Source organism: Quercus lobata, chromosome 8 (genome assembly GCF_001633185.2).
Source record: "Quercus lobata isolate SW786 chromosome 8, ValleyOak3.0 Primary Assembly, whole genome shotgun sequence".
Classification (NCBI taxonomy): Eukaryota; Viridiplantae; Streptophyta; class Magnoliopsida; order Fagales; family Fagaceae; genus Quercus; species Quercus lobata.
In genome coordinates, this window is record NC_044911.1 from 45,347,345 (window position 1) to 45,419,433 (window position 72,089).

General features: G+C 33.1%; 5 protein-coding genes and 1 long non-coding RNA gene across 6 annotated transcripts; 5 read left to right on the plus strand and 1 right to left on the minus strand.

Annotated features, from left to right (window-relative positions):
• Positions 1-7,141: 7,141 nt before the first annotated feature.
• On the plus strand, positions 7,142-9,127 carry LOC115956943. Its single transcript, XM_031075204.1, has 2 exons — positions 7,142-8,509; positions 8,600-9,127. The coding sequence occupies exons 1-2, from the start codon at positions 7,142-7,144 to the stop codon at positions 9,050-9,052; spliced, it is 1,821 nt and encodes a 606-aa protein (XP_030931064.1). The 3' UTR covers positions 9,053-9,127.
• An 11,456-nt stretch (positions 9,128-20,583) lies between these two features.
• Positions 20,584-33,131, plus strand: LOC115956944 (phytoene synthase 2, chloroplastic-like). Its single transcript, XM_031075205.1, has 6 exons — positions 20,584-20,673; positions 28,101-28,449; positions 30,643-30,693; positions 31,822-31,994; positions 32,113-32,348; positions 32,741-33,131. Exons 1-6 carry the CDS (start codon positions 20,584-20,586, stop codon positions 33,108-33,110), a joined length of 1,269 nt encoding a protein of 422 aa, XP_030931065.1. The 3' UTR covers positions 33,111-33,131.
• A 2,004-nt stretch (positions 33,132-35,135) lies between these two features.
• LOC115956945 (protein PELPK1-like) lies at positions 35,136-35,708 on the plus strand. Its single transcript, XM_031075206.1, has one exon. The coding sequence runs from the start codon at positions 35,136-35,138 to the stop codon at positions 35,706-35,708; it is 573 nt and encodes a 190-aa protein (XP_030931066.1).
• A 7,417-nt stretch (positions 35,709-43,125) lies between these two features.
• Positions 43,126-48,449, plus strand: LOC115956946 (receptor-like protein 6). The gene is made up of 3 exons (XM_031075207.1): positions 43,126-43,825; positions 44,384-44,500; positions 48,307-48,449. The coding sequence occupies exons 1-3, from the start codon at positions 43,126-43,128 to the stop codon at positions 48,447-48,449; spliced, it is 960 nt and encodes a 319-aa protein (XP_030931067.1).
• Positions 48,450-57,017: 8,568 nt separating this feature from the next.
• Positions 57,018-64,680, plus strand: LOC115958518 (protein PHOSPHATE STARVATION RESPONSE 3-like). Its single transcript, XM_031076930.1, has 5 exons — positions 57,018-57,235; positions 57,514-57,590; positions 60,316-60,437; positions 62,512-62,632; positions 64,320-64,680. Exons 1-5 carry the CDS (start codon positions 57,076-57,078, stop codon positions 64,551-64,553), a joined length of 714 nt encoding a protein of 237 aa, XP_030932790.1. The 5' UTR covers positions 57,018-57,075; the 3' UTR covers positions 64,554-64,680.
• A 1,403-nt stretch (positions 64,681-66,083) lies between these two features.
• LOC115954543 lies at positions 66,084-70,334 on the minus strand. Its single transcript, XR_004083921.1, has 3 exons — positions 70,093-70,334; positions 67,370-67,455; positions 66,084-66,458 (listed from the first exon to the last, which is right to left on the minus strand). It is a non-coding gene; the product is annotated as an uncharacterized LOC115954543 (long non-coding RNA).
• Between the last annotated feature and the right edge of the window lie 1,755 nt (positions 70,335-72,089).

Sequence of the window (72,089 nt, forward strand, 5' to 3'; positions counted from 1 at the left end):
TAGTCGAGGGGCTAACCTTCAAAAGAAAAAATACAAGTTTTGGACAGAACCAAGGCCTTGCATGGTCCTCGGACTCAAGCTTATGGGAAACCAACTACTTAAAAGAAAATATACAAGTTTTGGACAGAACCAAGGCCTTGCATGGTCCTCGGACTCAAGCCTATGGGGAAACCAACTACTTAAAAGAAAATATACAAGTTTTGGACAGAACCAAGGCCTTGCATGGTCCTCGGACTCAAGGCTATGGGGAAACCAACTACATAAAAGAAAAAATAAAAGTTTTGGACTGAACCAAGGCCTTGCATGGTCCTCGGACTCAAGCCTATGGGGAAACCAACTACTTAAAAGAAAAAATACAAGTTTTGGACAGAACCAAGGCCTTGCATGGTCCTCGGACTCAAGCCTATAGGGAAACCAACTACTTAAAAGAAAAAATACAAGTTTTGGACAGAATCAAGGCCTTGCATGGTCCTCGGACTCAAACCTATGGGGAAACCAACTACTTAAAAGAAAATATACAAGTTTTGGACAGAACCAAGGCCTTGCATGGTCCTCGGACTCAAGCCTATGAGGAAACCAACTACTTAAAAGAAAAAATACAAGTTTTGGACTGAACCAAGGCCTTGCATGGTCCTCGGACTCAAGCCTATGGGGAAACCAACTACTTAAAAGAAAATGTACAAGTTTTGAACAGAACCGAGGCCTTGCATGGTCCTCGGACTCAAGCCTACGGGGAAACCAACTACTTAAAAGAAAATATACAAGTTTTGGACAAAACCATGGCCTTGCATGGTCCTCGGACTCAAGCCTATGGGGAAACCAACTACTTAAAAGAAAAAGTACAAATTTTGGACTGAACCAAGGCCTTGTATGGTCTTCGGACTCAAGCCTCTAGGGAAACCAACTACCTAGAAGAGACAATAGGGGGGTTTGGACACAACCTGGACGTTACATGGCTCTTAGAATCTACCCCAGAGAAGAGTTCCCCATTGATAGTTAGGCTAATCCCTAAACTGCATGGATTCCCCAGTCTACCCTCGGATCCTCAATACCAAGGGGATTGATGCAGTATAGGGCAATATGTTGTCAAAAACACAGTCAAAGTCCCTCACTACTCGGTTACCCTCTCGGATGAATTATTTAGAGTTTATCGTTCTCGGATGGTCGCATTGCATGCATTACGAAGCGCTCAGCCGTTATCTCGGTTAGTTTCAGGAGTTTAATCTACTGAGAATTACCATTATTATACTTGATAATGTCAGTAAGTTCAAACTAGTAGGAATTTGTTTCAAGGTTTTTTCCTGCTCTAAGCATCATTAAAGGAAAATGCACATTAAATATTCATGCACAAAGTAGTTGTTGCAGAAAAGAAAAGTATTTGATAGTAAGCAAATCCATTTCTTATTAAGACAAAGGAACAGTACAACGTACAATGAAAGAGCTTAAATAAGCTCATACTGAAACTAACTACAATAGCGAAAAGAAAAGATACAAGGGAATGAAGGAAAAGCTGAAGAAGAGATACAGAGAAGAGATGTGCTGTCGCTCCAAAATTTTGTCTAAGAAAGCCATTCCTCAATACTTTTACATGCCTATAACTTAGGCAGCAAAAGAGCCCAACTTGGGGCTTGCACCGTTGAAGAAAAGGTGCAGAGAGCCTGACTCCGGGCTAGCGCTGCTGAAGAAAAGGTGCAGGGAACCCAACTTGCGGCCAGCACAGTTGAAGAAAAGGTGCCGGGAGTCGGAAGTTGATGAGCCTCCACGTAATCATGCCTACGATAAAGCAGACGGCGCTGATGGCGGAAAACCTTGCGTCTAACGCACCAAGAATCTGGTGCGACCAGTACCTGCTTCGGATTTTGACTGAAAGAGGGAGAAATACCATTTCCCCCTTGTTAAGATGGAGGATTGTTTTGAATCTGTGCCTCCCTTGTCCGGACCACATCACCTTGAGTATCGGAAGGATTCGATACCTCTGAAGCGAGTGAAGACCCTTCATCCCCACCCAAGCCTCAAACATATTGCTCTGAGGCAGAATGGCACTGGAAATAGAGATCATGGGTATGGAGGAAGGGTTATGATTCTGAAGGAAACAGAAGGGTTTATATGCAAGGGGAGTGACCCCCTATCCTATTTATACAAAGAGCAAACCAGTGGCATTTAATCCATGCAAGTTTCCAAGGAATGCTACGGACAAGGCAGACTTGGCTCAATTTCCAATCTCATCCGCAGCCGTAGGATCTGAAGATCCTCGTGAAGGCGCGCCTCGAATACTGGAGCATCAAAGGACTCCGCGTGCGTGAATAAAGGAATGCCTCTTAATTTGGCACGTCTCACATGTAAGTGGGAAAACACAAATATTAGTAGAAGTGCAGAATTTGAGTGAGCCATGATGTGGGCCCTATCTCACCAAAACCCTCCTCCCCAACAACAAGGTCGGGCAATAGGATTTTGAGGGGCTATTGTGGGGCCCGAAATCTGTGATCCCAGCCCACCTTGTATTAAGGGCCCAAAGCCCAAGCCGAGGAGCCCTACTACCAAGGACGTATGATGAAAGTCCCTTAAAGGCCCAAGGATGTGGCCGAGGACGATCTCACGCTCAACACCTCACAAAACGCCTGAAGTAAAGGACAAACTCAGCACAAGTGCATTACAAGGGAGAAAGCTGCCCACACCGTAATGTGGAGCCCAGCATTTGACAAGCCCATACTCCAAACCCTACTATTCAACTTTCCCTAACCACCCCCAACCACTCTAACATATGGATTGATAGGACGAGTACTTACCCCAAAAAAAAGGAAAAATTGACACGTAGGTGAAGAACGGGAAGGAAGTACTAGTATAAAAGGGAAAGAGATCTGAGACAAAAAGGGGGGGGGGGATCCTACAAAAAAAGAGGGAGAATAGTGAGAATGCAATGCTCCTCGGACTAAGTCCAAGGAGTCAAACCTTTCAAACTACATCGATGTAAGGCTTAGCTATACAGGCCAAATCTACCTTCGTATGAACTTGCATGAAAACTATGACTAAACCGCCGTCTAACGACCAAGGTCCAGCCTTTCTATCCTACTCTCTATGAATTATATTGTTCGGGCCTTTTATATATGAGCCCACCGTCATTCTTGGGTCGTTAAAAATTGTGTCCCTACATATAGTTTTATCATAAGTTTTATGGAAGGATCTAGAAAGGCAAGGTAGGTTAGCAAATCAAAGATATAAACCTTTTGTTAAAAAATTAAAGGTGAAAATACAATTTGGGTTTCTATGTTTTGAAAGCAATTAATATGTTCCCTGTTATTTCAACTTGCACTAAATTTGATCTATACTGTTAACTTACTAATGAAAAATGCATATGTGGCTAATTGATTGCATAGTTAGCACACTTGAAGCTTACATAGCTAATAAAATAAAATAAAAATTTTAAATGCCATTTAAAAATGCCACGTCAACATTTAAGTTTATAAAAAAATTAAAAACAAATATGTATCAACGACAACCATAAAAACCACAAGAAGAAATAACAAATTGTATTGTAAATTAGGTTTCTAGAATCATCTAAGAATAACAAGAAGAATTTTGTGTTTGTTTAGACCCCTTAACAACAAATTAGTCTAACTTAATAAATTAGCCAAGTGTTTACTTAGGCTAATTATGAGATCTAGGTTAAATACATGCAAACATATTACTTTAATGCAGAAACATAAAGAAGATAGTAATATGATCACCCAAGAAAACCAATGAAATCAACTATTTCAAGGTAAAAATTTAGGGAGGATTTGATCTAGCTATCCTCAAGGTAAATATATCCAATATGATAGAATGAAAGTTTATAATAGATTTAAACCCTAAATCTAAAGCTACCTCATGTAGAATTTACTAACACGACCACATGCAGCCCACTTCATGGACTCTTCTATATTAGATTTGCTGAACATAAGCTCCCACACTTAGGACTTTGAGATCTCATTCAAAAGTTTCAGATTACTGTCAGTAGTTGATCTTTTACAGTAACTTGGTTCCACTAGTTCTTGATTGTAGATCTCTTGATTCGGTAGAAGCTTGTTGAATTAGAAGGTACTGAACCTCTTAGATCTCATAGGAGTAACTCACAATACTTTCAGAACATCTAAAACATAATTAGGGTTTTCCTTTTATACCCAACAGTGCTTCACTTGAAACCCTAAACATTTTTGTAGTGTTTGGACTGAAATAGAATTCTGCAAAAAAATCCTGTTTACGATTTTTGATCGGTCAAACCTCATTGAAATTATTATTAATTTTTTTTTTCTGCAGCTTGAATGTTCTTGAATCTTAACTTGTACTATCATAAGCAATGTCTAATACATAATCTAGACATGTATGATCCCGGTTTGCCAACGTACATAAAAATAGAAATCTAAATATTTAAACCTAAACATTTAGAACCTAACAAGAATTAACATAACCTGACTCACCTATTTCATATCATATCATACACTATAACTTTTAGATAAAAACAACAGTTTTTTAGTTCTTATCAACTTTTCTTCTATCTTTTATCAATTTTTTAGATAAACATAAAAGTTTAATTGTTAATATAAAAAAATTTCTCCCCATCACATGTATGTATACACAATTTTTGTTGGGGGTAGCTTTCTTAGAAAATAGACAATAAGTCAATAACAAACAACTTCTAAATATTTTGAAATATTTGTTATTATCAACTTACTTATTTATTTATTGTTCTCATCAATTTCTTTGAAATAAAATAACAAACAAAATATGTAACCTACATTTTGCTCATATCAATTTCTTCTTTGTTTCTTTAGATGAAGGAACAAAACATGAATAGCCTACGTTCTTTGTGTGTGTGTTTTTTTATCGTATGCTTTTTTTTTTCTTTTTTTCTTTTTTTGGGAAAAACATCCATCCTAATTTTTAGGTTTTTTTTTTTTTTAATAATGTTAATTGTGACAATATTTTTCTAATAAAAATTTTATTCCTAATAATTACCATTCTCTTATAATTCCAACATTGATTAGAAATCTAACTTAAGCCTCACAATTAGAAATTCTTTCTATATATATAGTTTTTTAGTGTATCGTTTTATATATATATATATATATATATATATATATTTCTATTTATAACTTCTTCTTTATTTTTTTTTACGGCTTCTTCTTTCTTTCTTTCTTTCTTTTTTCCTTTTTTTTTTAATTTTTTAAAAAACACTGTTTATTGTTCTAAACAATTTTTTCTCTTCCCCATTATCATTACTTCTTCTTCTCTTATATTTCTATGTTGATTATAAATCTAACTGTGCAATCCATTAGTCTCATAGACATTTTTTTATTAGTGAGTTGATGGTAAAGACCAAATTGAGGGTAAGTAGAAAATAATAGGGATGAAATTGACCGTGATTCCAAAATGGTATTTTGCAAAAAAAAAAAAAAAAAAAATTAGTAGTAATCACTAGTTTTGAAATCGCGCATTGTCTGGGAGAAATTTTTATAACAAAAAAAGATTAAGAGCCATGTAACTTTCCTATCCAAAAGAAGAGAGAGAGAGAGAGAGAGAGGGTTGTAACACAATACAATTGCTCAATTTTGATTACATGGAAAATTTGTATTCCAACCCCTTCCACTTGTTGTAAATAGAAAATAAAAATAAAGAGAAAGAAATAGAATGTCTCAAAAGTCAATAAGAATTACTTAAGCACGTTAACATTTAAGTCGAAGCAACAATACAAACTACCCTAGTAAAAATAATCCAAAAAAGTTTCAAAATTAAAAAAACATAATAAATTCTACTATTCAATATGAAATCTTATGTTTTTCAAAAAAAAATAATAAAAAATTCTTATATTACATTTTACATGACAGATGTTATAGACAAAAATACCAAAAAAGGGCCTCCAAAAAAGATAAGGATTTGCAGCAAACTTTGCAGCACTTCCTGCATATTGGTTCACGTGTTAAGATATTAAAAGGACAACTGTCCATGACCAATTTAAAGAAAACTTCTTAACGTTCCTCTCTCTCACACGCACGGAAAAAACTAAAAATGCATATCCTTCTCTCTTTCTTTCTTAAGTTCTTAATGTAGCATAGAATCATATGACAGATCAAGGGATGTTAACTTCGAAAGCTCTGAAAATTTTGACGAAATCAGGCCAGAAAAAAATTAGTTAGAGAGGTTGAAATATGTCAACCTAGAAAGATGGCTGTTCTTCTCATTCTCACTGCAACTCAAAATCCCAAATCACCACATCTCAAACCCATTTTTGCCAAGACATTGAGACACCACAAAAACCACCGCCACTGCCACAAAATCTCTGCCAAACCACCACCAAAACTTCCGCCAAACTCCACAAATTGCACAAATTGTTCAAACCCTCATCAATTTCTCCAACCCGCTCAAATTCTTCACACGAATTCAACCCTCATCAAAATCAAATTCCAAAAACCCATTAAACCCCATTCAATGAGAAACCCATAAATTCATTACCAAAAAAAAAAAAAAAAATGAGGAACCCATAAACCAGAATCAAACCCCAAAAATCCATCAAAGTGATCAAACCCTCATCAAAATCAAATCTCCAAAACCCAGCAAGCCCCATTCAATGAGAAACCCATAAACCAAAATCAAACCCCAAACACTCATCAAAATCAAATCTCAAAAACCCATTAAACCCATTCGATGAGAAACCCATAAATAAAATCAAACCCCAAAAACCCATAAAATCCCCATTCAATGAAAAAGCCCAGAAACCAACCACAACTGCGAGCTTTAGCCATGGTGGAGCGGCGGTTTTTGGCGGCGGAGTGAGACCGGTGGAGAGGGATGAGTTGGATGTGGCTGGGTATCTGAGAAGAGAGAAGAACAGAGGAAGGAAAGAGAGAGAGAGAGTTGGTGCGGTTTTGAAGAAAGAGTTAAGTTCTTAACGTTTCTTTTTTTCTCTCTCTCTCTTTCTTTCTATATCACACGCACGATTCGGCCCAAATGTCACTTAGTCCACACATATAGATATATATATACACACACGATTCGGCCCAATTGTCAATTAGTCCAGTCACTCTCACTGACTCTTCAAATAAAACAAAATACAAACGAAACCCTAGTTCATCACAATCAGAAGTCGCTACCGATACTGCCACCGATGATGGCTTCCTCGTCGGAGAAGAGGGAAGTCGTGTCAAAAGCAGCAGCGGCAACAAAACTGTACGTATATTTAGAGCATGCAATTGGAAGCGGGCCATTAATATATTCTTTGTTTGAGATTGCTCTACCAAAGTCTCTCCCCCGTCCTCCTACTGCTGCACCCCCAGTTAAAGTGAAGCCACTTCCAAACCCAAATCCAATCCTCCAACTTAAATTGGGAGAATACCCTCGCTACATGTGTTGCGTTCAATTGGGCTCAGAATTTTACTTATTTGGCCGCAAATACGATGATTTGGATTTGTGTGATGATGGTGATATTGATGAAGAAATTAAGAAAAAGTACTCCAATGTAACACGGGATGATTATCCACGAGATGTCTATATTTTTGACCCCACCACAACAGCTGCCGCCGATGCCGATGATGATAAGTTGATGAAAGCAATGATGATGAACACTGGAAAGTCTAAACCTGTGGCCTTTGTGGTTGATGAGAAGATTTACGTGCTTGGAAGCACTTTCACATTCCAAGGCGACAACAAGATAAAAAACTTAGCGGAAAAGGAAGCCATAAAAGAGCAAGCTTTGTTTGAGATGTATGATCCTTCAGATGATAAGTGGACTGTGTTGCCAAATCCCCCTCCCATTATTTGTGACATTGAGAATAAAAAGACTGAATGGGTTGGGCATGCTGTTGATTTTGAGGAGGCAAGGAAAAGGGTTCTCCTTTTAGCCAGGCAGGGCCTTTATAGCTGTCTTTACAGTTTTGATCTTGATGGTGGCCAATGGATAAAATGCCTAACACTCCCTGGCTGCCCTGCTAATACTTTCATTGGCAGGTGTGAGCTTGTCGGGGGTTTCCTTTATGGACATTCTTACGAAACTGTAGCTGCATTTAAAGTCCCATTAGCTGCTGCTGCTGCTGCTGCTGTTGGCAACGAGAATTTAGATGATGATGAAGAAATAAAAGAAAAAATAAAAAATAGTCCAGAAAAGAGGACATTGTGGGAGATGACATTGGCTGAAAAGTGCCCTTTTTATCATGCCTCTAAGGAGATGGGTATGGATGCTATCTATATATTTCCTCAACAGTTGTACTCCTCCTCAAGCTTACTTCACTTGGGGAATGGATTCTTTTGTTTTGTCTTGTCTGGCATGCCTCCCCATCCCTATATTAGCATCGATCAAGGTGCTGTCGAAGATTATAAAAAACGTGTCATTAGCATCGTAATTTTTCAGAACCCACACGTAGGGGATGATCAAACTGAAGAAAAATATTTCAAGGCAAAATTCGTGCATTCCGCCCACTATGTCATCAATTCCCCCTACCCAATTGATGGTAGAATCCGCGGCTGCTTCTCTCTTGGCCAGGTACATATCTCTATCATGCCTTCCCCCTCTTCTGTTCTTTTCTTCATTTATCTTCGTTATGAATTTTTTATTTTTTTAACTTCTGTATAGGTGTTTGACTTTGGAGATGGGAGTTGCCCCACCTGTGCTGAGCATGCAAACAGTGATGATGAGACGCAGGCTGTCTCTGAAATCATCAAGCAACGTGACATGCTCAATCAAGATTGCATATTTGCACAGACTGAGATAGCCTCTCTTAGAAAGGCTTGGGATCTCTTGCAAGAGGAGAGACAGAGCGCAGAGCGTCTCCTGCAGGAGGAGAGACAAAGCGCAGAGCGCCGCCTGCAAGATCTTCAAAGAGAGCATGAGATGGCTTTACACTCATTGAGGATGGATATTAGCAGGCTGACCATTGAACGAGATCATTACAAGTCAAGCTTTCAAGCTATTGCTGATCCTGTTGAGCCTGAATCGATTAAATCGTCTTCTCAACCTACTAAGCCACTAGCCAGCAATCTTTCTGGAGATACCAGTGATATGATGGAGACCCTGCATTTGTCTTAGATGCCATCTGACCCAATGACGGGGATTTCTTTTTGTTTTGTTAAATTGATAGTATTTGATGTCCAGAAATTTCAATGGTTATATCTCAAACTCTTATGTATATGTATATAAATAACAGACCATTTTTGTGTGGATTTGTGTTGTGTGGTACATATTGATTCATTTTCCCTTGTTTTGTATTCTAATGCTTGACCTATTGTGATCTGTAAACCTTGTTATTTGCTTGAATGTTTCTTTCGACTTTTGCTTGTGTGAGAAGATGCTGGTTCTTTTTTTTTTTTTTTTTTTTACTCTACAATTTTAGTATAAATTTTTATATTTTATTTATCAAGAAGTGTTTTTTTTCCTTCTCTCCAAGATTTAGTGTGATAACTTCCCTCATACAAAGATTGCTGAGCACAAGGACCAAACCTAGCAGTGGTGACTCCAGAAATTTTGTCCAGGGTGTTCCTATTCTACTTTGAAAAAATTTTGGGTGTTTTGAGACGTTTCGATAAATACCGGCCGAAATTCAAGATTTGGCCGGCATGAAGTCTGTGCTTAAAAAAAAAAAAATTCTTAAAACCAAAACAAATTTGCATACTGTACACCGAAAAACCTCAAAAAGAAAAAAAGTGAAAAGAAAATAAATGAATAAAGATACCTATACAATAAACTATAAATTCATTTGAAATATTAATAAAATTATTAATTATTGTTGTTTAGTTGTTTCATTAATTTATTTGCCTTTTTATAAACTATAATTTGTTATATTGTTGTTTCATTAATTATAAAATTATTAATTGTTATTTAGCCTAACATAATTTAATTTATTTGTCTTTTATAATTTATTGGTTAATTATACTGCTTCAATTATTGTTGTTTAATACAACAATAAGCTATATTGCTTTAATTTATTTGTCATTAATTATATTACTTTAATTTGTTATATTGTTTAACAATATGTGCACGTTACACTAAAAGCACTAAAGAACCACTAATGTGCACATTATTTACACATCCCCTGACCATGTGTAGCACAATAATTAAATCACTAAAACTGTGTAACGTGCACTTGTGCAACCCGGCTCCATCCCATGTGCCCATCCACCAGCCCTGCCAATCAGAAAATTTCACAAATAACGCATAACACATTACACTAAAAGATAATTAATATTTTACCAATACCAACACACTTCACACACCAACACCAACAGATGACAAAGCCAAATTCAATTTTCAAAAAGTCAAAAACAGACAAAATTTAATAAAGCTAAAGACTAAAGTTCGGCCAATCAAAAGAGAGAGATAGTTACTGAGTTGGTCTTATTAAAGAATAAAGAGAGAGAGAGAGTGAGAGTCATCATTTCAGATAGAGAGAGTCAGAGAGAGACTGAGAGACTCAGAGAGAAAAAGAGAGAGACTGAGAGAAGTTAGATTAGGAAAAAAAAAAAATACCTTGAGGGAGGGTCGGAGGGAGCACCGGAGCAGCGGCAGCAGCCGAGCAGCGAGCAGCGAGCAGCGAGGCGGGAGGCCTGAACTGGACTGGGCACGAGCGGATGAGCCGGCGGGCGAGCGATCTGCCGATCTGGCACTGGCGATCTCCGTCCTCCGATCCGATGAGCGACGACGAGCGGCGTTGGCTACTTGGCTTGGATGAGCCTCAACAAGCGGCGTTGCTCTCTGTGACCGCTGTCTGTCTTTAGGTTAGGGTGAGCTTAGTGATTTCATTTATTTTTATAAAGCCTTTAGTGAGAATCTGTGGGTTTGTCATTTGGCGCTGCGCTGCTCTGTTGGTTTTTTTTTGGTGAGAATCTGTGGCCTGTGGGTTTGTTTGTAATCTGTTGGGCACTTGGGCTTGCCGTTTTTTTTGGGCTTTTTTTTTTTTTTTTTTTTTTTTTTTTTTTAATTTGAGGGTATTCCTTATTTTGTGGCTGAGGGTGTTCCTAGTGTAGAACAAATACAATTTTTTTTTTTTTTTATTGTATATAAATTTTTTTTTTTCAGGTCAGGGTGTTCCTGGGAACACCCTGACCTGTACGTGGCGCCGCCACTGAAACCTGGGTATGTAAGTCCAGTGATTGCCTTGTTTTTCATAGAATTGGCACTCAATTCAAGGAAGCAGTTATTAGTTACCTTGAGTTTATAAAAACAGAATACCATTTTACGACTTTACCAGCTTATGAACCCTGCCCGCTAAATGTTTTTGTGTCTATTTCTTCTCCATGTTCAATTTTTCTAAATAGAAACAGACTAGAAAGGTGGTAGTGACAAGATTTTGAAATAATCCCGTGAAAAACAAGGAAATTTGATTCTATTTTGGAGTTTTGATCTTTGATTTTGGTCTCACTCATCAATGAACATATGGAATTTGAGTCTGTTGTGTTTGGCATTAATGGTAATTTTGTTGCAGACTATTGAATGATCTTTGTCATTCCTTTCTTTCTACGGACTTTACCTACTATTGGATGGGGACAAAAATGTTACTACCATGTCATTTGCTCCAAAGGATGAGCAAGAAGCTCAGATACAGTTTGCTCTTGAAGGGGGAATTCTTGCTTACTTTGTCAGTCATTAGAACACGAAGGCTGACCTTTCCAAGACAATGCATATGATTTGATTCATTGTGCATGATGCGGGGTTCACTAGGATGAAAATGGTACTTTGTGCAACTGTTTTTCACTATTGAGTCTGGTGTACTAATTTGTTTTCATTTCCTATGTTGTGTCTTCTTTTTATTTTCCCCTGGTATGGTCTGCGACACCAGTTAATCGTGATGATTTAAGAGATCAGACTGTATGGAAGGATTTTTTATCTGACCTCACTCTGTCTTAATCATATTGCTGTAAATCCTCATAATTTCTTAGGTGGATTTTTAATAATTCTTACCTTCATAATGCTATTTTTTTTACTTTTTCAGATTTACCAATATGAGATCTAAAAAAGCTTGAATAGATGTTTGGTTTATCAAAGTTAGACATCCTCATTTAACGTTTTGGTGACTTTTACCAAATTAATGACCTGGAAAGTTGTGGCTAGGACTGTTGATTTGTCTGGAATTGTGCTTGTAATATACCAAAAGCCTGTCTCACCTTCCTGCTATGAATAATGCAGAGATAATAACCCCCCTTTATGTGAACGGAAAGATAGGAAAGATGGTTCATAATGTCTTTCCAAAGCACTCCATCTCTCCATCACACTAACATTGCTGCTGCTACTGTTACTAAAGCTACTGGACCATTGCCTGTGAATCACTTTTTTTAGAATACTATTCTGAATTTTATCCATACATGTACTATTCTTTTCTATATTTCTGTGGCAGGTCTGGCTCTCAGTCATTGTCTTTCTCTGCTTCCGGTTGAAAGTATGGGTAACTTGTTCAGCTGACCCAAGTGGCTTAGTAGTAAACCTCAATCCTATCAATTGATAAGGTGCTGAAGAACTGTTTTAGGACGTCACAAAACATTGGTCTTCCCTTGTATTGGATGTTTATTTAAATGACCTTGCCATAAACGGGTTGAGTGTGAGGAATGTGATATGAATGCTCATCGGGAAGGGTAAAGTATATAGAGTTAGCCCTTTGTTAATAACTTAATTCCATTTTTTGTTTTGTTTTATTAGTTAACTGATAGTCTCCGGTTTTTTTTATTGCTCTTAGTTTTTTTCTTTCCATAATGCTGAACATACAAATAGGTGGCTCTATAATTTAATAGATGGCCTTAAATATAATCCACTTTTTTTTTCTTCATCACTCATTCCTTGCTGTATGGAGTCAATGACATACTGCAGGATCACCCTTTATCTATTCACTGAACTGATTTTGAGATTCTGCTTCTTTCAGATTTGTTGTAGCACTTATTGATCTACCTGAGTCCATTATATTTGACGGAGGGTTGATTGGAATCTATCACGACTGGTGCAAGTGTTTTAATTCCTATCCTCGAACTTATGATCTACTGCATTCCAGTTTTCTCTATAGGCATCTTACTCAAAGGAACAACAATGAATTGACTTGCTGCCCTTTTTAACTGATGGTTATTGCTGGCTCATAAGTTATAACTGATATGGAATTTTTTATATGAATGGAAATAGAAATATAGCAAATGCATGAGTAATGTTATAGTCACAAACTATTTTACAACATTTTTACAAAATGTTGACATAACTAACTTCTTATTAGTTTTCATCTAGGCCCACTATTAATATCATTTTTTTATTTACCAATAATTACTTACTATATCAGTAATTTGTAAAATTTTTTATAAAATGGTTTGTATCTCTAGCATTATTCCAAATACATATCTTTATTTGGTGCAAATACATCTTACTATAGCTAAAACGTTTTTGCCTTTTGTTTGTGGTGCAAAAAAATATGCATACGGAGGGCCTAAACGACAGTTGAAGGCTGAAAGTCTTGGCTGGAGAGCAGGGATGTCTGGTCTTTTGGCTCTCCATTACAATAATGTTCAACGGCAAGAGAGACTAATGGCTAAAGAACTGAATTAATATTTCAGGACAAATTTATAATTATTATTGTCTTATTGTCTTACGCCTCAAATTATATATTGAACCACACCCTGAAAGACATAAAGGAAAACTGAACTCAAGACCTGTAAAGCATTATATTCACTATTTTGCTCACCTCATTACAAATAGGTTCAGTTGAATTTATTAAATATTTTTAGAATCAAGGTTTAATTTCTCCCCAGTTATCTTCCACGGGAGAAAAATGTATTTCATGATTTCATCCAATATTTTCATCACAGTTTGAAGAAAACAAGTAGAAAAATGAAAGACGACAATGTGCATGTAGGAACTTAACTTGATTTATATTAGTGAGTAACTTTAAAGTGAGATTACTTAGTCTTTTTTCATGGTTAACTCAAACCATCTTCATTAATATATATATATATATATATATATATATATCCTCCATAGAAAAGTTGAATTGGGAGGATCTAATACTAGAAATGGCAAAACAGGTCATAATTTGCTTACCTAATCCAACCCGACCAAAACCTGAATTTTTTGACTAAAGACAAAAACGGGTTGACTCGTGACCTGACTTGTTTTTGGGTCAACCCACCCTGATCCGTGACCCTAACCATTTTTTTTTAAACCTTTTTTTAGGTTAAAAAAAAAAAAAAAAGACAATATTGGTTTAATTGTTTGTTGTGGGTTTAAGGAAACAATTGAGACCTTTACATAACAATATATAAATGAATTGAAAGATGAATTGTTAAAGCATTCTGTAATGAATAAATATTTTTAAATATCAAATAACAAAATACATGCCAAGATAATCTAGTTATAGTAGAATTAAAAACATATATTTAAAATTATAGACATGTATGAGAAATATTCATAAGTGCGAAAAGAGTGAAGCCAAAATATCAATGAAATTAGCATAAATTATAAATGTTTAGGCTTATTTTTTTAACAATTCATGTCCAAAATAAACGGCTTTTCAAAATATTATAATATTTCCTCGAGTGTGCGTTTCTTAACAATAGCATTATATTCATAAAAGAGATTATGCATAAATAAGCTAAACAATCAAATTTTAATGTATATTCTCAAATTGAAATAGAGTGTCAACTACAATTGATAATAGATTATAAAATTAGTTTTTAAGATTGTAAAATTTTTATATATTTTTATTCTTTGTCAAATTAGTTATCAAATAAAGCATTTGTAATTTTGTTTTATGTTTTGAGATGTTGATATTGTGTAAAAATGAAACTTGTGAATTTATTTTACTTATCTTTTGTGTTATTTTGTTTTGGTTAGTAATGTTGGGATTTGTATAATTTTAAAATTATTGAACAAGTATTAATATGTTTATCTAAGCTCATTATTGATATAAGTGATAAATTCAAAGTAATGCATTTTACATCAAGTAATTTGCTGTGTAATTTTCCAAATGACAAATATATGTTTTCTTATAAAGAAAAATTTTAAGTGAAATTACGGGCCAACCCAACCCGCAACCTGATTGACCCGACTCAAACACAACCCAACCGGCCAATTTGCCACGTCTACCTAATACATCGTGGCAAGTATGTACCATTTGGTTTACTTAACAGTCTTGTAAATATTAAATACTATTAGCCTCACAACAAACATAATAATTTTATCAACAATTGTTTATTGGTTCTCATACTGAAATCACTTAATTATTTTTCATATTCTGTGGGGAGTGTTTGTGTCTCTTGTGTTATTATCGAACTACTGGTCAGAGATCACATATTTGTTGTAAACTGGCAGAATTTTCAAAGAACCAACCTCCTTTCTAAAGTTTGGTCCAGAATAAACAGTGCCTAACCTATGGAGAAAATAGGTTTTTGCCCCTATTGAGCCAAAAAAAGAGCAATATGTCCCTATTTCAAAACTATCTAGGGGCGTGTCCTTGTTTTGGTACTCGATCATCCAATAGTTGGGTTATATAAAGAACTCAATTATGCTAAAACCGAGTTTCCATCACGTTTTTGCCACGCTGGATCGCCACCATGGTTTTTCCGCAATATTTTTAATGATATAGGAACTCAATCCTAATATAATTGAGTTACTGAGGAAATTAAAATCACCTGTTTGCATGCACGTGAAGTGTTTTTGTCGTGTACTTAACCCGATTAAAGCAACATCGAGTTTAGTAACCAATACTCGACTGTAGCATCATTGAGTTATACTGTTATACACACCTCCCTTCATAAATGCACAGAATTTCCTCATTTTCTTCACAACTTCTCCTCAAGAACCATAGCTATACATCCTTGGACTCGATGTTATCTCTCTATCATCTCAGGTAAGAGACTCATTTTCTTGTTTTAAGTACATAGAGAATTTTATGGTGTAGGTAAAGAGTAGTTTTAGATATTACAAAAGTTTATCATCCATAATGTATGTTTTTGTTAGAGAAGAATTTTCATTTGATAGGTTGTATTACTTGTGCTTTGGTATTTTCTTGAATGAGTGTTATGTGAGTACAATGGGGTTATATTAGTTGTTTGATGTTGTAAATTTTGATTACTAAAAATGACAATCTTTAAATTTGTTACAAGTAATGTACAATAAATCTAATTTGGGTGATGAGTGTTATGTGTGTACATTGGGTTATATTAGGTCTTTGGTGGTGTAAATTTTATTGACAAAAAATGAAAATCTTTAGATTTTCTAAAACTAATGAACAATTAATCTTTGGATTTGCAAAAGTTGAACGTACATAATTATCATTTGTTAGACATTAACAACAATATTCTATATTGCACACAACATGTAAACATTAACAACAACGTCTAATATTTGTAGGTAAAAAATTTTGGAAATCATCATTGCTTGAATCTCAGAAGTCTAAAATATCTCTTTCATCATCTAACGAAGTAATGCATCATCTTTAATTGACACAGTGCTATGTTGCTGCACTAGATCGTCAGTAGCATCCGCAGCTAAGGGATTGCTAAACCGTGGCTTAAGCCAGCTGACACTTATCCTCAACCTCAGCAAGGATAGACTTGTTTTCATGGGGATGTGGTACCGGGTCTAGAGGTTGATGACCTAGTAACTCAAAACACAACCCACTTCAATCCAACCTCACCTTCCCAATCATGGGCAACCTATCAATAGGAACCCCTAGCATCACCTCAATATCTTGTAATGTGATACCCATTTCTCCATGAGGTAGGTGGAACATGTGCGTCTTTGGACGCCAACACTCGACCAATGTTGTGATCAACGCGTGATCAACTTCCATCTCTGGAACCTTGAATAATCCTTCGAAACCCGCCTCAATTATGTAATGGGCGATCCGTGGGTCTAGCCCACCATGGGGTAACTCACACGATCGGCGTTGACACTTTAGCATACCTGGCACTACCTGCACACGAAAGAGCATTGTGTTAGGATAATGCACATGAAATAACTATAAGAATGCTACATAATAATAATATGCATGAAATAGCAGGCTAACGGTTGCTAGAGAGCAGTAAACATTACGAATATTTTGCAATATGCTAGGTACGATGTTAACTGGTTATTCACTGTAGCTCAATAGTAGATAAGATCAATTTAGGTTGATTTTATGGCTGCACTCTGATACAACCTGTATAAATAGGAATTTACCCTTCTATTGTAATCAATAAGTTTGAAGTTAACCAAATATGTAGCCTTCAGTGCTAGTTAAGAGAACTAGGTATTTTTCGATAATGAACTTGCATCCTAATTAATCAACCAAATAATGAACTTGCATCACTCATTTATTGAAGAATGTTTGATAAACCATGAAAGAACCAAAACATTTTGAATATTAAGAACAATGCTTTTACTAGCATCAAGCCTCATATAAAGGTGCTCATTATATATATATTTTTACTTAGTACAAAAAATCATTGTTTAAGTTTAAGAGGATTAAACTTAAACAATGATTTTTGGGATCAATCAATCAATCCAAATTGGGATATTGTCCCATAAAATGTCTATGTACACTTCATGCTCAATTAAATCTATGCAAAATTTTATTTGGATTAAATAAAATTCTGCCTAAACCAAAAGAGAAATGATACCATTTCCAACATCTATTTACAAATAATCAAAGAACCCTACAAAAAGAAAAAGATACGATTTTGAAATGTTCGAAATTCAGTACAACTATGTACTTGGCCGGCGGCGGGCGTCCCCTACAGCGCCGTGGATTGATGTTACGGTTGCCACATCAACTGTGTATGATCTATGGGTCCAAGATCCACATCTGACACTTGTTGCATATCTGACATGCATGCAATCATGTTAATAAACCATTGATCTCAGGCAGACATTAACACGATAAAGGTAGACAAGCCAACATGAAAGTAAAGTATAACCAAACAATGTATCACTTTAACCAGGGGTGCGCAAGAAATCAAATGTCTCATGAATCTATCATCTCTCCTTTTCATAATTCACACTTGCATACACTAGGGTTATAGCAAAAATTATGATACAAAAGTTTTATCTATAAACTCTCTCTACTCATAAGTGATTGTAAATTTGTAATTAGTGTCTACACATGAATCTATCATCTTTCTTTTTCTCATAATTCACATTTGCATACACTAGGGTTATAGCAAAAATTATGATACAAAAGTTTTATCTATTAACTCTCTCTACTCATAATTTCACCATTTTGCCTCTTGAGTACTTTTATTTTTCAAATGGGGAGGTATTTTGTGTTTTTACTTAGCATTCATAGGTTATGGGGGGTTATAGTGAAAATAAAATCATTTTTCTTTTTGATAGGAGCATTACTAGAGAACTTCTCTAATATTCCATTCTCTTTTACATCTTGAAATGCATTCATGCTTGCATAATAGCACTGAAATCTATGGTATGTATCTCAATATTCATGAGATGACCCTTGAATTAAGGAGGGTATATTAAACATGATAATCTCTTTGATGTCTTGAAGGGATTACATCCTTGAGCAACATAAATATTAATGGGGGACGATCACCAATACAAGTACAAGAAAAGAAGACAGCGTTTAACATTTCTTCTAATAGTTTGTATACTGACTTAAGTATCAGAGAGTCTCTCAGCCAACCTGACTTTGACGGATCACCTCTCTTCCTTCTCCTCTTTGTAGGTTCACGGATCGGGTTAGACTGTTGATCAAATAGTATCATTGCTACAACAGACTTAGCTAAAGATAGAACTCAATAGATGAAAGGCTAAAGGTAATACTGTGCAAGAAGACAAAATGGCTCTAAATTAGGATTTGCCCATTAACTGTAGCCCCTAATAACTAGTGGGCTAAGCAGTGTGAAATTGAATTTTAATGATTAACCCTCATCCAACCTACTCTTACTCACTAAGAATGATAAGTCCAAACTAAAAATTTGATTTTATTCAATTGAATGGAAAATGGATTGACAATATGCAAAAGCATACAATAGATTAGATAACGCATACTGCAACAGCAATTCGTTCCTAGTGGACTATCGGACTAGTAGTTCTAAAGAAAAACTGGTACAGTAGCTCTGCTTATCATTGCTTCATGATTGATGAATTGGGACAAATTTCAATCAGGAAGCTCTATTACACCAAACTAAGAGGACACAATATTTTAGAATGGACAAATGTAAAATGTGAATGTTTGTAAGATTTTGATTACAAATTTTGTTAGATTTTGATTTATCCACATTGTTAAAATTTGTAAGAACTCTAACTTTTAGTTTTAATAGAATCCTACTCTGCTTTGAAAAGAAAAAAAAATGATCCCAATATGACAAACAACTTTTTAAAAAATCTACCAAACAACTGGTACAGTAGCTCTGTGTATCATTGCTTCATGATTGATGAACTGGGACAAATTTCAACCAGGAAGCTCTATTACACCAAACTAAGAGGACAAAATATTTTAGAATGTAAAATGTGAATGTTTGTGAGATTTTGATTACAAATTTTGTTAGATTTTGATTTATCCACATTGTTAAAATGTGTAAGAACTCAACTTTTAGTTTTAATAGAATCCTACTCTGCTTTGAATCCAAAAAAAAAAAAAAAATTTGATCCCAATATGACAAACAACTTTTTAAAAAATCTACCAAACATGGGATTCCAACAGGGGACTAGCTTTTTGTCTAGCAGCCTCGGCCTCTCCTTTTGCTTGATTTGATATCATAGCTATCAAATGGTCATTTTCCTCATATACGAATACATCTATCAAATAGTTTTTTCATATTCGAATCAGCTCCTTTCACTGTAGTTAGTTGTCTTATGTTGTCTTTTTCAGCAACGAAGAGACAGAGAGATAAAATGAAAGCACAGAAAAGCCAAAACAATAATAACTCTTTATTTATTAGAAACAAATGAGCAATCATTGTACTCTTGCCTATATACAGTACCCAAAAAAAAAAAAAAAAAACACAGCAAAACAATCAATATTTGAAACCTCCACGTTCTCTCTATGCACTATAATTAAAACTGACTAAACAATCATTTTCCTTCACTTTTCTCATCAACCAAACAGAAGCTAAAGCCAAAAAAAAATACTCGAAATCAGGCAAACGAAAAAGCTAATCACTATTAAACTTCCTCTCCACAGCACCAATTAATCACAGTCTCTCTTTGGTTGCTGAGAAAACCTAGGAAATTAAAAGAAACAAAAAAAAAAAAGAGTAAAACTTTGATTTGAAACAATAATAACAATTACTTGAACAATAAGAACACTCAAGACATCTTGTGCAAAGCATGGGAGATTCTGAACTCTGAAGTCATAGTGGTCGTGCTTTGTGCTTAAAATTTGTGACAATTTGATGTTGATTTTTGCAATGCGGATGTAAATTGGAAATTGTAATGATAAATTTCTATAGCAAACAAGATATATATAAATTTTTACAATAGCTGATCTCGTCACCATCAATTCCCTCTTTTTTCTTTTTCTTTTTTTATAATCTCGTTATCTTTTTCTCTTCTGGGTGAAGTTTATCACTCTTCCAAATGATGAATTAAAAATCAGTTTTTTATATTTCTTTTCCTGAAATAAAAATTTGTAATATATAGATTTATGTTTGGCGGAAATGGCTATATGCCTAATAGCCTTGTATAGATTAATTCAGCAAATGGAGAACACGATGATTGTACCAAAATTCGCATTACTTATATACTTGGTATGACTCTTGTCGTTTAACCTATTAAAAAAAAAAAAATCTAAATTTTCTCAGATAAGTTTGCTCGATATGAGCTGACAGAATCGATACTGCAAAATGCGAATGGAGAAGAGCTTAAACTTCTATTATCCATTTTATCTTTATATAGTAAGATTCTATCATTTATTCTAAGTGTTTTTTAATTTCACTTGCTTGTCAATAACCACATTTACATTTCGCATTATTCTAAATTTTTAGAGCTTAAATGAAGTTTAATTTTGTGTTGCCTTGATATATTTTTTTTTCATAAGCTTTTCTTTTTTTTCTTTTCTTTTTTTGGGGTCAAATTTTGTAATAATCATGAGATGAGTACCTTATCTTGGGTGGTGAATTATAAAGAGCCAAAATAAATAAATAAAGGCAATTGTATTGAGTAGGAATTAGCAAAATTCTCTAGCACTCTAGCTAGTACTATATAGTCCTGCACCTCCTTTCCTTTCCTTGTTATGATAGTGGACAAATACAACAATAACTTAAAATTTTCCCTTTAATATCCGGAGATACTACTAGTTCTGATTTTTGAAATGCTTCCACAGTCAAGACAAGGAATTGAAATAAAATTTTAACTAGGGGCGCGCAAGAAATCAAATGTCTCATTGTTGTTTTTTGATAGGTAATCAAATGTCTCAATGTTGATCTACTGTGACTCTGTAATCCTAGCATTTGAATGCTCTTTTGTTTTGATTGAGCAAAGATGTAAGATACCTTCACTTGTTCTTACACTAGTTACAATTCCGTCATTACATATCCTTAATCACCACAATATATATTAGAGGAACTCATTTCTTTAACAAAATAAAAATAAATTACATGTATTATATATATATATATATATATAAACCCCCATGACAGGATGAGGATGATGATGTGGATGTTGTTCCAAAGCCAATAAAGAATTTACTTGGAAAAACATACATGTTCCAGGATGTTTTACTTTTTTCATTTTACCTTTACGTTAAAACTCAGGCAAACACACATTGGGATTCATTTTACCTTTTTCATTGGAAATTAGGAATTTTAGGCAAACCCAAATCAATGCAAATTAGGCAAAATCTAATAGAGAAAAATTAAGAACTCTTTAGCCTTTTCTGCCAAACTCAAATTAGATTACATGCACAACCCAAACTTAAGTCAGATTAAATGCACAAGCCAAACTTAACTCAAATTAGATGCAAAGGCAAAAAAAATTGAACTCAGAATTTGGAAATTACCTTAATGCATTTCTAATCCTTTAACTCTGATTTCTAAGCTTGATGGTCAGAGATGTAGGTAAGGGTTATGGTGAGAGTTGCAGGTCACGGTTAGGTTAGGATGTGGGTTTGGGTTGAGCTTCGGCCTATTGGTAAAAAGAAGACAACTTGAAGATGGATTGAACTTGGAAAGGGTGTACTAAACGGACTGAGGGAGATAATGGTGGCTACTGATCAGACTGAGGGAGACAAACTGTTTTGGAGACGTTACATTCAAAATTTCATTTTATTCTTCAAATAATTCGATTTCATTATTGTCGAGTTTTGAACAATCCAGCTGGAATATTTTATTGCGAAAAAGCCACGGTGGTGATCCGACGTGGCAAAAACGTGATGGAAACTCGGTTTTAGCATAATCGGGTTCTTTATATAACTTGACTATTGGATGATCGAGTACCAAAACAGGAACACGCCCCTATATAGTTTGGAAACATGGACATAGTGCTCTTTCTTTTGCTAAATAGGGGCAAAAGGCCATTTTCTCCGATATTGTTGAACTACTAGTCTGTGGTCACATATTTGTTGTAAATTGGCAGACCTTTCAAAGAACCAACCTCCTTTCTAAAGTTTGGTCCATAAGAGCATTCGCATCCAGAATGTTAAATGCCATATGTTGCTTTTATTTAGCATTTGTCTCTCAAAAACCTCCAACATTCGAAATTGTAAAAGTAGGATGGCACTGTAGACTATTGTATTTATTTTTTAATCTGTTTTATTATTTCTCTCTCCTCTATGTCAAACTTCTCAACTCTCTCTCTCTCTTTCCTCAATTTGTCTCCCTCTCTCTCTCTCTGAATTGCTCTCAACTCTCACTCTCTCTCTCTCTTTGTGTTGGTGGTTGGGCCTCCACGCGGGTGTGTGGGTCGTGGGTTAGTGAATCGGTGGATCGACAGGTTTGGAGTTCTAGGTTTTGTGGGGTTTTTTTTGGTTGTTGTGGCTAGTGCTTAAAGGAAGAGGTGGGTATGGATAAATTGGAGTTCTAGCTTTCTTTTTTTTGAGGCTTGATCCCATATCTTGGGGTTTATATCAGTCTTAAACCCTAGCTCATCTCTCTTTGCTACTGATTCACACAAAGATTCTCTCTCTCTCTCTGATATTATTGTTCTTGCTTTCGCATTTGATCGATTTCATTTTCGAAACTTATATTATTATTGATAATGAAATGTTGGATTGATTGAGTTGTAAAGGAGGTTTTTTTTTTGGGGGGGGGGGGGGGGGGATTTGTTTTCTGGGTATTTCTTTTTTTTGGGAGAGTATCAAATTTTGATATGGGTCTATGTAAAGAATGTTTTTTTTTTTTTTTTTTTTTTGGTTGGGGTTTTGTTTTTGGTTATAATTATGATGTATTATGTGGTTTCAGGTCTGAGGAAATGGCTGGTGCTCAAGAAATTAAATCAGTAGAGTTCTTGTAGGTATGTTGTCATGTCCATTCTGTTTGGTTGTTGAGGAATTATAGGAAAATATATGGAAGATTGGGAATTTTGTGATGGTAAAGTAACAACATGCACTTTTTAGGGTGAAAATAACCATATACCACGTTTTGACAAAATTTATGGCAAACTAGCACTGTTTTGAAAATATTTAGTAATGTATCACTTTTTTAGTACTCAAGTTTCACAAAATCAAGTTTTAAATAGTACTCGAGTTCAGTGAACTTGAGTTTCTAGTGAGTCGCTAGCATGGCACCTGAAATTTGTATAATTAAAAAATTAATGTGGTAGAAATTTGTGTAATGAAAAAAATAATGTGGTACTCAATATTACTAAAATTGATTACTTCTTTATAGTACTCGAACTTAATAAAGTCGAGTACGTTATTTATTTATTTTTTTCCTTTTTCTACTTTTTGTTTCGTTCTCCATCTTTGTAAAGAGAAGCCACGCCGGCTGCAAAATGTCCACTGTTGAAGCCACACCATCAGGGGCGGCGCTAAAGCAAATTCAGGGGGTTCAAATGAACCCCTGACTTCAAAATAAAAAGCTATATATATATATATAATATTTTTATTTTGTTAGCTTAATACTTTAATTTATTTTTTAAAATATTTTTTTTCACACTCTAACTTAAATTTTGCACATCTTTATTATAAGTATTTTTTACTTTAAGAATAAAGAGTAAGTTTTTTTTTTTTTTTTTTTTTTTTTTTTTTTTTTTTTTTTTTTTTTTTAAGAAACCGAATAAAGAGTAAGTGTTTATGAATTGTAAGTGTAATTTTTTTTTTTTAATAAATTTACATTATATGTGTGTGAGTGTGTTTAATATTAATTGTGTATATTACTTTTTGTTATAATGTTACGTATTTGTATAAATTATGATGTGTGTGGATGTTTGTTTGTACAATATAAATATAATATAACTTTATATAATTTAATAATTAAGAAATAGAGAAGTTTTTTGTTTTTTACATGTGTGCTGTATTGTTATCATATTAAAATAACTTTTTGTAATAAAGTAGTAAAATTCAAGAAAACAATTGTAAAGTTAATGATTGTTCAAGCATTACCACCGCACACCCTTGGTGCAATGGTCACTCCATAAGTATAAGTGCTTGTGAGGTGTTGGGGGTAAGACCCGGGGTTCAAGTCTCTAGAAGGAAGTTTCGCACACATATACACTTAAATTAGGTTGTATAATTTATATATGAATAAGTATGATTGTGTGCATTAATAATTAATACGGAACCAATGAGTTGAAACTAGTCATTTAGTCTAAAATATTTTTATGAAAACAAAGTCAAATAAATAATAACAACTGTATAACGATAAAAATGTTAAACAAACTTAACAAAATAAAATGATCATAGACTCATAGCTACCCACATTAACAATAGATATTCATAATAAACTATCATGTAACATTCAAAATTTGAAAACTTGTAGAATAAAATTGTAAAACTTTATGTATTATTTTTTTTTCAGTAATTCAATATATTCAAGTTTTCTTTTTATTAAAATATTGTAGTGACCCCTAAACAAAATTTTTGTAGCCGACACGCAATGGTGTTGGACATAGTATCCATTGTTGAAACCGAAGTTGAAGTGGAGTGAATTAGGTTGGCATTGACAAGTCATAGGCAGTGCCAAGGTCAACACTCAACAGTGCATGCAGTAGGGTTGAATTTTTGTAGTCTGTAAACTGTACTACAAACTATACTACATTTTAAAGGATATATGTGATGTAAATCAAGATCAATTGATTGAGAACTTGAACTAGAATTGCATTAAAATTAAGAATTAAAGCTGGAATTATACAGAAACTGGAGAAACAAGTTTCTGTCCAGGTCTGAAACTGAATTATATTCACATCAAAAACTGATTTTACTTTTGCATAGGTAGCCTATTTATAATCTTTAACTATTAGGAAATAAAGTAGCTAATAGTTACATAAGTCAAAACTGTAATTAATGAGCATACATAGCAGATATGAGAAGTCAAAATAAGGGGCTGCTGGGAGTCCTAAGAGGTCAGAAAGTTTGGCTGGTTGGTTGTCAGTCCTAATAGTAGAGGAGGGGTACATGGCAGATATGAGAAGTCAAAATAAGGGGCTACTGGCAGTCCTAAGAGGCCAGAAAGGTTGGCTGGCTGGTTGTCAGTCTTAAGGATAGAGGGTGGCTGCATCAATATGCCCTTAGGACATACATTAACAAATCCGTTTTTGAAAAATTTTTATCGGAAATTAAAAAAGTTATCAAAACTTTTTCAATTCCCAATTAATTTTTTTCTAAAAATAGTATACTATTGTGTGTCCCTTAAGGGCACACCTCAGTAAAATCTCATTTTAAAATATGATACAGTGCCTTACTTATTGGATAGGTGGCTTGGCAGGAAAATTTTTGTACAATAAATGCAAGCCAACTTGTTCTTTTCTTCATTTCCTTCCTTCCACACTCTTCACATCAAGTCACAATAAATGCAAGCCAACAAGCCAACTTGTTCCTTTCCTTCCTTCCACACTCTTCACATCAAGTCACAATAAATGCAAGCCAACTTGTCTTAACTTTTGTACATAAAGATGACTTCAGTTCTTCCCATTGGAAAGCTTCTCCAACAAGTTTAATTTGCGAGAAGTTCAGGTGCCACAAACTAGTACACAACTTTACTCACAACTCGCACATGTGACGAGTTGTGGACAAAGTTCATGTGATGAGTTATGGACAAAGTTATGCACTAGTTTGTGGCATTAGAATTTTTCTCAAATACTATTTAAGAACTCGAGTTCACTAAACTCTAGTACTATTTAGAACTCGATTGTGTGAAATTCGAGTACTAAAAAAAGTGGTATATTGCTAAATGTTTTCGAAACAGTGCTAGTTTAGTATAAATTTTGTCAAAATGTGGTATATGGTTATTTTCACCCTAAAAAGTGCATGTTAAAATTCTTTCTTTTTTTTTAAGTACTTCATGTTTTCTAATCAAGGGTCCATTTGGATTGAACTTATTGTTACTGAAACTAAAAACTGAAAACTGAAAGTACTATAGCAAAATAATTTTTAAATGTGTGAATAGTACCGTAGGACCCATTTTTAATATTTTTTAGTACGTAAATAGTGCTGTGAACAGTGCATGAATAGTGATTTTTGTCTCTACACAATGAACCCATGTGAGGTTACTGTTCACATGTAGGGAAAAAAAAAAAAGCATGAAAACGCAAAATATGGACGCGTGATTCAGTGGAATCCAAACGGGCACCAAGCAAGCAATGTTTTGACGTTTTGTGTTTGTGTTTGTGTTTGTGTGTGCTCATATTGGTTGTCTTTCTGGACCGTGGCTTAAGCTAGCAATTTTTTTTAAAAAAAAAATTGTCTATATTTTGTTTTGTATTTCAGGGTACCAGAAGGCAAGATCTGTTTTTACATAGAAATTTTCAAAGAAATAGAAGTCGTTTGTTGTGATAGATGTTGATTTTAGGATATATTATTTTATTGTGTAGAAATATTATTTTAATGTGTTGTATTGTAAAATAAAAATTATGATGCTAAAAATATTGTAAAATAGTATGATATAATCAATAAAGTAGTTTTTTGAGACAGTAAAATAGGATGGTAATGGTCTAAGAGCATCCGCACTGGAAATTGTAAATGCCAAATCTAAGGAAATTTTGGCATTTCAAGCCTAAAAGAGTCAGCAGCTGGGATTGTAAAACTGAAGAATTGTAAAAAATTTTAGAATTGTGCTACAGTGCCATTCTACATATAGAATGGCACTGTAGCACTATTGTATAAATTTTTTAATCACTTTTATTCTCTCTCTCCTCTGTCTTCTCTTTCTCTTTGTCTCTGGAGCTGAGCGTCTTCTTTCTTTCTCAACTCTCTCTTTCTGTTTTCTCATCTACGCTCTCTCACTCTCTGACTCGCTATTGGTTGAAGCAAGGTCCGTTGAAGGCGTGGCGGTGATGGCGTTTGCTGATTGGTGATGGCGTGGGTTTCAAATCGGCAGCGTGGGTTTCAAATCGGTGATAGAGTATTTTCAACGGCTTGGGTTTCAACGGACCGGTGATGGCGTTTGCTGATCGGTGATGGCGTGGGTTTCAAATCGACGGCGTGGGTTTCAAATCGGTGATAGAGTATTTTCAACGGCTTGGGTTTGCTGATCGGTGGCTTGGGGTTGCTGATCGGTGGCTTGTGGAGATCGGCGAGTCGGCGTGGTGGGTTTGAAGTGATTTCCTCGAGCGTGGGTTTGAAGTGGTTTTTCTTCTTGGTGTGTTTCTGGCAATTTTTTGTGTTTCTTGGCAATTTCCTCGATCGGTGATGGTAGTTTTTGGCAATTTTTTGTGTTTTTTTTCCTCTTGGTGGTTGTTTCTTGTGGTTGTTGTTGGTGGTGAGTTTGGTTGTGGTGGTGGTTGTTGGCCATGGCGTGGTGGTGGCAAGGTGGGTTCTGGGTTTTTTTCTTTTCGGGAACAGGGTTTCTGGGTTTTTCTGAGAGGAGTTCATTTTGTTGGTTAATATATTTTAATGTGTAAATATATTATTTTAATGAGTAGAATAAGAAAATAAAAGTTGGGATGCTGGATGTATGGTAAAATGGTATTGTATAATTGATAAAGTGACTTTTTGGGATGGTAAAATAGGATGAGATGAGAATTCCAGCTGTGGATGCTCTAATGGGCTAAACTATTAATTGGCTAAACTATTGTATAAAAGCAAAGCAGAAAAAATAGTCAGGAGATTCTCTGTGTGGTTTGTCCCAAAATGAATGCTCATTACTCCTTGCTCAGTCTCATGCCCAGAAATTATTGCACACAAAGGAGGTTTAAGCTTAGTTTTTCATCTGGGATTTTTGCAAATTCAAGCGCAGTTGCAAACTCATTAAGATCCTCGGAGGAGAGGGTGTATGAAGTGGTGCTGAAGCAAGCAGCTCTGGTGAGAAAGCAGAGGAGAGAGAGCGCATTGGATCTGAAAAAACCAACTGAGAGTGATTGGAATCGTTTGAATGAAGCTTATGAAAGGTGTAGAGAGGTCTGTACCGAGTACGGCAACACATTTTACTTGGGTATATATACTTGCTCTTTCAGCTCCTCTGTATGTATGGTAGACTTGGTACTGGCAGTAATCTATTTTGTTTCTAACACTCTGTTTGTGTTTACGGAAAAATATATTTTGGGAAATGATTTCTATGTGTTTTCCGATGTTTGGAATGGTGGAAAGCGCAAATCAACCAAAAAAAAAAAAAAAGAAAAAAGAACGTTTTCAGTAGTCATGTTGTTTGTCGGGATTTTTTTCCTTTAACTTTTATCTAATTTTGTTTATGTAGAATTTTTAAAATCTCAAATTTTCAAGTACATGTAATATTTAACACACTTTTTAAAAGCAATCATTAAAAAACTAATAAATATATTTAACACACCTTCTAAAAGCAACCAACAAAAAGTTAATAAAGCAGAAAAAAAAAAATTTCCACGTTCTGAAAGCTCTTTTTTTTTTCTTTTTTTGTGTGTGTGTCACGTATCCAATAAACCATTATATAAATAAATTATATACTACTAATGTTTTTTTTTTTTTTTAAACTCATTTTCCCAACAAAGCATTTTCTAATGTTTCCTAACATTGGAAAACAAATAGTTTTTAGTAATTATTATTTTTTTTTATAGAAAATATATTCAATCAAAACAATTGAGTGTTGACTTTTTACTATTATTATTTTTTTTTTGAGAAGGACTTTCTATTAGATAGCTATGTCTAATAAAAAAATAGAAAAAAATTTAGGTACAGTACTTAGATATTGTTCCTTAGGTTCTCCTCTTAAAATTCTACTATATAGATTTTTTCTCATAAGATGTAAGTGTATTTTTTAGTTAAGTAATCACATGATATAATCTTAATATGGGAATTTAAGGAATGTCACCTATAAATGGGGTCTCTTAATTATACATGTGTAGTCTATATTCCTGATCATACTTCTTAAAAAAAGAGTTTGTTTATGTAGAAATTTTAAAATCTCAAATTTTCAAGTACATGTAATATTTAACACGAGAAAGTATATTATGTTTCGGTAATACCAACTCAACATCTGTTTTAGTATTTTCTACCCAATAAATGAGTGACACTTGTTTCAAAAAACCAAATCAGATTACTCCAATAAATGATTAATTTATCTTCCCTTAAGTATAGAAGATTGTGATTAATTTATTTGAGTAGTCTGATGTGGTTTTTTGAAATAGATATCACTCATTTATTGGGTAGAAAATATCAAAACAGATGCTAAATTGATATTACCGAAACATATTATACTTTCTCTATTTAACACACTTTTTAAAAGCAATCATCAAAAAACTAATAAATATATTTAACACACCTTCTAAAAGCGATCAACAAAAAGTTAATAAAACAGACAAAAAAAAAAAAAATCCACGTTCTAAAAGCGTTTTTTTTTTTTTTGGTGTGTCACGTATCCAATAAACCATTATATAAATAAATTAAATACTACTAAATTTTTTTTTAACTCATTTTCCCAACAAAGCATTTTCTAATGTTTCCTAACATTGGAAAACAAATAAGTTTTTTGTAATTATTATTTTTTTATAGAAAATATATTCAATCAAAACAATGGAGTGTTGACTTTTTACTATTATTATTATTTATTTTTTTTGAGAAGGACTTTCTATTAGATAGCGTTGTCTAATAAATAAATATGACAAAACTTAGGTATAGTACTTAAATATCATTTCTTAGGTGCCCTTCTTAAAATTTTGTTATGTGGATATTTTCTCATAAGATGTAAGTATATTTTTTAGTTAAGTAACCACAGAGTATAATTTTAATATATAGGAGAACTTAAGGAACATCACCTATAAATGGGGTCTCTTAATTATACATGTGTAGTTTATATATTTCTATATATTTTTTATCAAACTTCTTAAAAAGAGAGTTTGTGAAGATTCGAACTGATTTTCTTCCATGATTAGTCTTCCTTAACCCGGTTCGTATTCTTACATAGCCTTAGCCAAGGCCCACTTAAATCATTTTACTGTGAATTTATTATCTATGATTAGATAGACCAACCAACCTAATGTTGGTTTTAAAAATAAAATAAAACCAATTAATAAAAGCTGAGTTTATACGTTGCTGGAACTTGACTTTCTGTCGGTAATTTTTAACTGATACATTTTTAAAATCTTAAAATTTCTTGTATAATTGGGGAAATACTGTGGAAATGAGCTAATCACTTCTCTTATGCTATTTTCAGTTACATTACTCATGACGCCAGAACTACGAAGAGCCTTTTGGGCGATTAGAGGTATTCGTGTTTATTCTTTTTTGCTTTAATAAGTGTAATGATACCAAAAAAAAAAAAAAAAAAAAAGTCATAATTCTTTTAACAATTATTAAGATGTGATGTTATAGTTGGCGTATGATAAAAGCCGCATTAAGGTGACGTTAGCGGAAACTACCAAAAAAAAAAATAAAAAACATTACTCTTTTTTTTTTTTTTAATGGGAAAAACATTACTTTTTTTTATTGTGAAGTATGACATGCTTGTATTAAAATGCTTTATTGGTCCCATTAAAAACATTGCTTTATTTGGCATGTTTTAGTCTTCTTTCCCTTTGAAGTTTTGAACCAATACAATTATTTGAGATGATCTAGAAGTTTTATTAAGGTAGCTTTTTTATATAGAAAATGCTAAAGTTTTTTGACTAATTAACTTATAAAATGATGTGACCATAAATGTGATTTAAGACTTTTTTTTTTTTTTTTTATCATGATTGGTGCCACTTGATACTAGAAATACCTAGTATAATACAAATAAATATGAGCTATGTCACGTGATTTATTAATATGAAATTTAGGTGACATAATTAGACTAATCAAAATATGTCATATAAAAATCCAACCCAACTCCAGTTAACTCACTCATGGAATCTCTCTCTCTCTCTCTCTCTCTCTCTCTTCAGTGACCTCAACCACCCCATTTCCTCCACCACCATATTATTGTTGTTGCAACAGCGGCTTTGCCATATTACTCAGCCAAACCCAAACCCACATAGTACTGCCAAGGATGGCAAATCAAATCCCATTTAAATCCAATCTCCCATCTCTTTCTTCCCTGCCTTGGAAGAGTCTAACTAAACCACCTGAACTTCATATTTTATTTTGGTATGCCTACTATTTAAATAACTAGTGTTTATACTGTAAATATTTTCTCACTCTCGTTTTAGGCAAACTCTTTCACATAATATTTACAATTGTATGCCCTGATGTACACATTTAAAAAGGCGAAAAGTTTTTTTTTTTTTTTTTTGAGAGGTTGATGTCTGCATTTAAAACATGAGAGGCTGAAAGCTGATGTACATTTATTAAGACTAGCTAGAGTTAGAAAATTAAAAGTGATGATTGAAAGGATGGAATGTCTTTTATTCTATAGTGTGGTGCAGAAGGACTGACGAGCTTGTGGATGGGCCTAATGCTACATACATCACACCCAAGGATCTAGAAAGATGGGAGAAAATATTAACTGATCTTTTTGAAGGTCGACCTTCTGATGTGTATGATGTTGCCCTATCTGATACTGTCTCAAAGTACCCTATTGATATACAGGTACATTCCAAATGGCTAAACAAACTGGCATGCTCACTTGTATATTAGACAAAATGTCAATTTGTGCTAAGATTTGCCAATATATTATATATTCACCATAACTTGTTACCTTGGACAGCTCTTCAAAGACATGATAGAAGGAATGAAGTTAGACTTGAGAAAATCAAGATACGAGAACTTCGATGAGCTCTACCTTTACTGCTACTGTGTTGCCGGGACTGTGGGGCTTATGAGTGTTCCAGTGATGGGGATAGCACCAGAATCAAAGGCTTCAATAGAGAGTGTTTACAATGCTGCACTAGCCCTTGGAATTGCTAATCAACTCACCAACATACTCAGAGATGTTGGAGAAGAGTAAGTTTCTTATAACGCATATTCTAGTAAACATGTTTTAAAGAAATTAAATACCACCAACTGTTTGTTCCAATTTAAGTTGTACATGTTAATTGCATAAGCTATTATCTTTTTAGTGTTCACAAACATATCAAACCAAACCTTTTTATTTTCAATGATTAAAACTTACATACTCGAGCTTTAAATTTGAGTTCAAGACTAATTTTTTTGTCTTAATGATCGAGTTTTAACAAGCGTCACAAACCAAATTTAAGCTATTCACAAACAACTTGATTCATTTTACAGCCCCATTAATGATGATAATCCCAATTCTTGAAATTGGCACAATGAGACTCAGTTTATTTTTGGATTCATGATACATAAACACTTCTACCTCGTATGTGATCTTGTAGTGCTAGTAGAGGAAGAATTTATCTCCCACAAGATGAACTAGCACAAGCTGGCTTGTCAGATGATGACGTATTTCGTGGGAAAGTGACCAATAAATGGCGTAGTTTCATGAAGGGCCAGATAAAGCGAGCAAGGATGTTCTATGATGAAGCAGAGAAGGGGGTTTCAGAGCTCAACTTAACTAGTAGATGGGGAGTATGGGCATCGTTGTTGTTGTACCGACAGATTTTAGATGCCATTGAAGCTAATGATTACAACAACTTCACAAAGCGGGCTTTTGTACCGAAAGCAAAGAAACTAGTATCACTTCCGGCTGCCTATGGCAGAGCATTTATGGGAAACTCAAAGTTGGCCAAGTTAATAATGAGATGAACCTGATTACCTTGGCATAGTCTGAACAATGTCTTCATATTGGAGAAAAGTTATGTTTCTGTACGTGAGAATGCATGTGTAATATATTTCAAGTAATTTTTAATGAAAGAAATTTTTTTCAACATGTTCCATGTTAATGAGAATGCAAACAAACTCTCTCTATCTATTCTTGCATCTCCTAACTTTGAGAGTATAACAATAAAATGTCTAGGAATAGGACAGGTCTGTCAATATTAGCCTGAGTTCAGACTTCAAGCAATATTTGCCATATCAATTTTGTAAAATTAGAGGATTTTGTAATTCCAATATAATCAAAGCTTAAGAACTAGCAAGGTGGATAAATCAAACATTAGCTAGGCAGCATTCGCCATGCCCTTTTTTTTATACCTCTACGTATTCGTCAAAGTAAATAGAAACCATCGGTTCAATAAATTGTTTTAGACTCTTCGTTGTGGTGCTTTCTTCATTCCTCACATATTCATCTATGAAATCAACTATTATTCCTTGCGCAAGTAATTTGAGTGTAACAATCATCTTTAAAGGGAAGATAAATGAGCCTGGGCAGGCTGGGCCATTATCTTTTTTTTTTTTTTTTTTTTTTTGCTATAGTAATGTTTATGAGATTTTATCATAGATTGAATATGGAAAAAAAAAAAAAAAAAGGAGAATGTCTCATTCAAAACCTCATCCGAAATACATTGGAAGGATATAATGGTGATTTCGTAAAGTAGTCAAGAAAAAACCTTTAATGGCCTTGTAAATGATCAGGTCAGATGCACTAATAATGTTGAACAGTTTGACATTGTGATGTTGATCATTCTTCTTCCATGAGAACTTTTGTTATTATCTCATCATTATTTGAGTCATTAAGATGCATTAAAAAAAAAAGTGAGCCATACAGACAACAACAAAGAACGAATAAAAATGAAATTTGGGTTTAAGTGAATAAATGATAAAATTTAGCTACAAAATTACACAATAACATAAAAATTACTCCATATTTTAAAAATTCTACTGTTGAATTACATGTTCTTTACACTCTTAATACACATGTCAAATTTTGTGTTAATTGGATATTATTTACTAGATGATCTATAAATTTATATTTTATTCATAATTTTAAACTATAAAAATTTTTAATTTAATAATCTATTGATAATATAACTATTAATCTTTAATTTTTTAGAAATAGACGAAATATATTGGCTTGAATGGGAGAGAATGCTATAGTACTGTTCCGCTTTAATATTTCTTCCAATGTATAATGGTCCACAACTTGGCAGCCTAGGGCTGCGCCTTGTTGGTCTTGGGGCCTAGTTCCATTTCCTCTATACCCCCTCAGGCCTTGAGAAGGAAGATAGGCTAATCCCCAATAACACTTTCGGTTTGTTAGATTAAATTGCTATTCAACCCAAAAAATTATTTTAAAATAATATATATATATATATATATAAATAAATTGTGCATGTCATATGATACCACTGACCACGCTCATATCTTTGGTTGACCTCCCAGATTAGGTGACCATCTGTTCTTGGTTGGAATTAGCCAACCACATGTTCTCTAATCCCACCATGAAGCTCAATATTAATAAGACTATTTGTGTAAACTATATGTGTCACAAAAAGTCATGGTCCATTTGGACAGTTAAACTGCCTTGTGGACCCAATACATGTTTGTTAGTCTGAAATTCGTTCAATAAACTCATTGACATATTTTGATGAGCCATAAAACAGGTTGGTCTGATGTCCTAAAGGCAAATATCAAGCCACATGTCTTTCTAGATTTCTAAGTAGTCTTGAACCTCAACCTCCAACTTGCCTATCTTGGAAGGTGAGCTAACTGATGCTTCTTCCTACCATCATATTTCACTAAACTCACATTAGCACTTCCTTGTCCTTAAAATCCTTCAGCATTTGGCCTCTATAAATGCCAACTTGTACAAGTTTTCTTTGACACCACTTGCCATTGCCAATACTAGAAGTGAACTAGCTCCTACAACTTTCTGCTCCTATCATTTAAACCATGGCTTTTTCTAAGTATTGTTTCCTTCTGTCTATGATCATAGCGTTGTCACTCTCAAGCATCGATGTGAGCCTAGCTACTCGACAGCTTTTGGATACACCAGCTGCTCCACCCCCAGCATTAACACTGCCTACAGTTCCATCTCTGCCAAAGGCCACATTGCCTCCTTTGCCATCAGTGCCCGCACTACCTAAAGCCACATTGCCACCACTGCCTAGCACTCCCTTGCCAACATTGCCTACTCAACCAACTCTGCCAAAGCCCACATTGCCACCACTTCCAAGCATCCAAGTCCCATCTCAGCCTACATTACCAACTACCACACTGCCACCATTGCCTACCAACCCATTGCCACCATTGCCAAATCAACCAACTCTACCAAAGTCCACATTGCCACCATTGCCAAGCACCCAGGTCCCAACAATGCCAACCATGCCCACTGTTCCCAAGGTGACACTACCTCCTCTGCCAGGTAATCCATTGCCCACCATCCCAACCACAATTCCTTCGATCCCCTCCATTCCAACCACAATCCCAACAATTCCTTTCCTCTCTCCACCCCCATCAAAGTGAAGAACTGGTGCTTGAGATGTCACAATTCCATTCTTCTTTCTTCTATCTTTCTTTGGATGATTCTTTTCATCAGTGCTTGTATTATCTTTTATATACGTTAGAACCTATCTGGGTTCTATATCTTTGTATTTTTTACAGGCTTGAGTTTGTCCATTTGAACTTGTTAGTGTAATAGATTCTGAAGTTTTATTTGTATCATTATAGGGTCATTTACGCGTGAGTATTATTATTCTTGTAATGGTTCATATGGCTATGATTTATGAATATGATTTCTTATTATTTAGGTTAGTGAGGAACTTCTCGAAATGACTAGCTACTACCATATCTTTACTTTCAGGACTCGAAAAATTTATACCAAGAAAAGGGGTGACTATGTGAACTAGTCACGTATATATGACATGATCTGGAAAAAAAAAAATTGTCAATGAGGTGCGCACAAACACACAAAAAAAGAGGAAAAAGAAAGAAGAAATATACATATACGGGGGATAGGGGGAATGCAAAACCTCTCATCTAATGCAATAATCCATAAGACGATTTTGAATACAATGCTAACCTTGGTTTGAGTTTCAACCAGCAAAGGAAAAAGATACACCATAGTGATAGGAATGTTATCGTCGTTATTATATCCTTAAGGGTTTTTATTTTATTTTATTTTAAGTGAGTGTATAAGAAGTAACTTTGAACTCAATCATAATAATCTATGACTTATTCTGAAGCATCACCTTAAAACTATGATAGAATTCAAAAGAAGCTCTTGGATAGCATTTTCTTTCTTTCTTACATTTTTTTTTTTTTTTTTGTTGACAAACAAGCTCTTGATGATAGCATTACTTTTAAGTTTAATTTTAACTACCTTTTCTTTTTTAATTTTTTTAATTATGGAATTTTAACTATCTGCCTTAAACTAAAAGGGCATTTGTAATCAAGGCCAGCTGAACCTATAGGCCACTTAGGCCACCGCCTAAGGCTCCCAATAATACTAATATATTATATAATGTTGCTTTCTCATTAATTTGAAAAAAAAAAAAAAAAAAAAAAAAAAAAAGCCTGCTCAAAAGATTTAAGGCCCCAACCAAATTATTTAAGCCTCTAATTGAAAATTGAAAAGAAACAAGTTATTTTTAACTATTTCTCACAAAGCAAAAAAGCTGAAATAACATGAAGTCTAATTAAATCACCAAATCTTTATCTTTCTTAGAAAAAAAATCACCACATCCAAGTATTCTCTAGATCATATCTTTGTACCACATTTCATTAAGGAAACCCATGTTTATTACTTGAAATGTAGAGAGGGAGAGAAAGAGAGATAACGATTTTCTCAATATACAAATAACAAAATGCAGAAGAAAAGATAACAAAAGGCAGAAAAAATAAATAATAGATAAGTAACAAAGGGCAGAAAAAGAAAAAAAACACTCACTCTCTCCATCTTGATTCAAAAAAAAACACCATTTTTAGTTGGCTTACTCATCAATTGGGTTGGCAATAGACTTGGTGTGTTCACAAATTTTCATTTCAGGTTTGTTTTTTGTTCTCTTCTCTTTGCCTCTTTGGTCTTCCTCATGGAATTATCTTTGCTACTGGGTTTTCATTCCTTTTTTTGGCTTAACTTTTGTTGTACTCTTTACACTTTTTTGTTTTTGCAAAACTTGATTGCAAAAGCTTAATGTAGGTACCAAGAATTTTTGCCTTTGCCAAAGTAGTGGTACTCTTTCTCATTGGTTCATGCCTTATAAGGTAGAAAGAGGAAAGTCATCTTTCCAATGTGGGATTAAGAATTCAAGCCAAGACAAGGCAAGGCAATCAAGCCAAAAAAGCCGAAGCCAAAGGCAAAAATTCTTGGTACCTACACTTAATTAGTAATTTTGCCTCTCAAAAAGCAAGAAAAATAAATTTTAATTGAAAAAAATATATGAATTTATAATTAAATATAATAAAAGGCTACGCTTAAAGTTTTCACCTAAGGCCCCCAAATTCATTGAGCCAGCCCTGTTTGTAATGTATATTTGAAATTCCAAATCAACATCCTAATTTGAGATTAATTTGCATGCAAGTCTCTAGCTTTTTTAGCTAGACTAATCACGCCTAATTAAGGAAAAATTCTAATACCAATCATCAACTTTCGAACCATATCTCATTGTATCTCTTTCCAATAGTGGTAACGGTTTTTGTAGGCTAGCTTATTAATCATGATTGCACGTAATGTTTATTTACTATCCAAATTAGTGGGATAATTATGCTCAAATTACTAATATGGTCCCTCAACTATATTGGGACTCTCAGTCTCTGTCAGAAGTACTGTTGTTGTGTTGCATCCATATTAGTCTCTTATGCGTGCAACAGCAACATGAGGATAGTCGACCCAAAGAACTTGGTTTTTTCACAGTAAAGGATTCACATATTGCATATTCTTCCTCAATCAAGCAGGAATCATGGTAATTAAAGCAGCTGCGCACACACTTTTTTTTCTTTTTTTTTTTGAGAAACCAGATCCATATCAACGAAAAGAACAAGCAGAAACAACAATTACAAATCATCTAATCGGATAACATCAGACACACAAGGAGGAATTTCTTCAATCCAGACTATCTCTGTGTCAGCATGAATAGCATTGCGGGCCAAAGTGTGAGCAACCTGGTTTGCCTCCCTCTTTGTGTGATGAAATTCGCAGCTTTTCATGGTTTTTGACAAAAGCTTTACGTCCTTTATGATGTTTCCAATATGACAAGTAGGTTCGGCAATATCTTGGATAGCTTTAACCACCGAGAGAGAGTCACTCTCAATTATAACACAATTAAAGCTAGCTTCAATTACAAACCTGATAGCCCGCCGGATAGCCAATGCCTCAATGACCTCTGCATCTTGAGCACCATCCACTTTCTTTGTCAAAGCTGCCAGCATCCATCCTTGACTATCACGCACCACCACACCAATGCTTGCTTTATTAGTTTCTTTGAAGATGGCTCCATCAACATTAGCTTTGAACCAGCCTTGAGGGGGTGGAACTCATTTCAACTTTTCTTTTGGTCTAACAGCTTTCATTCCTTCCTTTATGGATTGAAATTCAAATCTGAAATTGTTGGCCCAGGAAACCACATCATGAGGGACTTTATCAAGCTCATTCACTCTTATTTTGTTTTGGCAAAACCATAAAGACCAAGCAAGGATTGCGAATAGCTCCTGCAACTCTGGTTGGTCTAATTGGAAAATAAATTTTGTCACCTCCTCAAAATTCTGGTGCTGAGAGTTACAACACAAGCTCCAAATTGGGTTGCTTTCCCACACAACTCTTGCTGAAGGACAAAACCATAGGATATGATTTGTGTCCTCTTTTTCTACACCACATCTCTCACAAACTTCCCAGACTTGTACTCCCCGTTTCTTTAAATTCAGCTTAGTGGGCAGTGAGTTAATTAGCACTCTCCATACACTTTAACACATAACCGTACACGCACAAAACAGCTGCAATTATGCCTTCAATTTCAGTTTTATTTATTTATTTATTTATTTTTACATGTGTGTATGGTTGTATGTGTAATTAACACTACCAATCAGACAACTAGTGCTAAACAACTTTGCGCACACAATATAACACATGACCGTACACACGCACAAAACAACTGCAATTATGCCTTCAATTTCAGTTGTTTTCTTCGTTTGTGGGGTTTGTGTGTGTAATTATTAACACTACCTATCAGAAAACTAGTGGCAAACAACTTTTTGGAGTGAAAAAACACCTAAAACTGTTTTGGAGAACAAAACACAAAACTGAAAACAAGAACCAAGCAGACATTTTCCATTTTTCACACTCCTACCCTATGTCCGTCTTCATTCCCTTCTTCTATTTTTTTTTTTTATCCAAAGTCAGGAAATCAAACTACCTGTCCTGAGAAAGTTAATCTACTTCACTTATTACCGCATGATGGCTTTGTTGACGGCAAATGTGAAATAAGGAAAATGGATTAGACACCCAAAATGGGTTTCATGTGCTTCCCGGTTTGGGTGTTTGTCATAATCATCGAACTAAAACATCAAGATAAAACAACAGCATTAGAAAAATGTTACTAAACAACCGTAACAACTGTAATCCACGTAAGACTTAAAAAAGTATCTAATTGATGAAAGAGCCTCAACATACACAGTTAAGGGAGAAATTAAATATTGACAGGATTATAATATAAAGGAAAATATAGAGTTACAAACTTTTTAATAAATTGTTGATATGGTGAGTGGTTATTGTTAAGTGTAAAAAAAAAAAAAAAAAAAGATGTCAATCATTTGCCCAAATAAGAATCAGTAAAAACGTGTTACATAAACAATTTTATAAAAATATTATAAAATAATTTGTGACTGCAACATTACTCTAACGTAAATTAAATGTGATTGTATATAAGTAAATAGTGAACCCTAAGCTAATCAATAGCAGATTACATTTATTTATTTATTGAAATATCAGTTAACATTTAAAAAGTTTAAAATTGCAAACATTGACTGTTAAAAATAAAATTTCCCGGGCTAATTTTACAATTTTTTCCATAACAAGAGTTTGCTTAATTTTTGGTATGGATGGCACTGGACTATAGAAGGGTGACGTGATCCTTCAGGTATACTAAATAATTTTTCCACCTAAGACCATTTTTTTTTTTTTTTTGAGAAGCATCCATCTTAGACATCTAATTAATGATGAAGATTAATTATTAACTTGATGGAATTATAACGTAATATGTATTTTTTTTTTTTTTTTTGAGTTAAACGTAATATGTAATTATATATGAGTGCAAAGCAATCCTTAAGCCCACCAGTATAAGCTAACATTTGAAAATTTAAAATTGCAATTATACAAGGAATTCAACAAACCACTTTTATTTTTTCTTTTTATATGTTAGTTAGGGTTAGCCAAGCCCTTTCTTGGTCTCCAACTTACTCGCTAGTCGTTCAACAAAATATTGCAAAGCTACAATAACTCAACAAAAATTGTTGTTTTGTATTTCCATTCAAGAGATCTCTCTCTTTTATTATTATTTTTTCTTCTTTTTTCCATTAATCTTACTTTTTATTTCTTTCTTTTCCTCCTCATTGAATCTCTCTCCACTTTTCCCCCCTCACCTTCTTCTTCTCATTATGGCCGAACCTATTCCTCCAACAGATTTCCACTTCTATTTTTCTTTTTTTGGCTGTTGGTTTTAGAATTATGTTGATAAATAATTAAATTTACCATTTTCATCACCTTGAGTTTTTTGAAGAACTATAAATTTAACATAAAATCAGAGTAGGAGATCCTAAATTCAATCATTGTCTTTTCGACTTTACCTCTCATTAAAAATCTTACATATTAAGCATCACCTATTAGAATAGAGTTTGAGCTCATTTAAGGAGAGAATGTTAGAGTTATATGGTTAAATAATTAAATTTATAATTTCCTACCAATTTAAGTTTTTAGGAGAATTGGTAATATATTTAACAATTGGTCTTCACTCATCCCATCAATGGCAGCTAAAGATTCATGGTGACAGCCTTGAGTTAGAAGTGGCTGAGTGGGGTTAGAACTCTTGTCTGTTGGGTGTATTTTAATGGACTTGGGTCTGGGCGTGCTCGGTCAGGGGTTTTGTTGGTGGGTATTGTGTATTGGCAAATTGAAGGTGGTGGAGTTGTTGGGATTGTTATTTGAACCTGAAGGAAATGTTGGAGTGATGGAGGGAAAATAGTACCCTTGGAGAATAAAATAAAATAAAAAGTATTTAAATGAAATAGATTAGATGTTATTAAAAATAAATAAATGAAATAGAGAGCTTGTTTGGAAGTGTACCAAAAATTTAGTTAGAATTTTTTGTTAAATGGAATAGAAAATGACTTTCTTGTAAAAATTTAGTTAGAATTTTTTGTTATGTTTATTGGGAATACTCTAAAGCATGACGGCAGACAAGTCGTCTCATGGGTTTAAGACTCACTTGGTGAGTATCTAATTTATTAATTTAAAAAATAAACAGATCATACAAGAAAATTGTTTCTTTCTTAATCACTAGTTATCAATGTCCAAAAGAGAAGACTTAAAAGTTACACTGTTAGAGCATTCACAGTAATGGAGCTAAAATTTAGCTATTTGGCACCATAAAAAGTTACTTTATCTATTTTACCTACTCACTTTACAAAACATGTTGTAGCAATGGATCTGTTTTAGTTTTCAATATAATAAAATAATATATCCACTGCAATAAACAACAATCACAACCACACACAACCACAACCACAACCACCACCACCATCACCATCACAGCCTATAACAAAGAAAAAAAAAATCAACCAAGCCCACACCCACCCAACCCACTAGGCAACACCCACACCCACCACCACGAAACCCACCTGAGCCACCACCACAAACACACCAGCATACCCACAAACCCACCCACACAAACTCCATATTGAACCCAATGACCCACAGCACACCAACCACACCACAACCCACCGGCGTTGATGAACCCAACCGACGCCAACAACCACACCACAGCCCACCGATGCCAACGAACCCAGCCACCCACCAACGCTGATCTACCCACACAATCACAACCACCACCACCGGTGAGATAGAGAGGTGAGAGTTTGAGAGAGTGAGCTTGAGAGAGTTTTGAGAGAATGTGAGACAAAGAGATGAGAGCTTGAGAGAGTGAGTTAAGAGTGAGTCTAAGAGAGGCACGGTTGGGAGAATAAAAGAATAATAAAAAAAAATAAACAAACATATATTATTTTAATTCGGTTGAGAATATAAAAAAAATAGCTCTCAGCTATAGTGCACAGCCATATATGGTTGTGCACATTAGCAATGAAGGTAAAAATTTTACCTTTATCTCCATTACTGTAGTATAGATTTTTGTGTTTTGGTGAAACTAAAATAGCTATTTAACTTCACTGCTGTGAGTGCTTTTACATAGCGAAGTCCATGCCCTATAATTACATGCCCTATTTTCTCAATTTTGGTACTCGTGATTCTTGTGTCAGAGGAATTAGAAGACTCACTCAAATGCAAATACAGAGTCTAGTCTTCGAAATCACACGGTCCATTTTCACATAAAAGCATTTGTAAGATGTCGTGAGCAACAACACGTTGGATCTGTAAACAAGAAATGAGGTAGTTATTATCAATCCATGACATTCTTCCTATAAAAGACTAACCTCCCATCTCTCCATGTATGTACTTAAGAACTCATTAGGAATGATGAGGTGGTTCATATGGCTCTCCCAACTCTTTTACCTCTTGTTGCTCTTGCATTTTCAACTTACTTCATCATCATCGTCATCTTTCTCCTCTTCTTCAGCACTACTATGCTCCCAAGTCCAGAGCTCTGTGTTGCTCCAATTTAAGCATTTGTTTTCTTTTTCAGAGTCTACTTCATTCTTGTGTGATAATTCTTATCCAAAGATGGAGTCTTGGAAGGTGGGCACTGATTTCTGCTCATGGGATGGGGTTACGTGTGATAGGGTGAGGGGGAACATGATTGGCCTTGACCTCAATTGTAGCTGGCTTTATGGCACCATCCCTTCAAACATTAGCCTCTTTCTTCTCCCTCACCTACAACATCTGAACCTTGCTTTCAACGACTTCTCTATTTCGCCAATTTCATCTGGATTTGGTCAATTTGCTAGGTTGACATATCTTAACCTTTCAAGCTCTTGGTTTTCTAGCCAAGTCCCTCTTAAATTATCCCACCTCTCCCAATTGACCTCACTAGATCTCTCTCCCGATGGATTCGTTTACCTTGATGCATCTGTTATGAAGAGGCTTGTCAAAAAATTGAACAAGTTAAGAGAACTTCAACTTGATGAAGTTGACAAGTCCCTTGTTCCGGTTAGTTCTTTCATGAATTTGTCTTCTTCTTTGACATCCCTTACTCTCGAAGCTTGTCAATTGAGTGGGAGGATGTCAAATAACATTTTCCACCTTCCAAACTTACACGAGCGCAATCTAAAGGAAAATAGAGAACTCATGGGGATTTTCCCAATGGCAAATTGGACCAATCCCCTAAGATTCTTGGATGTCTCTTCGACGACTTTTTCAGGAGAATTACTGAAATCAATTGGCAATCTGAAATTCTTGAGGAATTTGGGATTGAATGAATGCAGTTTTACTAGGTCATTCCTACATCGCTTGCTAACCTTACACAACTCATTCATTTAGATTTATCAATAATGATATCAGTGGTGAGATACCGTCATTACTTTCAAAACTCGAGGAGCTCTCTTACTTGGCTCTACAATTCAACCAGCTCACTGGTAAAATCCCATCATCATTTTGAGTTGGTAACGCATATTCCTTGGAAATCTTTTTAATCTCATAAAATTTCAATTTTGTTGGATTGATACCCGCATCACTTGGGAACCTCATGAAAGTTATTGAAATTTTCCTCAAATCTAACAACTTCATTGGTCATATTCCATCGTCACTTTCATTCCTAAAAGATCTCAACTCCATTGTCCTAAGTAACAACAACTTCGAAGGTAAAATTCCCAATTTTTTGACCAACTTCACAAAACTCATTGAAGTTGACTTGTCTAACAACCAACTAACTGGTCAAATTGGTGAATTCCATCGTAGCAATTCACTACAAATTCTTTGAGTGGGAAATAACAAGCTATATGGCTCAATTCCAAATCAATCTCTAATTTTGCTAATCTTATAGATCTTGATATTTCATCAAATAATCTGAGTGGCATTGTGGATTTTGATAAGCTCACAAAGCTCAAGTATCAACAGGATCTTGATCTTTCATATAACAGTTTATCTTTAAGCATCAAAAGTAAGCTTAATTATACCTTCCCCGCTCTTCAGTACTTGAAATTAGTTTCTTGCAACATAATTGAATTCCCAAATTTCTTAACATTGTCAAAAAAATTAGATTACTTAGACCTATCTAAGAATAGGATCTATGGCCGAATTCCAGAATGGTTGTTTGAAATTGGAGAGAATTTGAGTTACCTAAATCTATCTCATAAATTTTTATCAAGTATAGATAGAATTCCACGGAAGAATCTAATATATCTTGACCTTCGTGCCACTCTGCTGCAAGGAAAGTTTCCTATTCCACCTTTCTCTACGGAGATCCTTTTTATCTCAAACAATAGTCTAATTGGCAATATCCCATCTAAGATTTGCAATATAAGTTCCCTTAGATTTGATATCTATCATAATAGTTTAAGTGGTACGCTTCCACAATGTTTGGGAAACATTAATGAATCTATTCAAGTGATGGATTTGCGAATGAACAACTTCCACGATGCCATCCCTGATAGAATTGCAAAGGATAATCAGTTGATAACACTTGTCTTTAATGGTAATCAGTTAGAAGGGTTACTACCAAAGTCTTTGGTCAACTGTAAAAAAAAAAAAAAAATGGAAGTTCTAGACCTTGGAAATAACAAAATAAATGATCATTTCCCCTATTGGTTGGAAGCTCTTCCAGAGCTAAAGGTTCTTGTCTTGCAATCCAATAGATTTTATGGTCCGATAAGAAATCATAAGACTAGTGGAAATATTTTCTCTAAACTACGGATTCTTGACCTCTCTCACAATGAGTGTTTTGGTCTTTTACCAAGAAATTGCTTTCAAAATTTGAATGCTATGATGACTAAAGATGAAGGTAAAAAACAACAATACATGGGTGAAACTGATTATTATCAAGATTCAATGGTGATGACAGTGAAAGGTTTGGACACTGAACTATAGAGAATCCTAAGCATCTTCACAACGATTGATTTATCAAGTAACAAATTCGAAAGAGAGATTCCAAAAGTACTTGCAAGGCTCACAATTCTCCGATTGCTCAACCTTTCCCATAATAGCCTAACTAGTCATATTCCATTATCATTGGCAAATTTGTCAGCACTTGAATCCTTAGACCTTTCTTCAAATAGGCTCATTGGAGAAATACCTATTTAATACAAGTCTAACATTTTTGGCCAAGTTAAATCTTTCACGAAACCAACTCACAGGACCTATTCCTTAAGGCAAACAATTTGGGACATTTGAAAATGACTCATATTATGGGAACTTTGGATTATGTGGATTTCCATTGTCAATTAAATGTAGCAATGATGAACTAACACCGCCAACACTACCATCAATATTCCAAGAAGACAATGATTCATTGTTTGCTAGCGGATTTGGTTGGAAGGCTGTGTTAATCAGCTATGGATGTGGCTGCTTGTTTGGATTAGCTATGGGATATGCCGTGTTCAAAATAGGAAAACCTAAATGGCTAGTAAGGTTTGTTGAAGGAGAACAAAAGGACAAGAAGAGAAGGCCTAATTATCAAAGACCTGGACAATAAAGAAATTAGTGCATTTAAGGGGTGATGTCAGGTGAGTCTGACAAGCTTCTCTATAGATTATTAATTTTTGCTATGATTTTATATAAAATTGTCTTCGAACTAGTTACAATATAAGTAGCTTGTTGTGTATATATTCTATAATTTTCTCTTTTCTTTGTTTTGGTGTTGCATGCAAGGTATTGTAGAAAATGGTGAGTACCATGTTCTCAGAGTCAGATGAAGATTATGTGCCTTAATCTTGCAGCGGCAGTGCATGAGAACGGCGTATGATTGGGGAGTGAATCATGCTTGTCTACGTGAATTATGCTGTTGTTTTCCTATTTCAAAAATAATCACACTCAAATTTTATGTTGGTGCATTTGAGGGTATATTTTTGTGTATTCCCTTGTTTGTTTTGACATTGTATGGCATGTTTGGCTGAAGTCTCGTGTTGGTCTTGTGCTCAATTGGACTTCCATTTTATGTATTTTATATTTGAGAGTATTCTGTATAAGTGTAATTTTTTTTTTCAAAGATTATGTGGCATGTTGGACTAATTAGTTCAATGGATGGCCTTGGTTTTAGTTGCACTTTTAATATTTACTTTTGCTCAATATAAAATGCTGGATGGAATATTTTTAATGGCAAATAATACAGAAGAATTCTGAATTTGAGAAAGAAAACTACATTCAATAAATTTTATTTTCTACCAGTAATAGTAAGAAGGGGATAGAGATTGGTGAGGCCAATAATTCACCCACATGTTTTCTTGTGCTCCGAAATTTGATATTTCTTTAATACTAGCACCATATAAATTTTGGTCATTTAGATGATGTTTGGTATTAGTGGCAAAGCCAAAAAAAAATTTTAGGAGAGCAAGTTATATATAGATATATATATATATATATATAAATTCAAAGAATAATATATATATACACAAACAAAATATGTTTTTAATTTTGATTTATATATGATATTTTCCTACATATAACAAACTATATATTTTCTTCTTTTTTTTATTCTGCTTTTTTTTTTTTCTTTTGTATTTTTCAAGGAGCCGAAATAGTGATCTTCTGAGCTTTGTAGAGTAATTACATGTGGTTTTAATAATGGTGTTTTCTTTTCTTGAATGCTGTCGAAGTTTTAGCTTCAACTTTTACTTTATAGGCAACAGGTGAACAATTTAAGAGACTTTTCCATGGTTAAGCTCAGTAGGGATGATTTATCGATCGATCCCACTTGTAAAATTCTCAAGAAAAACAAACTTCCTGAACTCCAATTGAAAATATGATTTTTGTCTCTCATGTGGTTGGCAATAAGATTATCATTACTTAATCTTTAATAATTCTTATTTGGCTAAATTGTAAATTTGACCCTAAGTGTTTTTAAATTTCATTTCAGTCTTTTAACTTTGTTTTCGTTTATTTCAGCACTCTAAGTTTCAAATTTATTCAATTAAGGTATTTCCATTAACTTTTGTTAAAATATTTTGGAAAAAAAAATCAGGAAAATATTTTTCAATCATTAATTAAATCTTTTAATTAAAAAAATTTGAAGAAAAATTTAAATAATTGGTAAATTATCCACAACATGTAACAAAAGTTAATGAAAAAGTCTTAATTGAATAAACTTGAAAATTAGAGGATTGAAATGAATGAAAACAAAGTTAGAAGACTAAAATGAATTTTGGTAAAACATAGAAGGTGAGTTTTGCATTTTAATCTTCTTATTTTATGTTAAATTGAGGGTAGAAAAATTTATGCTAAGTTATCTCATATTGATTAGCTTAACGTGGGTGCTGGTGCAATTTGGTAAATTTAACAAGAAACTTGATTATCATTAAATTGTGATTAGCCATTGAAATTATCTACATGACTACATGAGTGTCTATGTATGAGAAAACCAAAAGAGAAATTGAAGAAGAGTACAGAATTGTCTATGTATAACAGCAAAATGAAGAAATAAAAAATACTCTCTAATATATAACTTATGGTATATGGTAAACTGATTATCTATTATTCATTTAAGGGGGCCTTGGTTTTGCCTGAAGCCCCAAGTCAACTGGTAAGGTTTTGAAGATTCCCTTTGCATGTCATCTGATCCAAAATGTGTAATGCTCTTCTACTTCCAAGTTATAGGGCTAGCTTCTGATTTGAGAAAATGAATTTAGCTGTTTTGGGCTTTTCATGATTGTTATCTTCAACCAGATTTCACTAACATCTCGGTTTGTTTTTGGGCTTGAATGGGCTTATATTAAATCATTTGATTATAAGCTTATATTATCTTTGTTGTTACAGAGATAATGTTTTCTAGGAGTAACTCTGTCTCTGTTTGTGTGGTCATGTTGGGAGTGGTTGTGGACCATGTGCTGGCATCGAAAGCAATGGTGGTGGGGCAGAAAATGATTTTCGCTTTAAGAGGCGGAAAACATTATCCATAAGGCGGAAAACATTTTCTATGGATTAAAATTTTCCATCGTAGTGCAAAAAAAAAAAAAAAAAATATATATATATATATATATATATGAATGTAAAACCAACCTTCTAAGTTTCATCATAATTTATTTCATTCCTCTAAATTTCATATTTATTCAATTAAAGTTTTTCCGTCAATTTCTGTTAAATTTTTTTCAAAAAAAATTGAGGAAAATATTTTCAATCGTTAATTAGATTTTTTTTATATGAAGAAAAAAATTAAAAATTTGGACAATTAACCTCAACATTTAATAGAATTTAATTGAATAAACTTAAATCTTAAAGGACTAAAATGAACGAAAGTAGAGTTCAAAGACTGAAATGATTTATGTTGAAACATAAAAGATGAGTTTTGCATTTTAACTAAATAATTTCATTGAAACAAATATTGGGGCATTACAACTTGTGAGAACTATTTTTGCAAAATTAATTTTAGGAGCCACTAGCATTTTTTTTATATAAAAAAATAGTGATAAATGCTATATTCATAATATTTTCACAATATTTTCGCAACAAATCTTAAGTACCAAGTTGATATTGATTGTTATTGATAAGAAAACAAGTCATTTCAATGATCGATTCAAATTAGAACTAATAACAACTTACCACCTAAAAGTATAGGATATATGTACAAACATCTTGTTACTTATCACACATTTGTGTAACGTATAGGATATATGTACAGACAACCTGTTACTTATCACACATTTGTTCAAAAGCTATAAAGGGGACAAAAGGTAAATTTCAAAGACCCTACAAAATAGAGCTTGTATATATACATGGAAGCTTCATGGTCATGGGAACACATGTCTATTGCCTTTGATTTTCTGTCTTTGCCACAATATATAGGGTCATATATGACGCCACGTCACCTGTATCCATGTGTCTATAGCGGAGACATTTTTTCAATGCCATAAGCTGTCAATGCTCTTTTGGAGGCAACTTTTATTTGTCATGTTAGTATGGTCTTAGGATAGTGCATGTGGATGGTTGGGCTACTTTTTTTTATTTTTTATTTTAATACATTTGTCTTATTTTTGTATTTCACTTCATAGTGCACTAATCATGATATGTCATATAATTGATTTATATATTTATTTATTTTTAACCTTTAGTTATTTTATAAGGAAAGTCAAATGAATATATACCAAATTATAATTGGTAAAACAAAAAATGAAACATAAAAAATGAAATAAAGGATTTGTATTTTACTGCATGAGATGCACAACTTTAATTAAAAATTGTATGTAAAATATAAATTGAAATTATATCAATAATTAGTGAGTCAATTGAAGTTTATCATAATAAATTTTTACTTAAAATAAGCTAATTATTTAATAATTAATTAGTTACATGCTAAAACCACTTTAATTTTTACGACGTTTAAATAAATGTATTGAACCACCTTGCAAAAACACAGTGTACGTATAATGTATAAATTTTACTATATTAAAATATAAACTATGATATATAATCAAAATAACTAACATTGCATTCTCAAAAAAAATAAATAACATAACATAACATAACATAAATGTTAAATTTATTCTAATTTACTTGAAACTTTTGGTAATAAAATTTTAAATTTCTTAAAACTTAAGAAAATAAATTTCAATATCAGATAAATTATTTTTATAATTAATTAAAGTGTACACTTGTTGTTAAAAAAAGAAAAGACAATCATTTAACACAATCACGGCTTTTAAGACCTGAATTTTATTATATAATATATATTTTTTCATTAAAGACCCATGGCTTATGGGAGACCCAGTTTTGTTGCCCTCGATCTAGAGTGCACTATTGCCTTTTTGGGTGGCGATCTATTGTCTCCTCCAAAACAATTATTTTCTTTGGTAATGACTATCTAATCTTGCAAAATTGGGTAGAGTCGTCGAGCATGTCATATCAACTTTCAATTAGTGTTCCGAGCAATAACATTAGGATCCTCACTAGGATTTCTGGATGTCCACATTCCTATAATCCAAATGTAATGGTATAGTATATGAATGCGTAATTCAAGAATATGTTCAATTTTGTTACACAGTGAAAGACCTACTTTAGTTTGGGTGCAATGTACCCTAACCTTAATCATTAATTAGGTGTTCCCTACATATATTTCAAGATTAAGTGTATGTGATCTTTATTAAAAAAAAAAAAAAAAAGTGTGTGTGTGATCAGTTTGCTTTAGTCAAGGTTAGATAACCCCCAAAAAAATAAAAATAAAAAATAATAATAATAATAATGTAGACACAACAGCCACGCACTAAAAACGATACTGATAATTACCAACAAAAGAAGTCTTTCTTGGTTATCATGTGCTTTGAGAACAAGTCAAATCTAACCGCCATTGAATCAGTTTGAATTATTTCTTTTGAAACAAGAAGTGTGGGATGTTTGCCGCCACATGATTATTTTTCTTCTTCTTTGTTTTTTTTTTTTTTTTTTGGATCCAATGCAAGGCTTGGAAAGTTTCACACCTCTATATCTATTTCTCCCGGTAGAAATTGTTGGTGAACATACAATAAATAGTACAAAATTTTTCTAAATTCTCACAAACATAATCAAATTGAGGTGCAGAATTCCACTTTTTTTTAAAAGTATATTCAAATATTCTCGGTAGTTTGCAAAACCCAAGAATCGGTACAGCAGACTTTCTCTTTGACGGTCTCCTTTAGACTACATGGGCCTGTTAAGAATTTGTTGTTTGACTCGAACCAACTCTATACAAGTATATAAGCCCAAAACTCCACTAGAAGAATATCTAGAAATCTCTCACATTTTTCACATGTGATTTAAATTGAAAAAAAAAAAAAAATGTGTGGGGTGTGGAGTGCAAATGTTAAGTTTCAAGTATTTAGGAATGAGCTTCACATATATATACACTTAGATTAAGTTAGAATAGAATTTTTATCTTATATTAAAAAAAAAAAAAAAAGTGATATTTTCTTATAATAAGTGGTATCTTTCTATCTTATTTTTAAAAAGGTGAAATATTAATTGGATCAAAACTTGGCATTGCATTTTTTTTTTCTTCTTTTTTGAAGAAAAGAAGCGATGATATTTGAATAATGCCGCGTGCATCTTAAACACTTTTATAATTACTCTCTTTCACGTTCCTTTTTTGGTTTCTATTATTCTAGTTCTAAAAGTCTTCTAGATGCACAGGACAAGACCTTTACAATTTCGCGCAGCTAGCTGGATTTCAAACAATGATCCAAATATGCAAGAAATTCATTTGGTCAAAAGAATTGATTATATAACAAATTCTGTCAGAATGGGAACCACATCCTACCCTACTTGAGATAGAGAAAGAGAGAGAGAGAGAGAGAGAGAGAGAGAGAAGTCTATTAAGATCATAGTTTCCAAGAAAGAAATGAAGCACAATCTTTCAAAAAACTGAGGCGCATTCTATGAAGAACAAAAACATTCTAATTAACCATCATCATCATGAGGCAGAAAAAAGACAACTTGATTATCATGATGCGTGAACAGTGGCATGATTTTCTATGCCAGGTAGGATGAGAATAAAATGTTAGGCACTATTGAATGCTAAGTTGGGTCGGAATGGGATATATACTTTACGGCTTGTAAGCCCATGTCGGATCAATCTAAAAAAGAAAAAGAGTGGTTACCAATTAATTACCGGTTTTACATCCATAGAAATTGTATATCCCTCGTGCTACTTTCCATTTGTTTGGCTGCCAGATTTTGAGTAAACTTTTAAAGTGGAACTGTTTTTCCTTTTCTCATTTGCCAGGCACCCAATAACCAGTTTTTTGCTAGTATGTTACAATCCCGAGTTAAGATTCAGTACTAGCACTTTATGTGTGGTGTCTAGTGTTTTTGGTTCAAATTCACCTCATTTTTCTCCTCTATTTAGTATTTACCTAACATCTCGACCCCAAGACCAAGGCGGATTAGTTTACAGGTTCAATTCCCGTTTGGTGCTTAAGTTGGATTGCACAGAGAGAGAGAGAGAGAATACAACACATGACATTATGATCATCCAGATTTTGCAAGTATATATCTGTTTTAGATTATCCCAAGTAAATTCTTGTGTTTTGTCAATTCTGCCTTTTGATTAAACAATAACGAGGGCTACCACTTATTTTTACACTTGAATAAATATAGTAATCTCTGCAATCAAACACGGTTTTCATTTCTTCTTTAATTAGTTCCAACAAGTGTGCACGTTTGTTCGTTCATGAAAATTAAAATATTCATCTCAATTTCACACTTGTAGCTTAATGTAGGAAAAATATCTTTTTCTTAAAGTGGGACCCTCTGGATGAAATTTTTCCATTCCATTTTAATGATAAGTCCTCCAACAACAACCAAGACGAGAAGAAGGATCTCAGATATTTCCTGTCAATAATTGTAGAGAGGACAGTGTAGGTAAAGTTCCAACTATGGTAATTATTTAATTAAGTCGTCACAGGACCAATAATGTTTGAAATTTAGATTAGGGATAGGATGAAGAGCATCTAAAAATTCCATTTGACTAAGATAATCATAATTGTCAATAGTGTTATCTGCATCATCTATGTCATTAAGCAAAAAAGAAAAAGAAAAACGATGAATCATTCAACAAAATGTTAAAGAATATCATTGTCACTTTCACGAGGAATATGAGGATTAGCCAAGCCAGCCCACCTTCTATAAGTAATGGTTCTTTAAATCATTCTTTATCTCATTCCCTCCAAACGCACACAAAAACATGCCTAATCCAATAAGATATAGAGTAAGTAACAATGAGAATAGCTTTTGAGTTTTGTGTTCACATGTACTTTTCTGGCCTACGTGCATGGGAGTGGGGGCCACCTTTTGAAAATCAAGCAGCCACATTACTAAAAATATTACAACCCGAGAGACCTGGATTGGATGACAGTGATGATCCATAACTTTCCGTGGAATTAGATACACTATAACGTGTCCACCTACTATGCACCTTTGAAGAAGTTCTAGGGTTTTCCTTATTTTTCTTGCACATTGAATTTGGAGGGAGTGTAGTGTTGAACACGGCAGCACAATGACGGATAAATGGGTCCAAAAGTAGGCACCGTCTTTTATTGACATGAAATTGATTGGAGAAAGAGATGCCATTATGTTCTTTAATAAATTCACACCTTGACTTACTTGTTTTGCTTTGCCATTTAGTGGCTCTTTATCCAATGCCCACAACTACAAAGTTAAATAAAAGGATGCATGTCATAGGTTTATGGCACATGGGTTGCCATATGTGATACATATGTGAATGAATCTTAATCATTGTACAAATAAAAAATTGAAAATTCTACTATTTATTTAATTTGCTTAATTACGGTTTTTAAATAACTACACAGAATATTATCTTTACAGCCTTTTTAAAAAGGAAAAAGGAAAAAAAAATATATATATATATATATATATTTTTTTTTTTTTTGAAGAGAGGAAAAATCTATTTGGTCGATTGTTGGGAGGTTAATAAGATTTGCTTTCATTACAGGAAATATAGAACTGACCCAATTATGCATTCATAGATGAGAATCTTGGAAATAAAAGGAAAGGAGAGGTGAGACAATAAAATAAAAGAGATAAAGTGAAAGATGACAAAATGAGAATTTTTCAGAACGTGTACTTACATGTTTTGTAAATCTATTCTTTAAAAAATAATTAAAAAGTTATATATATATATATATATATATATATATTGGTTGTTAGGTTCAATAAGATCTAACCCAATCTTAGCAAGTTGAAAACAAATTCACATATTCACACGCGCTCGCGCACATACGTACACACACACACACATATATATATATATATGTGTGTGTGTGTGTGTGTCTACGATAAAGGAATACTCACCCATACAATATACATATTTTTGCTTCCAAATTATAATACGTATCATAGAACTGACAAAATACCTACACAAAAATACCATAATTAGTAAGTTATTGTTTATCAAAATATTAATACAACTTATAACCATTCAAGTTTACAAATTAAAATTAAAGCAAGAAGATGATTTTAAATATTCACAAAAAGGGCTATTTGTCAATCTAATAAGTTCGAGTTTTGTTAACTAATGATTACACCAAATATAACTTTGTCTTATATATATTTATATGTGTGTGTGTGTCTCAATGTATACCATACTACAACTTTTTATTAGATGAATAATTGAAAATCTTACCTTTATATTATAAGTTCTTAATATTTATGTCAAATTTATGCAATCCATAAACTTTGTTTTTTTGTGTAATTTTAATTTTTTTAACCAAAAAAAAACTTGAAAAAAAATTCAAATTTTTATAAATGAGATTGAATTGGGTTGGAGGATTGGATCGGTGAGTGTTATGCGGCATGTGTTGAATTTCGATTCAATGTTTATAAAGACGAATTAGGCTATATAAGCAATTACAAGTATTCTTAATTGTAATTTGACTAGCACTTTTGGGATAAAATGTAAGTGTGACTAACACTTTTTTTAAGTTGTGACAAATTGTATCAAAACCAACCTAATGGGTGTAATGTGTCCTGTGGACACTACAATGTAACAAGCACTCTAATGAGGACATTAAAAAACTAAGTTGGTGAGAGTGTGATATCCTAGATTGTGTGTGTTGCATTGGAGAATTGACTTAGTATGTGTTGTGTGAGCATGTATTGAGTCTAACATCAATGTTTATAAGGTAGACTTGAGTGGAATATAGTGGAATTGAATTAGCATGTTTGTAACTTGATTGTTATTTTGGGATATAGTGGAATATGATTGTTAATTACTTTATCGGGTTGTTATAGAGATAGTTATTGGAGTTTGATCGTCTTAATATTTTATAACCACTATGGGTGTAAAGGAGACAACATAACACTTGGAAGCTTTTAATCTAGTTAATTTTTTTGAAAAAATTTTGGCTCCAAAGTATGTTTGGAGCAATCTTGTTTCAATTTAATATGTAGTAATTAAAGAAACTATTCATATACAATTTTAGTTGTATAACATTTTTAATGTGTTATTGAATTATTTAAATAATACACATAAATAATATTATACTTTACCCCATAATGAATTCAAAAAATAGCCCCAGGCATATTCTAAGTAAACTTTGTCATTTTAATTTATCTTTAAAAATCATATTTCTTTTCAAATGGTCAAAAAAAAAAAAAAAATGCATGATTGCGTCAGTATTGTTGACTTTCGGGACTAGTAATTAAATATTTTCATCATTGTTACCTTGAGTTCTTTTTCACCTTGGCTCACCCCATACGCCGAAGAATTCTCATTTCTATTATGTATAATCAATTATCATTTTAATTTTTTTTTTTTTTAAAAACCCTTAAAATATGCAGCGAACATCAATTTATTAAGCTTTGTTGAGTTGATTTCGTCATAAAAAGTCCAGATCGTCTAAGCTACTGCATGAAGTCGATAAAAAAAATTATGTAATTTTTTTAGCTCAAAATATTATGTAGTATATTTTATAGCAAATTACAAGATATCATGTTCTGTTTAAGAGTATTTACAAATTACCTCTTTGTCTTTTGGATACCATCACTAAACATCCTGTAATTTAGAATAAACTGATGACATAACGGATTTTTCTCAAATGACGAAACACTTGTAAAACAAAAAATTTAACCTTAGTTGACTTTCATAATTTATAATCTAATATATATATATATATATATATATAAACTCCTTTCAATATATTTAAAATCAAAGTTTGTGATTAATTTAGTGCCAACTTCTAATTTTCTCGCATAAATTTTTGAAAACTTACATTTTTTTTTTTAATGTTATTAGTTTAATTTTTTATTGAGCTTAAATTCTATGAGGATTCCTATAAAATTTTTATATTTACTTCCTCCATTAAAATTTTGCTTTATCCTTAATTTTTTTTTTTTTTTTAAATGATATGATAAAATTCAAAAGTTATTAATTTTATAACTAACTGATTATTAAATTCATATTTAAAAGACAAATAAAACAAAGAGAATCTCATATTTTATTGAACTTCTTCACATGTTACATGGGTTAGTGACTAGTTAGGATTTGATTTGAATGTAGTGTTTATTGTGTTTTAAAGTGTTGTACAAAACACAAACGCAACACATTGTCCAAAAATAATTAATCACTTGTCATGATTGTGTTCTATTTCAATGCACTGAATGAAAGTCTTGCACCTAGTTCTTTACTAAACCAAAGGAAGGTCTAGTAATTACTCTAACCACGGCGCCTAATTAATTAAGCTAGTTATTAATTAGTAATTGAGCCTATATTTGAATGAGCAACACCGGTTGGTCATAAGAAAATTTCACGTAACCTTTTTTTCCTTTCTTAGATAGTAATTAAGAAACGGTCTAAGCAAAGAATTACTCAAAGTAGCGATTCGATTACATGTCTGTATTATATATAAGGTATTATAGAATGTTCAATATTCTGACCTCATAAAAAGAAGATAATAGTAATAATAAAATAAATGAGAAAGAATGTTATAAAAAGTCCTTTTATTGTTTTCAAAAAGTCTATGGTCTTAGACTCAACATTGTGTTTGTGTGGTTGCTGCTGCCTTCATATTTAAGGTAGTTGTATCCATATTATCTTGTAATATGAGCTTCTTTATTTCTCATCAACTCAAGAAAATGAAAAATTCAGACAGAATCGGATCAGTAAGGCAATACAACAAATCTGAACTTCCTCGATTGAAGTGGACCGCTGAGCTTCATGATCTCTTTGTTGAAGCTGTTGAGCACTTGGGTGGCAAAGACAGTAAGTTCTTATGGGGGTTTCAATTCTGGTTTAGCTAGTTTTATTTATGCCTGCAGAAGATTATGCTGATTCATGTTGCAAACAAAGTGCAAAAAGATTTAAGCAAAGCTTTTTGAAATAACATGTCTGTTTTTTATGATGCCCTAAATTTGGGTTTTGCTGGCATATGTATACATTATTCCAAACAAAGAAGGAATAAAACCCATCAATATTGATGTATTTATATCCCTTGATATTATTTTCTGACGAAGACTTTATAGATATTCTTGGTTTTGCAGAAGCAACCCCAAAACGCATTCTGCAGATGATGAGTGTCAAAGGATTGACGATCTCTCACGTCAAAAGCCATCTTCAGGTATAAATTTTTCAAATTCCATGAGTAGTAGCATGTATACTTGTGCCTACAAAACATAGGAGAAGCTTAAACAGATCATATTCTCTCTCTTTGATAAATAGAATTCTAGCTCATGGATTAGATGTGACATGAAACTTTCTTGTCTGATAATAATAAGTCCTTGATAAGTTTGGCCACAACATTAATGATTCGGATTATCAAAAAATTTCTATCATTTTAACAGACTTTAAGCAAAAGAATTCTTAAATAGCACGAATTAAAGCAATAATATTCTACCTTTTATTGATGAACTTCAATTAGTTTCCATTAGAACTTTACAAGAAGAAATATTCATCTTATTCAATCTTTGTGTGCTTACACCTTTTTATCATTTTTCATCCTTATTTTCTTTAAATTTTATGTCTCTCCCAAATGACAAATAGATGTGGCCTTAATGACAATAAATGTGATTTCCACCTTGCAAATTGGCTTATAGATTTCTGCCCACCTGTCACTATAAAGCACTCTCTAATGAGCTGAAATCCTATTACTTGAAAAATGACTACCTGATAGGTCTCTATTATTAAAAGACTAGCCATTATTTAGGCCAAGACTTTTTATACATATCATGCAGCATTAAAATATAGAGCTGGGTTAGGTATGCTCTGTGAAAAGAAAGCTTAAAAAGTAAGGGCGGTACTAAGTTAAGCTGCAAAAGCAAAACCCAGTAGGCCATAATTCCAGTTGGTTGGGCTGGTGGTTTAGTCCCTAACCAAATTTTAATAACATACTTTTTTTTCCTCATTATTAGCAAGCACCAAGATTTGAATCCTTACTCTCGGTGAATTTATATGTTTCCTTCTTTCCTTTTCTTTTTTGTTGCATATCATTGTTTATATTCTACAATGACATGTGCTGACAAAGTGAATCCAACTTTTAGCCGTATATATGATTATAGGCTATCATATGGATTGGTGATAAGATCATGAAAAATTACAAATCCAAGATAAAAGTCTAAACATTTGCATGGATTTTCACTCAAATTCAAAATTTGTTAAAATTCAGACTCTACAAAGAATAATAGGAGAGTATTTTGGATTAAGTGAAAAATCACCAATAATAATCGATTTGTTCACATAGGTTTATAACATTTTCTTTAATAAAAAATAAGAATGTTACTTTTTTTTAATGAGTGATAAATACAACAGGATTTAAATTTATGATATTTGTTCTTTAATAATTACTTTCTATTATCAAGTTAAGATATTAATTGGTTTTTTTCTTTTTGTAAATGGGATTTGAATCTTAGTCTTTTATTTAATGAAAAGATATTTTACCAATCGAGCTAACTAAAACTCATCATAAGAATGTTAATCTCCAACAAATCAAACAAAATTTAAAGGATAAAAGTGTATACCATAAAATATAAATAATTTTGTAACTATAAAAGATTATACCAATAGCATCAAGACAAATTTTTAATTTTGAAAATATAATTCAATTAAATAGAAAGTTAATTAATCATTCAACTTGCATTGTCTTCATTTCTCTTATGTGTTTTTGATATGCCATATATTGTGAATAGAGTCTCTCATCTTGGTGACTGATTCAATAGACAATAACAATTAGAGTTAATAGAAAAGTATAATATGTATAATGTCAATTAAAGTTAGGGATTTAACTTAGAGAAGTGATGGATTTTTTACAAAGGTCTTAGAGAAGTTTCTTTTATTTTAAAAGTTAGCTCTAATGTTCAAACAATTGGCTAAAATAAATTTAAGGGGTGTGTTTGTTACGTTAGAATTTGTTATAGAAATTGTTAATTCCAGAGAATTTGTAAAAATATTTTCATTTGTTTGATGAAATTTCCGATAATAATTACAATTCCCATGAATTGCAAATTGTAACTCTGATTTAGGTTAAGAAATTCAAATATTGCATGTCTTGTATATGTGATAAATACAAATGTGACACTTAAAATTCATCTTTTCAAATTTTTATTTCTTAAGCACATAGCTAGTTTTAAAAAAACTTTTTTCACACCTATTAGATGTTTATATATGTTCAAGGGTACTTTTATCAATTAAAAAATTGTCAATGTTGATCAAATTATTAAAACTATAGTGAATAAACGAATATGTATATGATTATTTAAGTCATTACAATTTATAGTTTTAAATAGTGTTTTTATAATATAATTTAATTAAGTTTAGATTTCAAATGTATCTAAACAACATAAATGTCAACTTCCACAAATTTTCACATGAGTTTAAAGTTTAAACTCTCAAGAATTTAATTTACAACTCTTAAAACTAAATTCTCAATACCCAAAATAATTGCCAATAAGCCTTGTTAATTAGAAGGTATTGCACACAAAAATTGTAAGCTCATGGTAGAACGGTTAATGCAAGGGTGTTGGCCAATGTGAACTCTCACAATTTGTGTTGGAGTTTTAATTTCTCTCTATATACATATAAGGAGGTTAATAGGGGTGTCAAGAGCCTTATAACTTTGTGGCGTGGCATTATTAAGAGAACTAGGATTCTAATCCTCCTCTTTCATTATTGTAACTATAGAATAAAGAGGGGTTAGATATCTTTCATGGGTTATAATTCTATCATTAGGTAGACCATATTAATCGATCCTTGCATTTTGGTATATTTCTTTCTTTATTAAATTACTTTACCCCATAATACATGTTGATATTCAATAATAATCTTTTCTGTCAATAATTCTCTACCATTAGATGTATAGAAGTATGAAGGATCGTAGTAACATCAGTGTACTGGTTCCAACGAAGCACTACTTACGTGAAAGCAAAGCACATTCTAAAGATCTCAGAACCTTTTCTGTTTGCTCTCCTCAGAGGTAATTTGCGTTGACCATACTTTTGTTCTAGCAATTATTTTAGCCGCAACTCTCGGTCACAGAGCTGGAATCGGTGTTCATATTCACGTGCAATTATTTTGTCTCTATGTTTTTATTTTTTCTTCTTTGGCAAAGGATCTGAGGAAACAATTTCTTTCGAGGGTTTCATGGCAGTGAGTACGCACAACATCCTTGCATTAAAATAATACCGGTGTCAACACGTTTGAAAACCCAGGAATTCCCTTCCTTCTTTTTTTATTTCATACTAAGCAAATTTGGGATATTAAGATTATTATTTTTTAGTAAGCATTATTTTGTAATATGTGTTTTGAGTCAGTTGATCTTTTTATAACTCTAAGTTACTTGACTTAATCTATATATAATGACACATAAATGGTTGTAAAAGAGTATTTGTTTGATAGAGTGTTGTCAAGAGTCTTGTAATTCAACTAATTAGTATCTTTTGATATTTTCAATCTAGGGTTTAAATCACTCTTTCTCCATTTATTAAATTACAAAATAAAAAATTGTGGAGTGTCAAAATATATAGTAGGGGCTTTTTTTTTACAATTCTCCAAAGCTCGATAAATATTAGCAGGGACGTAGCTAGCTTTGGACTAATTTTTTTTAAAAAAAAGTATTATTATATATCTGTGTGTACTAATTTTAGCAATTTTGTTCTATGAAATTACATTTTTTCCCTTAAACAATATTATTGATTCTTTTAAAAGGAATGTTGTACTCATAAACTTTTTTACAACATTTTTACAAACTATTTTAGTAGCAAATTCTTATTAGTTTGCACATGGACCCACCATTCATATCATTTTTTTACTTACTAGTTACCACTTATTACATCAATAATTTATAAAAAAAAGTTTGTAACTCTAGTATTTTCCTCATTTTATTAACTATAAAAAAATTTATAGATCTAAAATCTAAAACAAAATACACAAGCCCAAAAAAATAGCTCAATAATAAAAATTACCAATAATAAAACTTCTAAAAAAACTAAGCTCAGTTAACCAATTTTATTCAAAATAAACAACCCTATCATTTTAAAAATTATAAACAAAAATAATTTTGTTCTTACTGACAAAAAAAAAAAAAAATTTCTAAGCGACTAAATAATAGCAGAGTCAAAGGATGAAACCGTTACACACAGCTAACAGTAAAACCGCCTCCCTTAACTCAAAACTCTAGCTCTGTCCCTGAATATTAGTGCTACTCACCTTTTGTTTTTTCTTCTTTTTGGGGTGTGTGTTTTTATCCCTATAAAGTTTACAGGCTTCAGACAGTATAAGATGGGGGGTTTTGTTTTTATTGAAGATTATAAGATGGGTTTCTGAAATTCATGTCAATCAACAAATAACGATAAAATTCAAAAACACGTGTTTTGGAAAATGTTTGATATGTACAAGTACAACTAGATCATCAATTTGGCAGTAATATGTGGAAACAAAATAGGCACTTACAGTTGCTTCTGGCCTTCTTTCACTAGCATATACAGAAGTATTGTAACCACACACAGTGGCTTAATAACAATCAACCGTTGCATTTGGAATATATTTAAACTTATGGGTTTTCGTCAACTCACAAGTTCTTTTATTAACTTGGAGTTGATCTTTAGTATTTTATGATATTTCTATGATTTTAATTTGTAGCAGATATATTATAATGCAGAAAAAAATAGTATTTTTTTTTTCTCCATATTGTGTTGACTATTTCTCTCCGACTAAAGGGATATGATAAATAAGGTATATATCTATGGGGTTTTGGCCTCTTCCACAGGCTGCAAAAGATAGTAACATACTACCTAGATAGAGAATTTTAATTTATTTTAATGTCCTGTCAAAATGGAGGCATTTTAAATAAATCCCACCTGTTACTTTGTCCATTTCCTCAGTCAATGCTTGACTAAACCTTGATCTATGAGAATTGGTAAAGAGCCTTTTCGAGATATATATATATACACACACGTCAGGAAAAGACAGCTTAGAGAAAATCTACTCATTAGGAAAAACAACCCCATTCTTATTAAATTATATCTTCTTTTTTTCTCAATATTCTACAGACCATTGGGGGATGAGTTAAGACAAGGGGAATATGACAGCAGGGTTTTTGGACATGAAATCTTTTCTGAAGACAGCAACAGGCTTCTACAAACAATCGAAGAAACTAGCAATCAGCATCAGGTATACTCCCAACCTTTGGATGACATAAATGCATGGCATGCGCACACACATGCATGCAAACAATATGAGAGAGAGAGAGCAATGACTGTAGAAGAGAAATGTGATTCTACTCACTGAAGAATCATTAGATAATTAATACAGAAAATTAATTAATGACATTAAAATTTATAAGATACGGTGCTTGAACCTTCAAGGATGATCATGGTTTTAGTTTGATTAGATTGCATTTTTAGTCATCTTTGTTTAAAAATCGTTATTATATTTAAAATGTTTCAAAACGGTTTTACAATCTTTTGTTGGTGTAAAACACTAACGTATCAAACAAAATTATTAAAACCAACGTCACTTTAATGATGTGGCATGAATTTTATTTGCTAGGTTAGTATTTTTTTTTTATTATAAGAATCCATTGATTCTTATAAAATTGAGATAGTTTGAGTAGTTCTTAGAGGAAACTATGCTTCCTAAAGAGTCAGAATGCAAAGAGAGAGAGATTAAGAGAGTATTTATACAGTATTTTTCAACTAACTATAACTAACTACTATGCCACATCAATTACAACTAACTACCATTGCCACATAAGAAATTATCCTAACTAAGTTCCAAATTAGAAAAGCTTTGACAGCACAACACAGTGCACAAGAGCAGCTTGATTCACAGCAGAGCTAACCCTATCATTTTTCATCCAAAGACAACAATGAAGACATTTTCGGAACAATTTTAAATATATAAAAATGAAAGTGAAACATTTCACAATATAAAGAAGATTTTAAAACAAATATCAAAAGTTGAAAAAGAAATATACAATTTAACTTTTTCGTTTCTAATCCCATATCAATATGTTTATAAGAGTAATCAGTAAGGATATGTAATAAGTGTTTAAGTGACTTAATTTGGAGGTTAAAAAACTGTTTTTGGAGGTGGGCTTGCAACTAAAACTCTAATCAGACCTCATAAACTTTTTTTTTTAAATGGAATAAACCTCATAAACTTAATTCTATCATTTACTTAACAAAAATTAAAATTAAAAAAAAAATTAAAAATCGTGAAAAGAAAATGAAGAACAAAAGGTTGTCCTGTGTCAAGGATCTCATAATAAAGTAATTTGAATGGCATTAATTAATTTCATTTATTTATTTTGCTTCTTTCTTAGGTACAATTGTTTTAAAGTTTCAGTTATTTTTAGTTACAAAATTATATTTTTACACTTTAAATAAAATAAACTGTGATGCTTTAGATTGATTGGATATTGATTAAGTGTGTGTTGTATAGGTATGTGATAAAACCCAAAGCAAGGATATATTGGTTTGATTTACGTTTTAATAACAATTACAAAGAACCTCAATTATGGCATGTATGACTAGCATTTTTTCCTTGCTCATTGTGACTAGACTAATCATTTTGAGATATAACCCATAGGGTCGTGACATAAACTAAATATGTTAAAACAAATAAGTTGACATAAACTAAATATGTTAAAACAAATAAGTTCATCTAATCTTAGAAAATTGAGAACATGATCCGTTGTATATGTTCAGGCATGCAATGCCATGTTATGACCTTCACCAGTTAAAACAAATAAGCTCATCTTGTATGTGTAAATGCATGCTATGCCATGTTATGAGCTTCACTGCTTGCTTTCATATGGAGTAATTAAGATTATCATGCATGCATATTATCTTTGCAGGATACAAATACATGCTTAGTTTGTAGCATGTCCAATGAAACCAGTGGACCTGATGAAATTTGTGAGCTCTCACTATCCTCGGCTCCTCCAGCGATGCATAGTGTAGAAGAGAGAGAGTTCTGGCCTTTAACTGATTATAACATTCCTGATTCTAGTTCCTTAAATGAATTCATAAACATTCCCCATTTCCACTCTCTTGGGAGCAGTAGCATAAACTTGGATCTAACCATCTAAATTACCAATCAAGATTAGATATGCACTTCTTTGTTTGTATTTATCCTCTCAGTATGTTAATACGAATTAGACTGTTAGTAGAAAATTAATTAAAATATGACATAAATGAGGAATTGAAGTTTTTTTATATGGGTATGAATCTAAACTATATATATGTGGATGTTAGCTAATCTGAGTAGAGAATTTTTAATAAACTATTAGTCATAAAGGTTCTCAAATCTGCTCCAATTCGCACCAGATTCCTAGAAATCTCAACAAACAACTTCACTAAGGTTTACTGTATAGGGACATTAATAAATTCATTTGATAGTAGACAATATTGTCATATGACATTAGGAAATTATAGGGGATCATACCCTCAAAGTTTTGCATAAATGACAGCTCCACTGATATTTGTGATTATTCTAACAGATACATATTGAAATCTCTATTTTGTCCTGAATTCGTTCTTGATTAAGCGATATAATTAATGTTCTTAATTTTTGGGTAAATATATCAGGTGGCTCAAAGAGATTTTTTGGGTAAATATCGGGTGACCCGAGTAAAATAGAGATTTAGTTGAGAAATCAATAAACTAAGGAAAAATCAAGATCGTTATAGCTTAGCTAAGGGTACTTTAGTCCACAAAAATAAGGTAACTAGAGAAAAAAATATTTCATCATGTCAATCATGCTGATAACAAAGCTCAAGAGGGAGGTTGTTATTTCTACAAAACTTTAGGGGTCATTCTCATTTCCTTTTATATATAATAAATAAATAAAAATTCAAGGCACGTTATAAGAATAATAGCTTTAATCTCACACTAGGAAAGGGGAAAATATGGCTCTGATAACATGTTAGAGAAATTAACATGGGTAAAGAAAGAAGAGATGATATAAGTGGGGAAAAAAATGAAAAATTTAATGTGATTATCTTAATGGCCTACACCCCGATACAAATTCCGAAACGACTACATATTTACCATTGACTATAGTTTTACAATGCATGCATTGAAGGGTTTATATTTAAGAAATAGTATAACATGACAAATACAATAACTGCAAAACCACTATAGTATATGATATTATAGAAAGCCAACATATTCCACGTACAACACAACACAATGCAATAGTAATGTTATTCTCATATTAATATAATAATAAGGTTTTTAATAAAAAACTAAACGAAGGTATAAGTTTTCAACAAATGAAATGGTATATTGAACAAGTTTAATTAGTTTAAAGACTTCCACTTGATTCCAAGAAAAGAGAAAGAAGTTGAAAGAAAAGCCTATTTGTCATTGTAAATCCTAAAGGGCGATTCAACAAAAGATCATATCACATCTAAGAAAATTGAGGTTAATTAGTTTGTGTTCAATTCTCACTTCTCTTTTTAAGATAATTGCATTATATGTAATGTTGGGGATAGCAACAGGACAAGATGGGTTGGGGTTGGATTAGGGTGTCTGTCACGCCCCAAACCCAAAAGGGTCCAAAGCATGAAACACCGAGCCTTCAAGAGGTATTGTAGTGATTTTTTTTTTTTTTTTCATTTGATAAAATAAATAAATATATTGATCTCTCCACAGTACAAGTTAGAGCTCTATGACACATTTACAAGCAATACAAACTACAAATCATGTGTCTCCAAATACACTTAACAATCCAACGTTCCAAATAAAATAAACACAAAGCCATGATCCTCTCTAAGGTAGGCAACCTCAACAGAAAATCTAGGCTTACTACACCCAAGGCTAACAAACCTCAAGTATCCAACCTCCAATAGAATTGATTATGATCTCGTTGAACTTTGTAAGATTGAGTCATCAACTATTAATGGCCCAAGTCTCCCAATTTAATATAGCACTCCAATCACCACCAATAAATTAAGCTCCATGCCCGACGTGTAGCTAATTTATCTGAAAAACTATTAGAGATTGGGTTAAGCTAAAGCCCAGTAAGTAGCATAATTGGGATGAGGGAAATGCAAGTTTCATGATAATAAATATTTTACAAAAACATGTTATAATTTGGGAATTTCCATGAAAATCCAGCAAATCCATTTTTCTTAATAAAATAACAAGAATGATTAAAAGAATGTAGCACCAAGCTTTTCAAAAGTATTCCAACATGTAACTACGTACTATTACTGTGAACTATCAAAACACCATTTTTAAAACCTGAAATCCAACCCAAGGCCACGTGATAAGCCGCCATAAAGACGTTAGGTATGCCACAAAGATATCAAGTTATGCCACGAAGACATCAATTATGCCACAAAGACATCAATCCGCCACAAAGACGGGGTGCCAAGATACCAATGTCACAACGACTACGACATCTGGCTGGGTAATCACTGGGTAGTCACGTGTCACAGCCCACGAGTAAAAGCATAAAGAGCTCACAGTTTACATGAAATCAAAACACTGTTCAATTTCAAGTAGTTTCACAAAAACCCTTGAAATACCCAATACAAGGTTCTCAAATTTTCCAAAATCATTTCTTGTCAATAACATTTTCTATCAATTTCCCAAATATCACAAGTCAAGATAAAACATCTTTAGAATTTGCAAATAATGCAACAAATCCATAAAAGTCATTCTCAAGAATTATATCAAAGATGTTTATCTCTTCCATACTAACAAATCATACATTTCCCCATATGCAATATTAAACATGATGCGCTTTTCATATTTATAATCATATATGATAGGGTCACAACACAATACTTTTTAAGAAAAACATAGTTCCACAAATAATTTTCCAAAATGTGTTTGACCCAAACAAAGTTTATGCAACATGATTATTTTCCAAAAATCCCATTAAAAAGCTACTTACCTCAGCAGTCCATTCCAAATTTACCTCAACCGGGCACCACATTCAACCAATCAAGTTACTAGTTCCATCACCAAGTACTTTAGAACCTAGAAACACAAGTATCAAGCCTATTAAAACAAGGCCTGCAACAAAATTACACTATCAAATTTGTCTCCATAAATCCGAGAAGGTTCCCTCAAAAATCAAACCTAAGGCCCTAAAGCCTAGTTTGACCACCAAGACAAGTACCCCTACCCAAATAGGAACCAAACAAGCATCCAAGAAACTCATGGTGCTGATACAACCAAAACATTTTAAATTCATTGCCGCAATAATGTGCATCATAAGATAATATAGCATACTCATGAATCTCTTTGGGTACTAATAAATATATATATATATATATATATATATATATATATATATATATAAGCTAAAGATAAGATCAACCAAGGTTTGGGATTAATTCCACAATTTCTCAACGTTTTAGTCTTACCTTCAGATTCAGTACATAGCAGGGCAGCCATTTTGTAAAAATTGTTTGGTCAATGAAAAGTTATCCGATTACTTCAAAACTTTAAGGGAACATTCCCCTATATGTATACATTGTACCACAGAAAATTCAGCCCAAAAAGATTTTTCTGCAATTTATTAAAAATCATGCATTGCGGCTGACTCAAATCTGTCATGACAGCTTTAGAAAATTGCTAAAGTTGTAAGACTAGTCCAAATTATTTGAGAATTCACTCACATTAAACCACCAGATTTAAAGCATATTAAAAACAAGGAATCAAACCCAAAAATCTCATATAAACAACTTATCAAACACTTGGTATGCAAAAGCACATGCTCACACTTAACTTGCATAAATTCATAGTTATCACCCCACTCACACCGACATTTGCCAAAGTCATTTAAAATCAAAGAACACACTTCCAAAAATCACCCAAACTTCCACAAAATCAATCCACACGATGGCTCAAGGAACCCAAATTTTAACCATGGAGAAACCCCAAATGATCACCATTTGTAAAAACCCTTAACCATTTAGGCGAAAAACACATTTTGGTCCCTACATTTTCGCACGATTCCTACTTTGGTCCCTAAATTTTATTTTTACCGCTTTTAGTCCCTGTTTAGAAAAACGCCTTCTGTTTTAGTCCTTTCCGTCAGTGCCGTTAGGGCACTGACCTACATGGCAAACGGAATTATTAAAATAATAATAAAAAATTTTATTTTGTCATTAAAAAATGCCAAGTCAGCATTTAAATTTTAAAAAATAATTTATTAAATTTAACTAAATAAAAAAAATAAAAAACAGAAATAAAAATAAAAAAGCACACTAATTAAGATTAAAGTGTTCTTGAGCAAGAACAAAGAACAGCAAGAACACCTACACAAACCCAGAAATTAAAATTCAAAAATTAAAATTTTCAAAATCATCACATACACATGAAAGTTTGGAAATGTTCCAATCGGGGCCACGTGTAAGACAAAATAAACTGCAAAAACAACCCAAACACACACTGTACATGACAAGAACATAGATTCAAACCCAGTAATGCTTTAAACTTTAAAAAGCAAACCCAGATATAGATTCAAAAAAAAAAAAAATTAAGTACCCATGGAAGAAGACAAGGGTTTGGTTGGGTACATTCGATACACCCGAAGAAGCTGCACTCGCTTACAACGGTGCCGCTCGTTCGCTCCGTGGAGCCAAAGCTAAGACGAACTTTCCGCCAACAGTTCTGGCCACCGTAGGCGGCGGCGGTGGGCTTCCTCTCCCTCTCAATCTCAACCTTCCCTCCTCCAACAGACTCGTACTCGGCGAGTTTTTACACACCGGCGTACGAGTTAAGCGAGAACCTCAAGCTTCCGCCGGACCCACACATCATGTCCCTGAGAGCTCCGCCACGGCGTCGTTTCTGGGTCTCGTGCGGCGTGGTTTCCCTGTCGATCTCAACGAGCCGCCTCCTTTGTGGCTTTTTTTTTTTTTTTGTTTTGAAAAAACCTCCTTTGTGGCTTTGAATGACTATGAATGAATGAAATGAAGGCTGGTCTGACCTATTTTATTATAACATTTCACCCCTTTAATTTGTTCCTTTGTCTTTATTTATTTTCTCTTTTTCTTGAGACTATCTGAGTCTAGTAGTATTAGATTAGTAGTAACGTGAAAACAAAAAGTTTCAAGAAATGTATATTTTGAACCCAAATTTTAATTTTTGAATTTTAATTTCTGGGTTTGTGTATGAGTTCTTGTTGTTCTGGGTTTCAAGAACACTTTAATCTTAATTAGTGTGATTTTTTTTTTTCTGTTTTTTATTTTTTTATTTAGTTAAATTTAATAAATTATTTTTTAAAATTTAAATGCTGACTTGGCATTTTTTAATGACAAAATAAAATTTTTTATTATTATTTTAATAATTCCGTTTGTCACGTAGGTCAGTGCCCTAACGGCACTGACGGAAAGGACTAAAACAGAAGGCGTTTTTCTAAACAGGGACTAAAAGCGGTAAAAATAAAATTTAGGGACCAAAGTAGGAATCGTGCGAAAATGTAGGGACCAAAATGTGTTTTTCGCCAACCATTTAACAATTAAGCCCACCAAATCAAAAACCCATATACATAATTACAAGAACATCACCCAAAAAGCTCATAAATCTCATGAACATCATTATCAAAGCTTAGATTAAAATAACTTTAGGCAAAAGTATAAAACCCACTAAAAGATTAGATATTTTTACCTTAAATCAAAAAAGATGAATATGCCTTCGAGGTTCCTAGAGAGCTTTGCGGTGATCATGCCGGAAAAAATGGTGGAGATGGTGGGGAAGGAGGTACACGGTGGGAGAGAGTGAGCAAGGAGTGCTTGTTATGTTTGTGAGGAAAAATGAACAAAAGAAAAGTGTAGAGGGACACTTACTTTGACCGGCCAAAGAGGGAGAGAGGGAGATATTTTGAGAGAATGTGTGGGGGTAAGTGGGGTCACACGTGTGGCTCCTTAAAAAATCTGATTTTTTTTTTTTTTTTTTGGGCTGGGCTGGGCTATTACAGTGTCCCATTCCCATCTTGTTCTCTCCTCGAGACAACACACACACACACACAAAACTCTTGTAGAGTGAGAATTGGGCAGGCCAGGGACTAGATGGATTGAAGATATTTTTTTCATTTCTAATAAGGTGGCTTTATATTACTCATGCAAGGTTGTTTCTCAATCCATTAGTTTCTCTGTATCTAAGAAAGCTCCTCCTTACTCCTCTTAGACAGTAGAATGGGGGTCCCTTCTCTTTGAAGGTGAGTTAGTATTCCTCAAAATAACAAGTTTATTTCAAGGTTTGTTGGGTTTTTTTCGTGGGAGTTTGGGAAATAGTCAAGTGTTTTTTCTTCCATCCCGTAGTTTTTGAGTTTCTTCCTCTCTGTAGTCTTTGAGTCATCGTTTACTCATGGAAGATTTGACCTCTAATTGGACTCATCTCACTTTGTCAGACAAAGAAGGCCAGGTTGTTGTCTCGATGAAGAATGCAATGTTCAAGAATTCATCATAGCAGCAAAATTCCTCACTAAACTGTTGACACCCTATTTTGCAACCTGCATTTAACCTCACTTGAAAGGTAAAAGGGTAATTTTGCCTTGGAAATATGCATCATGATTCTGGTCATTAGATCCTTAATGTCATTTCACCAAAATGATCTTGATATTGTAACAATCAAACTGACTGGTCATAAGCCCTAATCAAACCACCAAATTGAAAGTTATCATCAAATCAAGTTTTAATGGTTGAGATACACTATCATAAATTGAGTCCGACTATATGTGATTATGAACAATTGATTTCAATTGGTTATAAGTATAATCAATTTAAGATCAATGATGTGTCATAACTTGATTGGTTAGGACTACATTTTATGGTAGAGTTGCACGCACCTAATTAATTAGATAGTTAAACATTAATCATTCAATGAGTAATCTGTGCAATTATCTTTTAATTAGGATAAATTTGGAACCAATTAAGTCTGAAATGGGAGTGATTGGAGTTATTTAATGTTAATTGGGAGCTAATTTGGGACCTATTAATGTTAATTGTGCTGAAATAATTTTCTAACAAATGACCTCTGTTCATCATTTCATCGATATCTCTCAGAATATTTTGAATCTGTGAATGAGGTTAATTTTTCCAGAAACTAGACATTTGGGGCTTCAATTTGAACATAAGAACAAGACAATTCCAATCAGAATTGAGTCAGATATGATTTTTCGAAATTAGATCTATAGGCTGTTACAGCAGCTACGAGAAAACCGAATTTTGGCTTGCTCCTCACTCTCACCAATCTCCACATTTAATGCACCAGATCTCCCCAAATGCTAAAATGAGATCTAGGTTCATGATTTTTTGTCAACCCTCATTAAATGGCATTCCATTCATATTTCTTCCACCACTACTATATAAACCCCCCTCTCCTTCATTCCAAAACACACAAAAATCCCCTCTTTTCCCCCCTATTGAGTTCTAGTGAAGTTGAGTAATTTTGTCATATCTTGGTCTTCCTGAGACTCAAAGTATTGAGTGAGACTCACTCTTCCTCTCCTAATTCTTTTTTTCCTCCACCCTTAGGACATCTACCAAGAGTCTTCTCCTCCATCATATGGATCTTGTATGAAAGTATAATCCATTTCCCTAACTTTTTTTTTGTGTTGCCATGATGAGAATTTAGGATTAAAGTATGATAGTAACTATTTAAAT

Coding starts and splice junctions, on each gene's coding strand:
- LOC115956943 (XM_031075204.1), top strand. CDS start 7,142: ATGGCTTCCTCGTCGGAGAAGAGGGAAGTCGTGTCAAAAGCAGCAGCG. Junction 8,510..8,599: donor GCTGCTTCTCTCTTGGCCAG/GTACATATCTCT, acceptor ACTTCTGTATAG/GTGTTTGACTTTGGAGATGG.
- LOC115956944 (XM_031075205.1), top strand. CDS start 20,584: ATGGCTATATGCCTAATAGCCTTGTATAGATTAATTCAGCAAATGGAG. Junction 28,450..30,642: donor CGGCAACACATTTTACTTGG/GTATATATACTT, acceptor TGCTATTTTCAG/TTACATTACTCATGACGCCA. Junction 31,995..32,112: donor AGTACCCTATTGATATACAG/GTACATTCCAAA, acceptor TACCTTGGACAG/CTCTTCAAAGACATGATAGA.
- LOC115956945 (XM_031075206.1), top strand. CDS start 35,136: ATGGCTTTTTCTAAGTATTGTTTCCTTCTGTCTATGATCATAGCGTTG.
- LOC115956946 (XM_031075207.1), top strand. CDS start 43,126: ATGGAGTCTTGGAAGGTGGGCACTGATTTCTGCTCATGGGATGGGGTT. Junction 43,826..44,383: donor TTTGGGATTGAATGAATGCA/GTTTTACTAGGT, acceptor CTAATCTTATAG/ATCTTGATATTTCATCAAAT. Junction 44,501..48,306: donor TTTATCTTTAAGCATCAAAA/GTAAGCTTAATT, acceptor TTGTTGTTACAG/AGATAATGTTTTCTAGGAGT.
- LOC115958518 (XM_031076930.1), top strand. CDS start 57,076: ATGAGCTTCTTTATTTCTCATCAACTCAAGAAAATGAAAAATTCAGAC. Junction 57,591..60,315: donor ACGTCAAAAGCCATCTTCAG/GTATAAATTTTT, acceptor CTCTACCATTAG/ATGTATAGAAGTATGAAGGA. Junction 60,438..62,511: donor TCTGTTTGCTCTCCTCAGAG/GTAATTTGCGTT, acceptor AATATTCTACAG/ACCATTGGGGGATGAGTTAA.